We start from the raw sequence: 71,943 nt of genomic DNA on the forward strand, positions 1-71,943 counted from the left end.
TGAAATGATTTTTTGGTCTCGGAGAACCCATATGTACATCTCCATGGTACATTAGTGTGATGGTCAGTGGGAAGAATGCTCCTTACACTTGTAATAGTTGCTAAAAAAAGTCGGCTTTATACTCTAGTATATACGGTAATCCATTTTGGAATAAGGCTGTAACATAAAATGTGGAAAAAGTGAAGCGCTGTGAATACTCCCCGGATGCGCTGAAACTGCAGAGAACTTTATCAGACGGAAGGCAATCTAAACCAATAAACAACGGTCAGGGTTCTGCAGGAATAAGGAAATAAACTATTTGCAAACTGGCTTTATTGCCTGAATATATAAATGTAGCCAATATTTGTTGGAGATCTATCGTTGAGGTTTATTCCATAACTGTGTGTACGTTATTGGACTGTAAATAGGCTGAAATACAACCTTTACACCATTCAGCATGCTGCTGCTGCTAGATCTGAAAGTGTATTTATTTTCTATCCCATGAGAAAAATCCAACCGATTTATTTACCAAAGGAAAGTGATCTGAACCGCCCCAGATTCTTTATCCCCCATCTGTCCTATCTTCGGCAGGAACTGCAGCGCTTCCAAGAAGAGCTACGCCAGCTGTCTCAGGAGAAGCAGAGGGTGGAGGAAACTGTGCAAAAGCGGGACAGGGAGCTTTTTGCCCTGAAGGGGGCGCTGAAAGACGAGGTGTCCGAACACGACCACGAGATGGAGACACTGCGAGAGCAGCACAGCCGTGAGCTGCAGCAGACCAAGAAAAGCTATGAAGACAGGCTGAAGGTAAGGAGACCTTATACACTGAGATGTGCAGGATGGACTAAACTGCACCGGGGAGCTTACACTCTAATGTAATTTATATAGTTCTGACATATACCGTAGTGCTGTACAGGGATCACTGAGCCAGTCACATCAGTCTCTGTACCAGAGGAGCTTACACTCTAATGTCCCCTCCACCCACAGTCACATCAATCTCTGTACCAGAGGAGCTTACACTCTAATGTCCCCTCCCCCACAGTCACATCAGTCTCTGTACCAGAGGAGCTTACACTCTAATGCCCCCTCCCCCACAGTCACATCAGTCTCTGTATCAGAGGAGCTTACACTCTAATGTCCCCTCCCCCCAGCAGTCACACATTATTATTATACATTAATAATAGCTCTGACATATACCGCAGCGCAGTACAGAGATCACTGACAGTATGGTGGGAACTGAACCCAGGAACAACTGCTGCAAGGCCAGAATCCTGCCCTCTATTCATATACAGTGCCTTGAAAATGTATTCATACCCCTTGAAATTTCCCATATTTTGTCATGTTACAACCAAAGATGTATTCTATTGGGATTTTATGTGATAGACCGACAAAAAGTGGCCATAATTGTGAAGTAGAAGGAAAATGATAAATGATACAAATCTGTGAAAAGTGTGCGGGGGCATTTGTATTCACCCCCCCCCCCTTTACTCTGATACCCCTAACTAAAATCTAGTGGGACCAATTGCCTTCAGAAGTCACCCAATTAGTAAATAGAATCCACCTGTGTGTCATTTAATCTCAGTATAAATACAGCTGTTCTGTGAAGCCCTCAGAGGTTTGTTAGAGAACCTTAGTGAAGGCCAAGGAACACAGCAGACAGGTCAGGGATAAAGTTGTGGAGAAGTATAAAGCAGGGTTAGGTTATAAAAAGATCTCTCAAGCTTTGACCATCTCACAGAGCGCTGTTCAATCCATCATGGGAAAATGGAAAGAGTATGGCACAACTGCAACCCTACCAAGACATGGCCGTCCACCTAAACTGACCGGCCGGGCCCCTACCAAGACATGGCCGTCCACCTAAACTGACCAGCCGAGCCCCTACCAAGACATGGCCGTCCACCTAAACTGATCGGCCGGGCCCCTACCAAGACATGGCCGTCCACCTAAACTGACCAGCCGAGCCCCTACCAAGACATGGCCGTCCACCTAAACTGACCAGCCGAGCCCCTACCAAGACATGGCCGTCCACCTAAACTGATCGGCCAAGCAAGGAGAGCATTAATAAGAGAAGCAGCCAAGAGGCTCATGGGAACTCGGGAGGAGCTGCAGAGATCCACAGCTCAGGTGGGAGAATCTGTCCACAGGACAACTATTAGTCGTGTGCTCCACAAATCTGCCCTTTATGGAAGAGTGAGAAGAAGAAAGCCATTGGTGGAAGAAAGACATAAGAAGTCCTGTTTGCAGTTTGGGAGAAGCCATGTGGGGGACACAGCAAACATGTGGAAGAAAAAGCTCTGCTCAGAGGAGACCAAAATTCAAATTTTTGGCCTAAAAGCAAAACGCTATGTTTGGGGGGAAAACTAATGCCCCGTACACACGTGCAGATCGTCGGCCGAACGATGGCCGTCTTTTGTCCCCGGGCTGTCGGTGTCTGTTGAAAAGTGCAAAAGACTGCACAAGAATTTTGTCCGCCGACTGCAGAAGTGATGTCATGTGATTAACTTTCCCTGTGATTTTTCTTTTCTGAGCATGCCCAGTCTTGCAAATCTGTTGTCTGTCGGCCGAATTCTGTATTGACTGGCGAACAATCGGCCGCTCTGGTGTCGGCATACAAGAATTTTAATGCTTGCACAACAGATTCTGTTCGGCCGAAAGTGCGCTGTCAGAAGCATCATACTAACAAGCCTACAATCGGCCGTTCGGTCGTCGGCCGAAGCTTTTCGGCCGACAATCTGCACGTGTGTACGGGCCTTTACATTGCACACCATCCCCACCGTGAAACATGGTGGTGGCAGCATCATGTTGTGGGGCTTTTCATCAGCAGGGACAGGGAAGCTGGTCAGAGTTGATGGGAAGATGGATGGAGCCAAATACAGGGCAATCTTAGAAGAAAACCTGTTAGTCTGCAAAAGACTTGAGATTGGGGCGGAGGTTCACCTTCCAGCAGGACAACAACCCGAAACATTCAGCCAGAGCTACAATGGAATGGTTTACATCAAAGCATATTCATGTGTTAGAATGGCCCAGTCACAGTCCAGACCTAAATCACATTGAGAATCTGTGGCAAGACTAGAAAATTGCTGATCACAGACGCTCTCCATCCAATCTGACAGAGCTTGAGATATTCTGCAAAGAAGAATGGGCAGAAATGTCCTCTCTAGATGTGCAAAGCTGGTAGAGACATCCCCAAAAAGACTTGCAGCTGTAATTGCAGTGAAAAGGGGGTTCTATTCTAAGCATTGACTCCAGAGGGGGTTGAATGAATACAAATTCCCCCCCCCCCCCCACACACACACACCCCACACACCCCACACACCCCACACACCCCACACACCCCACACACCCCACACACACCACACACACCACACACCCCACACACACACACACACACACACACACACTTTTTACAGATTTATTTGTGTATAATTTATCATTTTCCTTCCATTTTACAATTATGTGGCACTTTGTGTCGGTCTATCACATAAAATCTCAATAAATTACATTCGTTTTTGGTTGTAACATGAGAAAATGTAGAAAATTTCAATTGAATACTTTACTTTTTCAAGGCACTGTATAACACTGAGGTATTTGGTGAAGAGCCAGCAATTTGTCCTCCCGCAAAAAGTCACTTTGATACATCGAGTGGAGTGTAAAGAGTGCAGTGCCTTGCGCATTTCGGCAATAAGCCATAATCATTGCCATAGCCATTGGCTATGATGAAGGTCTATTGACGAAACTCTTAAGCCGGTGTACTTTGTACACTCTACTCGATGGAATAAAGTGACTTTTCCGGAAGGGACGAGTTTCTGGCTCTTCACCTTCTATACCTTCAGGTTCCATTAGTGTTGGGAAGACACTCCTGAGCAGGAGCACTGTCAGTCCACCTCCTTTGGGAATCTGTCTAGGCGTTGCACTCTTCTTTTCATGACTTATAACGCTGTCTCACCTACAGGAGTCGCAGAGCTTCCAGGATCAGATACACCAGATGTCTCAGGAAATGCAGAGGTTGGAGGAGACTATGCACCAACGGGACAGGGAGCTCTCCGCCCTGAAGGGGGCGCTAAAAGACGAGGTGTCTGGACATGACCGCGAGACGGAAAAACTACGAGAGAAGTACAGCCGTGAGGTTCAGCAAACCAAGAGGGACTACGATGAGCTTCTAAAGGTAAGGCAGCTGTTGACCATGTTCTTCATAAAGTAGAATGAGATAAGAAAAGTGTTACTCATGGAATCTGATTCGGAGCTTGGGAAACAGACGGTCAACTGTTGGTACCGGTCACTTGCTGTGACCACAGTATATACACTGCAGCGTGAATGGGGGGCATTTATCACTAAACACATACTCAGAGGTGGAGTTTCTCCTTTGATTCCCCTAGATGAAGAAGAAGATGGAAGATGAGAAGGCGGAGTTTGAGCGCGCAAGACAGATTATTGAGAACAATCTGCAGGACGCGCGGGATGAAAATGACGACCTTAGGAGACAGATCCTGGGGCTGGAGGCTCAGGTGAAGGAGTTGAAGACATTCTGTGATGACCTGCAGAGGGCCGAGGGTCGTCTTAAGGAAAAAATCAGCAGAATGGAGGTGACTATGAATATATCTATAGATGTACATCTGATCCACCATCACCCTACAGAGCAATGTACTGTGCACTGGCTCTGAGGGCGATAATATAGTATCCATCATTGATGAGCACCGCTCTTGTTCTATACTTTCCCTAATGTCAAGACAGGTTTCTGGTGGCTAGACGCAATACACTATATGGCCAAATGTTTATCAACACGTGAACATCACAACTCTATGATCTTGTTGGACCTCCCATTCGAAAAACCATGGCCATTAACAACTTCCATTAACCACTTTTTTTTTTTTTTTTTTTACTCCTAGAAAATTATAAAAATAAGAGACCTGGCTCGCACATTGGGCACCAAAAAAGAGACCTGGCTCACACGTTGGGCACCAAAAAAGAGACCTGGCTCGCACGTTGGGCACCAAAAAAGAGACCTGGCTCGCACGTTGGGCACCAAAAAAGAGACCTGGCTCACATTTTGGGCCTCGCGTTGGGCACCAAAAAAAGAGACCTAGCTCACACACCGGGCCTCGCGTTGGGCATCAAAAAAAGACCTAGCTCACACACCGGGCCTCACGTTGGGCACCAAAAAAAAAAAAAAGACCCGACTCACAATTGGTGTTCTAGTTCATCCAGAAAAAGGTGTTCCGTAGGGTTGAGGTCAGAGCTCTGTGTAGGACACTCGAGTTCCTCCACAGCGAGCTTATCGCACCATGTCTTTCTGAAACTGGTTCTACTCTTCTGGGAATGTTTACCACAATTTTGTTCCCATTAGTAAGGGCAGGGCCCGATGTTGGGTGAGACCTGGCTTGTGTGCCACACATTGGGAACCTAAAAAGATCTGGCTCACCATCAGCCTTCCAAATCATCCCAAAGGTATTTAGTAGGGTTGAGGTCAGGGCTCTGTGCAGGATGCTGAAGTTCCTCCACACCACACTGGTTACACCATGTCTTTATGGAGTTGGCTTTGTATGGACTATGAACTTAGTGATTTGAGGGGATGGCCACCTCTTCTCAGACTTAGTGGCTAAACCTATTCTGCGTTCTTGCTCTTGGTCAATGACCAGTATTGCAGTCAGGATAAGACCACCACCCCTAGGCCCAGCCAGGAGTGGAAGCTTCCATATCTATCCTCAGAGTTATGTTTACAAAGAATAAGCAATCTGTAGTTAGACGACTTGTCAGGGAATGACCTATTTTTTGTCTTGATTCTCAGACCGAGAAGAAGAGAATGGAGGAATCTCTGGGGCAAGCCACAGACCAAGAACATGAATTTGCCATGACAAGACGGGAGTTGGAGAACCGGCTGGACGAGGCTCAGAGGAGCCTGAAAAGGCTGACGCTGGAGTACGACGAACTACAAGAGTGTTACCAGGAGGAGATGAGGCAGAAGGATCTTCTGAAGAAGACGAAGAATGAGCTGGAGGAGCAGAAGAGGCTGCTGGACAAATCCATGGATAAACTGACCCGAGAGGTAAGCGTGAAGGATTCTGGAGATGCCCGGTCAGTTGGTCCAACTGTATTCGGCGGCCTTTCAATACCCATGGCCTGACCACATTTCTACTTTAAGGTTAATGGTCTTTCTGTGTTTCTTATCCTGCAGCTGGACAGCATGTCGAATGAGTCCCGCGGTTCCCTGCAGATACTTCAGACACAGCTGGAGGAATACAAAGAGAAGTCCCGCAAGGAGGTCAACGAGTCTCAGAGAGAGGCCAAGGAGAGGGCAGCCGAGGCTGAGAGACTGCAACTCAATCTCAGCCGGATGCAAGAAGAGGTGGGGAGCTGGAATCAGAGGCACCTGTCCTAATTATCTTTTCAGAACCTCTACAATATGAGGTCAAAGGATCATTATGTAACAACTGTGGACCCCTCCCAGCAACAATAGACCCCCCCTTCCTTAACAATAGAACCCCCCCCCCCCCCCCCCGCCCCAGCAAAAGTAGGTTTTCCAGCAGCCAGCATTAATAGACCCTCCAACAATAGATACCCCCTCAACAGTAAACCGTGCCATATGCATCTTCAATCTGCAGAGCTGGTGCTGGGCTTTCTTATTGGACAATACAGCATGTGCCACACACAATGAAGCATGGCGCTCTTCACCATAATCTGATGTAAATCTGGATGTCTGTGGAAGGTGTCAAGCAATAAACTGGCTGTAGAGTTATTGGTAGCAGTTGGGAGAAGTTCACCTTCCGGTCACCAGGTGGCGCTGTGGTATCTGACACCGTGTCATTTTACATCCTCAGGTGCAGCGGCTGAAGCAAACTCTGCAGGACAGCCAGGCTGAGAAGGAGAACGCAGTGCTGGACAAGGAACTGGTCAGCCAACGGTTGCAGAATCTGGAGCAGGACCTGGAGACCAAGAGACGCTCCCAGGATGACCGTTCCCGCCAGGTGAAAGTGCTGGAGGTGAGTCCATGTTCTGTCCAATCAGTGCTTTTTTAACCCTTTTGTGTCCACGCATCATTGAAACCAAAATGCCTAGGCCAAATTTAGAAGCACAGCATGTGTCGGTTAACTTGACTATGACATATTTTTCCCATGTAAATACAGTATCTGACAAAAGTAAAGTAAATATTTTCAGGGGTTGGGCTTGTCCCCCCTTAGTTCCAGTGACGGGAACTCTTAAGGCGTCAGCATACCAAGACATTTTGGACGACGCCTTAAGAGTTCTCTTCACTGGAACTAAGGGGGCCAAGCCCAAACCCTAAAAATCCCCCCCTCCACCAAATGATTTGGACCAGTGCGCAAAGAAAGGTCCATAAAGACATGAATGAGCGAGTTTGGGGTGGAGGAACTTGACTGGCCTGCACAAAGTCCTAACCTCAATCTGATTTGAACCAGTGCAAAGGTGTTCTATGGGGTTGAGGTCAGGACTCTGTGCAGCCCAGTCAAGTTCCTCCACCCCAAACTCGCCCATCTTTTTTTCAGGGTTTGGGCTTGGCACCCCTTAGTATCAGTGAAGGGAACTCTTAAGGCGGCGTCCTAAATGTCTTGGTATGCTGACGCCTTTGTGCATTGGTCCAAATCATTTGGTGGAGGGGAGATTATGGTGTGGGATTGTTTTTCAGGGCTTGGGCTTGGCCCCTTAGTTCCAGTGAAGGGAACTCTTAAGGCATCAGCATACCAAGACATTTTGGACAATTTCATGCTCCCAACTTTGTGGGAGGAGTTTGGGGATGGCCCCTTCCTGTTCCAACATGACTGCACACCAGTGCACAAAGCAAGCTCCATAAAGACATGGATGAGCGAGTTTGGGGTGGAGGAACTTGACTGGCCTGCACAGGGTCCTGACCTCAACCCGATAGAACACCTTTGGGATGAATTAGAGCAGAGACTGTGAGCCAGGCCTTCTCCTTCATCAGTGCCTGACCTCACAAATGCGCTTCTGGAAAAATGATGAAACCTTCCCATAGACACTCCTAAACCTTGTGGACGGCCTTCCCAGAAGAGTTGAAGCTGTTATAGCTGCAAAGGGTGGGCCAACTCAATATTGAACCCTACGGACTAAGACTGGGATGCCATTAAAGCACCTTGCGGGCAGGAAGGGGTGAATAAAGCTTTGACCTCCCGACACCGGACAGTCATTTTTTATAGAAAACATTTTTTAGGAGTAAAATTCCAGGAATGTCCCGGAAGCTCCTTGTAGACCTTCTTACAACCGGGGAAGTTAATTGGATAATAATAAGGGGGTTCTATTTCTCCAGGACAAATTGAAGCGTCTGGAGGCGGAGCTGGATGAAGAGAAGAGTACTGTGGAGCTGATGACGGACCGGATGAATCGCAGCCGAGACCAGGTAACCCCAAATCTTAAGAGACCCCCCCCCCCCACAATGGGAATAAAGGCCCCCTTCTGTGTGAATTTCTGAAAATAGCCAATAAGAATAGAGCAGGGACATGTTTCTGTCTAGGGATAATTCTGTAAACAGCGTGTCCTCCAACCAATCATGGTTTGTTTAGCGTTCCCTTAGAGCAGCAGTCCCCAAACTGCAGCCCTTCGCTTGCCTTTATCAATGAGGATCTAATCCTCCACTGACACCAATGATGGGGCACTATTCCTCCCACTGACACCAATGATGGGGCACTATTCCTCCCACTGACACCAATGATGGGGCACCATTCCTCCCACTGACACCAATGATGGGGCACTATTCCTCCCACTGACACCAATGATGGGGCACTATTCCTCCCACTGACACCAATGATGGGGCACCATTCCTCCCACTGACACCAATGATGGGGCACCATTCTTCCCACTGACGCCAATGATGGGGCACCATTCTTCCCACTGACGCCAATGATGGGGCACCATTCTTCCCACTGACGCCAATGATGGGGCACCATTCTTCCCACTGACGCCAATGATGGGGCACCATTCTTCCCACTGACGCCAATGATGGGGCACCATTCTTCCCACTGACGCCAATGATGGGGCACCATTCTTCCCACTGACGCCAATGATGGGGCACCATTCTTCCCACTGACGCCAATGATGGGGCACCATTCTTCCCACTGACGCCAATGATGGGGCACCATTCTTCCCACTGACGCCAATGATGGGGCACCATTCCTCCCACTGACACCATTTTCTATTCCCACGTGCCACAGTCTGTCCCCCATAATTTCTAAGGGGAGTGAACTGGCAAAGTTTGGGGACCCCAGCTGTAGAGGAAAGCCATGTCGTAGTTTCCCTTACTTTAATTTTTCCTCCTTTCTACAGATGGATCAGCTAAGGGCGGAGCTGATGCAGGAGCGAACCAGTCGGCAGGACCTGGAGTGTGACAAAGTGTCTCTTGAAAGACAGGTGGGGGCCCCGCAGAGCGTTTTCTATGATGTCAGTAATATGAACGGAGAAAGTGTTAGCACCTATTTACACTGTTCGTTTTTATGCCTGAGGGCTAAAAATTGCACCCGGCTTGTTTCCTTCTAGCATGCTGTAAGTTGGTGCGTTGAGTGTTGGGTGCAAGAGTTTTGCATGCTCGTTGGGAGGCATTGCCGTTCTTTAATGGCACTCACCCCGAGGTCACATGGTCTGTGCTGGGGATCTTGGGAGACTGATGCGAATTGGCTGCTTCAGTACTGCCCCCGAGTTTCTCTATCAGAAGCAGTGTGGTCAGTGTCTTGGCAGAGATGCCATGCTGAGGATCTTGGGAGGCTGACCAATGGAGACTGATGCTAATCGGCTGCCTCAGAGTCAGTACCCCCCCCCCCCCCGTGTTCCTCTGGCAGAAGCAGTGTGGTCAGTGTCTTGACAGAGATACCATATTGAAGTAAGGCTCCATTCCCAACTAGGTGTCCCGGATCGCGGGCGGAATCCCAAATTTGGGATCACCCTGTGATATATAATTTTTGGTGTGTGTGTGTGTGTGTGTTTTCTAAATTTATTTTTATTTTTTATTTTTTTTTAGTCTATACTTTTTTTATACTTTCTTCTTTTTGTTAACTTATTTTTAATTTAACTACTTATTTTTCTAACATTTATAAGTGGATTTGTGTTTAAAATCAAAGAGCAGTTTCACTTGGGGGAGAAGGGCAGGAGAGGAGGATCTGGCAGGGGGAGAGGTCCCCGGGAGCAATGTGACTGGTGAAGACATGGCCGGGAGAGGTCCCCTGGAGCAATGTGACTGGTGGGGACATGGCTCTGGAGAGGAGCAGTCTGACAGGGAGAGGTCCCCGAGAACAATGTGACTAGTGAAGACATGGCCAGGAGAGGTCCCCTGGAGCAATGTGACTGTTGGGGATATGACTAGGAGAAGGCAGTAGAAAGGGGAGTGCAGGTGGTATAAACAAACCTGCAAACTGCTTGTTTGCAGGGTTTACTGAACTAACAAAAACATCCAGTCTTGAAGGACTTGACCCCAAATGTCAGGATCTCATTGGATCGGGACCATTTTTACGGTGTATGCAGCATGCCCACAGTCCAGGAGGAACACAGCATGCCTGGCACAGGAGATGAGCCAATGGTGGCCTACAGCTCTATAGGAGACCTAAAAATCTTTTGGATTACTTCTATGTATGGTTTAGTATGTCTCCCAGCATCCTTCTCTTCTCCAGTTCCTAGTCAAGTGTGTGAGCTTTACCATTCCTGGCTAATGTTGCCCCATCCATCAGTGCAAGTCCTGACCAGTCTGTGCTTTTCACCAATCAGCGTTGAGTCTACACATTCCTGCCAGGGCTTTACCGAGTGTTGCATTCATTTTCTTATCACCAGATATATTTCTTTAGTCTTCTGAGGAAAGTATTCTTTATTTCTAATTTATATGTATATTTATTTTTTTTCTGGAAGAACAAAGATTTGAAGAGCCGCCTGGCTAGCATGGAGGGGCAGCATAAGCCCAGCGCTAACTTGTCCCAGCTGGAGGCCAAATTGCAGGAGGTCCAGGAGAGACTGCAGTCCGAGGAGAGGTACGGGAGGCCGGAAATCATAGCTCCTAATCTGTAAATGCAAGGCCGGGGCACAGGTTCTCTTTCATGGTAGCCCCTTGAGCTTCTCATTCTATCCCTTCACCATTCCAATTGGCCATCAGGAATGAGGAAAGCCCTAGTCAAGCGTTGGAGCTTCCATAGGGCTGAGAGCTCTCTCCCCACTCTTTTGATGTATAAACACCCACTTGCCAAGCAGCATCCCCGTACCCAGCAGTACCAGGTATTGTTTACTTCTGGTGGCTGGATGAAGAAGTCAGAGTGAAGGGAAGTATAAGCTTCTGGTGGGACCACCATTACAGTGACCTTGTTGGTGGCAGAGACAAAGCACAGGTTCACTTTAACAAATGGCGGGTCACCCTTACACCAGTTGTGCTCTTAGGCTGGAGTTCATGTTTATTAAGTAGGCCACACCCAGAGGCTCCTGCCCATCCTCTAATGTCACCCAGGTGTTGTGAAACTCCATGATGAGATGAATCTATGGGATGAGAACAATGCTTGTTGTTGGTGGGGCGGTCAGGGTGGCTCCAGTGTAAACATGCTGTATTGCTATTTTTAACACACCCCAGAATATTGACGAATATAGGTCATCGGGGGCATGGGATGTTTGCTTTCCTGATGAGATTTTCATGCCCTGTCCTCCAGGGAGAAGAGCACCTTGCTGTCTTCCAACCGCAAACTGGAGAGAAAGCTGAAGGAATTGAACATCCAACTGGAAGACGAGAGACTCCAAGTGAATGACCAGAAGGATCAGGTGAGGGAAGGTTAATATTGTGGCTTTACAGTGCTGGGGTCCAAGGTGCAACAACCCCTCTAGGCTGTATGGGGTCAATCAGCTGGTGACTTGCAGACTGCATACTAATCCCACTGCATAGAGGCTGAAGTTGTTCTGCTTCACTATGAGACATGTCACTAGTCTTGTGCTTCACTATGAGACATGTCACTGCCACGGGTCTGGTGTGTAGACAAGGTGTTGGCTTCTGCCTGGTGCTTCTTGCGTAGGAATTTTGTTTGTGTTGGAATCTAAACTACAGTTTCAGTAATGTTTTTTTGTGCAGAAGATATACCATGAGCCCTTAGTTCATGATCCACTACATCAATGTTCTCCAAACTGGGGCCCGGTGGCCGGATGTGGCACTTGCTTGCTTTTATCCGGCCCTTGGGGCAATATTCCCCCTACTGTAAGCAGAAGTGGGGCACTATTCCTCCAACTGACACCGGCAATGGGGCACTATTCCTCCAAATTGCACCGACAATGGAGCACTAGTCCTCCCACTGACACCAATGATGGGGCACTGTTTACTCCCACTGACACCAGGACATTTTCTACTCCTGCTGGCCAAAGTCAGGCCCTCCTTAATTTTGAAGGACAGTAAACTGGTCCTTCTTTTAGAAAGTTTTGAGACCCCTGCACTATAGTGTCACCTTGTATTAATGCACCTCTTGTGTCCTGTCCTCCGTCATAGCTGAACTTGCGGGTGAAGGCTCTAAAGAGACAAGTGGATGAGGCGGAGGAGGAGATCGAGCGTCTGGAAGGGATGCGGAAGAAGGCCGTACGAGAATTGGAGGAACAACACGAGATGAATGAACAGCTACAGGCCCGACTCAAATCAATGGAGAAAGAGACGAGGTAAGAGCGAGTCACCAACCAACAAGCGGAGTTCTGATATCCCAATTATTGAGACACTGCACTGTAATTCTAACGTGGTTTTGTGCCACGAACGAGCGTCCTTCCCCGCAGCCTAGACCTCCCCCTCCTCTCCTACCATTTTATTTTGCCCCTCCCCCCTTCCTCTCCTATATTTATCTTTTTGTCCCCTGTCTTCTTCTATGTTAATCCCTATTCTCTTATCTCCTTTTATTCTTCTTTCTACATACAACCTCCACCTCTTCCACATTCTGTGTCCTCCTGCTTTCCTTCCATGTTACTCTGTATGCCCCCTCTCCTTTCATGCTCGTGTCTCTCCTCTGTTCCATGTTTCTCCCTGTCCCCCCCTCCTCTCCTTTCATGTTACTCTGTATGCTTGCCTCTCCTCTTCTGTTTCTCTCTGTTCCCCCTCCTCTCCTTTTAGATTACTCTGTATGCTCATCGCTCCTCTATTCCATGTTTCTCTTTATGTCCCTCCTACTCTCCTTCCATGTTACTCTCTTCCTCCTCTCCTCTCTCCTTCCATGTTACTCTCTTCCTCCTCTCCTCTCTCCTATGGTATTTTCTTCCTCCTCTCCTCTCTCCTTCCATGTTACTCTCTACATCCCCTTTCTCTGTTCTCTTTTTCCATGTTACTCTCTGTGCACCCCTCTGCTTTCTACATCCCCCCCCCCTTATTCTCCTTTCATTTTTACTTTTCATTCTCTCTCCTCTTGTTCTGTGTTTTTCTTTACATCCCCCTCTCTCTTTCTGCTGTTCTCTCTATTTCCCACCCCTCTCCTTTTATGCTTCTTTCCATGTCTCCTCTCCTTCCATGTTACTCTCTATGCCCTGTCTCTTCCCTCCTTCCATGTTACTCCTATTCCTCCTCTCCTCTCTCCTTCCATGTTACTCTATTCCTCCTCTCCTCTCTCCTTCCACATGTTACTCTCTTCTTCCTCTCCTCTCTCTCCTTCCATGTTACTCTCTACATCCCCTTTCTCTGTTTGTTCTTTTTTCCATGTTACTCTCTGTGCACCCCTCTGCTTTCTACACCCCCCCTTATTTTCCTTCCATTATTACTTTTTATTCTCTCTCCTCTTATTCAGTGTTTTTTTTTTTCTTTACACCCCCCCCCCCCTCTTTCTTTCTGCTGTTCTCTTTATGTCCCACCCCTCTCCTTTTTATGCTTCTTTCCATGTCACCTCTCCTTCCATGTTACTCTCCTTCCATGTTACTCTCTATGCCCCGTCTCTTCCCTCCTTCTATGTTACTCTCTACAGCCCTCCTCCTCTCCTTATGCATTTTTATCTATGTCCCTCTCCTCTCCTTCTATGTTAGTCTCTCTATACCCCTCTCTCTTTTCATTCCTAGTTTCTCTATATATATATATATATATCTATCCCTCCTCCTCGCCTTCCACATTTCTCTTTACATCCCCTTCATCTCCGTCCATATTTATCTATACAATTTCTCTTCACCTCCCATCCTCTTCCTTCACATTTCTCTCCCCACTGTCAGAATACAAAGCCACAGCGGGAGTGGTTCCCCCATCCACCTCCAAATGTGTGGATGGGGAAATCAGATCTTCAGGTGAGGATTACTTTGACCCACGAAATGTATTGTATGATATAATATTACTTCTGAAGTCCACATATCTCCTAATCTGCGGTCCGTTATCTTCACAGGCGAAAGCCAGTCCGTCCCACTGCTGATGATGACTTGAGCTCTGATGGTGAATTTGACGGCAAGTACGACCCAAGTTCTATCACCTCACTGCTGGCGGAGAGTAATCTGCAGACAAGCTCCTGCTGAACAACTGGCCACCAACACAACCCTAAGGCTTTATCATGTGACATGACTGTTATGAGCGCAGCGGGGCCCGGCTTACTGCTACACTTCGTCCGGATTAGACCCAATCAAACTGTGCATCCTTCATCGTCCCAGCTGTCCACCGAGGAGCTTCCATCCTGAATGTACATATTTTGCACTGTTCGGTATCAGCGACATAAAGACTACTGTATGGCTCTGCCTAGCACCTTCCTTCTGAGAATTCGTCATCCCTGGCATCCGCTGTACCAGTGAGAGCACAAGAGGTGAATGTAGCCCGCTGTGCCTTTCCCTGCGTTTTTCTCCCACTTGAAGGTCCGGCCTCCCTGCTGATGTAACCGCCCTCTGCCCGGCCCCTGCTGCGCCTCTGCTCTGTGTGGCCTTGTGATATAAAGACCGTACATGGTGCTAGACCCACCTCTCCAGCTAGACCCACCCAGTGCCTCAACGCTTGTATTACCTCCGCTTGCCAGTAGAGACCGCCGGAGCCTCAAACTTCATTGACTGCCTGCGTCCCTGTCATTGCAATCCCTCATCATCATGGGTGGAGATGCCCAGGGCCCGCAGCCTTTTCTATGTTGCATGTTTGTAGCTCTGTTTTATTACTGGGCTATACGGCTGTAAGCTCTGTTATCGGGGGGGGGGGGGGGGTTGGGCAGGGCAAACAGAAACCGCATGCAAAGAGGACTCGTATGTAAAAGTTGTATTAGGCTTTTTTTTTAAATCACGTTTGTAAGACCTTTTGCGCTAAAGCCATAACTAAGAACTGCCAGCAGATTTCTTCTTCTAATATGAATACAGCCCACAAATAAGGGTGGCAATGGAGGTAGGTTTGCACAAGGTATCGCTTCATCATCCATTAATGGACACCGGATATGTGCTACAGTTGGGTTACAGTGACACCTACAGGAGGGTCTAACACTGGCAAAAAGTCATAACCCTCCCTTACCCAGCATGCCTTAGTTTTTTTTCTTTTCCCTAGTGCCCTAGGAAGATGGATGCCTTCCCATCAGCTCTGCTGAGAAAAAGAAAAAATAGAAATACCCATAAGGCTTTTTCGATGCATTTCCTAAAACCACATACAAAAAATTCAAAACTTCTTTAGCACCCAGTGCTGATTTACATAGTAACCTTATCTTTAAATGGCTTGTTAATACATTTGTCGATCATAAAGTTTTGTATAGGACAGAGAAATACATTGCATCACATCGACGCGTTTCGTAAACCAACAATTCTCTTGTTCAGGAGTTGATGCAACTGACAGGGTGTCCATGAATTCAATATAACACAGAGAGTGTCCATGAATTCAATACAACACCGGCATACCAAATTTAAATAAACCTATATCTCACTGTGTTGTATTTAATGTATAGACGCCCTGTCAGTTGCATGGGCTCCTGAAGATATGAATTGTTGGTTTACGAAACGCATCGAGAATTTGTGATGCAATGTATTCCTCGATCCTATACGAGGTTTATGATTGACAAATATATGAATAAGCCATTTGAAGATATGGTTATTTGGTATTCATACATTGGTGAATCACAAAGCTCTTATATGACAGAGAAATACATTGCATCAAAACTCAATGCGTTTTCGTAAACCAACAATTCACTTCTTTAGGAGACGATGCATCTGAGGGGTTATTTTAAGAATTAAATACAGCACAGTGAGATGTACTAAAGCTAAAAAAGCGTATATATCTTACTGTGTTGTATGTAATTCAAAGACCCCCCTCTCAGTTGCATCAACTCCTGAAGAAGTGAATTGTTGGTTTACGAAACGCGTCGAGATTTGTGAGGAAATGTATTCCTCTGTCGTACACGAGTTTTATGATTGACAAATTCATGAACAAGCCATTTGAAGTTGTGTTTATTATGTAAATCGGCATTGGGTGCTAAATACGTTTTTTTTTTTTTTTTTTTTTTTCCTTTCATTTTTATATGTGTATAAATTGCTTAAAGTGTTATAGTACCTCCAATAAGTCCCACGAGTATTTTTCTTCTGAAGTTAGAAGGGATGGAGGTCCATGTGTTAATTCCAACCTATTTTTTTCTCTGCTGAGAAAAGTCTAACCAAACTTTTGTGCTTTCAAATACCTCTTCCACCCAGGAACCACACCATGTTGTTGGTCCCTTGTTGGAATTTTTTGGTGATTGCTGGTTGTCCAGCTCGGGTTCGGTGTTCCTTTTAATGTAGAGTCTCTTACTTTGGTGGTGAAACGTCATCCTGGTCTGGAGAATCCGGTTAATCCTATGTTGGCTCCTTTTGGTTGGGCTTCCCCTTTTCTAGTTAGAGGTTCAACTCATCCTTCAGTTTCAGGCGTTGGTCCTTCAAGTGTCTCGTGGGCTGCAGGCAGTCCTTGAGAGGCCTGTAGTGGTTTTTTTTGCTGTTCGGTCACCACACTGTGTTGTCGTTCCCATTTTCCTTGGAATTTTCTTCCTTCACTTGTGTTTTTGGTCATTGTTGGGTGTTCTTGCCATGTAGAGTCTCTCAATTTGGTCATCCTTTTCTGGAGCACCAGTTTGAATATCTGTTGGCTCTCCCTTTCTAGTTGGGGGGTTTACCTCCTTCCTTTTAGATTCAGGCGTTGGTCCTTCAAGTGTCTCGTGGGCTGCAGGCAGTCCTTGAGAGGCCTGTAGTGTTTTTTTTTGCTGTTCGGTCACCACACTGTGTTGTCGTTCCCATTTTCCTTGGAATTTTCTTCCTTCACTTGTGTTTTTGGTCATTGTTGGGTGTTCTTGCCATGTAGAGTCTCTCAATTTGGTCATCCTTTTCTGGAGCACCAGTTTGAATATCTGTTGGCTCTCCCTTTCTAGTTGGGGGGTTTACCTCCTTCCTTTTAGATTCAGACGTTGGTCCGTCAAGTGGCTTGTGGGCTGCAGGCAGTCCTCAGTCCTCCTTATGAGGCTTGTATTGGTTTTTTGCTGTTCAGTTACCACACCATGTTGTCAGTCCCATTTTCCTTATTAGCATTTTCTTGCTCCGCTTGTGTTTTTGGTCAATATTGCTGGTTGTTCTGCTCAGGTTTGGTGTTCCTTCCATGTACAGTCTCTCACTTCGGTGGTGACCCGTCATCCTGGTCTGGATAACAGGTTGATCCTATGTTGGGCTTTCATTTTTCTTGTTGGAGGGTTCACTTGATCCTTCAGGTTCAGGCTTTGGTTCGTGGCTCTTGGGCTGCAGGCAGTCCTCAGTCCTCCTTGAGAGGCCTGTAGTGTTTTTTTGCTGTTCGGTCACCACACCATGGTGTCAGTCCCTTTTTTTCCTTGTCGGAACTTTGTTGCTCCACCTGTGTTTTTGGTTGTTCAGCTCAGCTCAGGTCCGGTGCTCCTTCCATGTAGAGTGTCTCTTTTTGGTGGTGACCCGTCTTCCTGGTCTGGAGCATCAGGTTGATCCTATGTTGGCTCCTTTGGTTGGGTTTCCCTGTTGTAGTTTGAGTGTCCCCTCATCCTTCAAGTGGCTCTTGGGCTGCAGGCACTCCTCAGTCCTTCTTTTCAGGCCTGTAGTGTTTTATATTTTTTCCTCTTTGTTGCCCATCCCTTTAAAGGATGCTCAAAGGACCAGTCTTAAAAGAGGATTTTTGTTCGTACCTAGTTTGCTTGGAGTTCCTTGAGGGTCACAGGTCCCACCCATCTGTGTTTTTTGCTGGAAAACTGAGCCATGCTGGGTAAAGGAGGGTTTATGGCCAATCCTTCCTGTAGGCGGCAGTATAATCTGCATCAGAATTCCGGTGTCCCCCATGGATTGTGTGGCAAGTACAAAAAATCCAATTTTCATACAAAAAAAACTGATTCTGAGGGCAGGCCACACCTACATTCCATCCTTAAAGGGACGTTTGTTAAAACATGATAGCGCAAGAGTGCGTAGAACTGCAAAAATTGCACAATTTAAAGGGAACCTGTTAAAATGAACTTAATCCACTAGCACAACTCCAAAATAGAGATGAGTGGTACTTTTATTAGGTTATAAAGCTAAAGAGCCCCTAAGGGCAAATTGACACTGAATAAAGAGCCCCTAAGGGCAAATTCACACTGAATACGACGCATCTGAAAATGTACCCATGAGCCCTAAAACCCGCATATACTCTTCTGTGGTCATCAGCATTGGTCTGACTCGGAGCCCTGGCACCATATCCTCGTCCCCAGTGTCCCACAATGCACTACTAGATCATCAGCGCCCAATGCTGAGCCACCTGCGATGTTGGCGGACAGGAAGTGTGCGTCGGGAATCTTGGGCCCCTGAGGTGACCAGAAGAAAAGAACCTTTAAAGGTGTAATGTGCATGTTAATCATGTGACCGGTCCTCTTTAAGCCGCTTTCTCTCTACAACTTTTACAGAGCAACCTTCTTATGTATATATGATAAACTATATAAATCTATTGGGGGGGAGGGGGAAATATATACAGTATATGCCTATATGAAACCTATTCTATATAAATATATTCTATGAACTGACAGATGTTAGGACCTCAGTGACATCACACGGGGGTGGGAGGAGTCCTGCCGCCTCGCACCTCCCTCAGGAATTACGCTGAAGTCCCGATCGGAATTTGTACGCGGTTCTGCTCGCCAGTCGGGCGTTTGAAGAAGCTAATTTTTGTTTCATCTACAACATGAGAATTCTTTGTATATCGGGAGATGTGATTTTGTATCTGATCTGCGAGTGCTTTTCTTTGTGCGCTGCGTACAGACGCGTTAATAAAAAATCAACTTGAATTTGTACATCAATGGCTGGACTTCCTTTTATTCCGGCACCAAAATCTTCCCACCATACAGTCTCATTCTTGCTGTTAGTTTATTGTATATTATAGTCAATCTAAGACCCCGGAACTCAGCACAGGGATGGTTGGAACCTCTCATAATGGGTACAGTGGGTGTACAGACCCAGGAACTCAGCACAGGGATGGGGGAACACCTCATAATGGGCACAGCAGGTGTACAGACCCGGGAACTCAGCACAGGGATGGGGGAACCCCTCATAATGGGCACAGCAGGTGTACAGACCCAGGAACTCTGCACAGGGATGGGGGAACCCCTCATAATGGGCACAGCAGGTGTACAGACCCGGGAACTCAGCACAGGGATGGTGCGAACCCCTCATAATGGGCACAGCGGGGGTACAGACCCGGGAACTCAGCACAGGGATGGGGGGAACCCCTCATAATGGGCACAGCGGGTGTACAGACCCGGGAACTCGGCACAGGGATGGTGGGAACCCCTCATAATGGGCACAGCGGGTGTACAGATCCGGGAACTCAGCACAGGGATGGTTGGAACCCCTCATAATGGGCACAGCGGGAGTACAGACCCGAGAACTCAGCACATGGATGGTGAGAACCCCTCATAATGGGCACAGCGGGTGTACAGACCCAGGAACTCAGCACAGGGATGATGGGAACCCCTCGTAATGGGCACAGCGGGTGTACAGACCCGGGAACTCAGCACAGGGATGGTGGGAACCCCTTGTAATGGGCACAGCGGATGTACAGACCCGGGAACTCCGCACAGGGATGATGGGAACCCCTCATAATGGGCACAGCGGATGTACAGACCCAGGAACTCTGCACAGGGATGATGGGAATGTCTCTTAATGGGCACAGCTGGTGTACAGACCCAGGGAATCTAGCACAGGGATGGTGGAAACTCCTCATAATGGGAACAGCAGGTGTACAGACCTGGGAACTCAGCATAGGGATGGTAGGAACCCCTGATAATAAGCACAGAGTTCTCACCAATGGAGTTCCCCAAGATACAGGTTTTCACCAAGCACTGAAATGTGACTTTTGGGTGAAGAAGCTCCTTTAAACGACTGTGATTCTGTTCTGCTAATGATTTTGTCTTCAGGTTAAATATAGCCAGATCAACAACTATAAATCACCTGTGAGAAGAGACACTTTCGTCACTGGTGTCATGGCACCCTTCCTTGCAGTCACCCAGGCGTGAAGCTCACACCCTCCTCTCTCCGGAGTTCTGTAGAAGTTTCTTGAAGCTGCAGGCTGTTCCCTGGAACATTTCAAGACAAAGGGATGAAGACAGATTTACATTCTGCTTCTGGCACTTATCGCTAAAATTGCTGATTATTATCGATGTTCTCAGAACTACCCAGTTATGGTCGGTATGAGGGAGGACCTGTCTGAAATATCAGCTTTTACCAATCTACCGGAAGACTGGAATGGAACCTGTGGCTAATATGAATGCTAAAGGATGGGTATGGGACTAGGCTGGTCCTGAATCTTCTGTGAAATCTGATGGGAGAAAATCTGGAAAGGGTCCTGCTAATACTCCATCATACAAAGACATTGTAGATTTCGTTCCTCCAACCTTGTGGTAACCGTTTGGCGAAGATCCTTTTCTCTTCCAGCATGACTATGACCCCCCCCCCCCCCCCCCCCCCCATGTACAAAGCCAGCTTCATAAAGACATGGTGTGACCACAGTTTGGTGTGGAAGAGTTAAAGTATCCTGCATAGAGCCCTGACCTCAACCTACTGAACATCTTTGAGATGAATTGGAATGAGTCGGGTCCTGGTGGTGCCCAACGTGAGGCCCAATGCATGAATCTCATCCAACATCCATACCTGACCTCACAAATTCCCACAGACACCTTCTATAGAGTGGAGGATGTTCTAGTTGCAACGGGGCTACTTCACAATAATGTCTAAGACCATGCGGGTGGAACTCCAAATCAATGTCCATGGTTTTGGAATATGATGGCCAAAAAACTCATATAGGTGAGATGCTCATGCCAAAATCATGGCCATGAAGTGTAGGAATGCAGAGTACTATGAACATATCAACAAAGCTATGTGGTCACCGTGTTTATCAAATCCATTGACCTCTGTGTCAGGGCTAACGCGTCCTCCTGTGTGTACAAAGCTAGCTCCATTAAAGCCCCGTACACACGTACCGATTGTTGGCCGACCGATCGGCCGTCTTTTGTCCAGTGTTGTTGTGTTGGTTGGAATGTGCTCTAGACTGCACACACATTTTTTCGGCCAACAACAACCAACTTCAGAAGTCATGTCATGTGATGGTTGACTTTCCGTGTGTTTTTTCTTCTCTGAGCATGCCCAGTCTTGCTCATCTGATTTTTGTCTGCCGAAATCTGTACTGACTGACGAACAATCGGCCGTTCTGTTGACGGCCAACAAAAATTTTATAGCACGCACACCAGATTTTGTTTGGTCGAAAAGTCGCAGTCGGTTGTCGGAAGCATCATACTAACAAGCCGACAATCGGACGTTGGCCGAAAATTTACGGCCAACAATCGGTGCGTGTGTACGAGGCTTTAGACATGGTGTGATGGAACTAAAGTCTCCTGCACCTTTTGGGATGAATTTGAATGTCGACTGTAAAGTTTTTTTTTTTTTTTTTTTTTTTTTTTTTTTCTGGTGCCCAACGTGAGGCCCGGTGTATGAGCCAGGTTTTCTTCTCCAACATCAGTACCTGACATCACAAATGGGCTCAGTTCCCACAGACATTCTCCAAAAAAGAACGGTGGAGGTTGTTAAAGCCACAAAGGGGGTTTAATAATGGCCAAGACTAATTGGGGGGGAGTAAATAACTCCATATTCATGTCCTTGATTTTGGAATGTCCAACAAACTCATAGAGGTGTGATGGTCAGGAGTCCACAAATCTTGGTCATGAAGTGTAATATTAACCAGTACATATCAACAAAGCTATGTGGTCACTGTGGTTATCAAAGCCATTGGCCATTGATACCTGTGTACAACGCCAGCTCCATAAAGACATGGTTTGACCCATTTAGTGTAGAGGAACTTGAGCATCCTGCACAGAGCCCTGACTTCCATCCTAATAAATACTTTCAGGGTGAATTTGACTGTAGGCCAGGTTTTTTTTTTTTTTTTGGTGCCCAACATAAGCCAGGTCTTCTCATCCACCATCAGTAGCTGACCTCACAAATGGTCAAACAAAGTCATAGAATTGTGATGGTCAGGAGTCCACAAATCTTGGCCATGAAGTGTAGTAATGCACAGTACCATAAACATAATAACCAAGCTATGTGCTCACTGTGGTTATCAAAGCCATTGACCACTGCCGCAGGGCTCACACGTCCTCCTGTGTACACCTGTCCGGCCATGCTGGGAGTTGAACTACCCCCCAACAGCTTCTACAGAGCAAGTAAAAGTTGTTTAGGAGCATGAAGAATGTGATTACAAGTAGCACAGAGGTGATGAGGGCCGAAGGTCACTAACTGACACAACCGTCTCTCTGGTAACGGAGGTGTGCCGACTTATTACCAATCCAAAAATCCTGGATGGAATCTGTTCCACAGCACTGTGGTATGTCAGAGATATATAAATGTTTAATATTATTAGCTTGTGACTGTGGGAGAGGGAACATTAGAGTGTAAGCTCCTCTGGTAAAGAGACTGATGTGACTGTGGGGGAGGGGACATTAGAGTGTAAGCTCCTCTGGTACAGAGACGGATGTGACTGTGGGGGAGGGGACATTAGAGTGTAAGCTCCTCTGGTACAGAGACTGATGTGACTGTGGGGGAAGGGAGATTAGAGTGTAAGCTCCTCTGATACAGAGACTGATGTGACTGTGGGGGAGGGGACATTAGAGTGTAAGCTCCTCTGATACAGAGACTGATGTGACTGTAGGGGAGGGGACATTAGAGTGTAAGCTCCTCTGATACAGAGACTGATGTGACTGTGGGAGAGGGGCATTAGAGTGTAAGCTCCTCTGGTACAGAGACTGATATGACTGTGGGGGAGGAGACATTAGAGTGTAAGCTCCTCTGGTACAGAGACTGATATGACTGTGGGAGAGGGGCATTAGAGTGTAAGCTCCTCTGGTACAGAGACTGATGTGATTGGCTCAGTGAGCTCTGTACAAAACTGCGGTATATGTCAGAGCTATATAAATGAGTACAATACACTGCTCAAAAAAATTAAAGGAATTAATTTTTTAATCAGAGTAAAGCATCAGGTCAATTAAACTCCTGGGATATTGATCTGATCAGGTAAGTAGCTGAGGGGGTTGTTATTTTCAGCTGCTTTGGTGTTAATGAAATTTACAACAGATGCACTAGATGGGCAACAATGAGAGGACCTCCAAAACAGGAGGTGGAGGCCACTGACATGTATTTCCCTACTCCTCTTTTCTGACTGTTTTTCCCTAGTTTTGCATTTGGCTGGGGTCAGTGTCACTACTGGTAGTATGAGGTCATACCTGGACCCTATAGAGGGGGGTCAGTGTCACTACTGGTAGTATGAGGTCATACCTGGACCCTATAGAGGGGGGTCAGTGTCACTACTGGTAGTATGAGGTCATACCTGGACCCTATAGAGGGGGTCAGTGTCACTACTGGTAGTATGAGGTCATACCTGGACCCTATAGAGGGGGGTCAGTGTCACTACTGGTAGTATGAGGTCATACCTGGACCCTATAGAGGGGGGTCAGTGTCACTACTGGTAGCATGAGGTGATACCTGGACCCTATAGAGGGGGGTCAGTGTCACTACTGGTAGTATGAGGCCATACCTGGACCCATAGAGGGAGGTCAGTGTCCCTACTGGTAGCATGAGGCCATACCTGGACCCTATAGAGGTTGCACAGGCAGTCCAACTCCTCCGGGATGGCACATCAATACGTGTCATTGCCAGAAGGTTTGCTGTGTCTCCCAGCACAGTCTCAGGTGCATGGAGGAGATTCCAGGAGACCGGCAGTTACTCTAGGAGAGCTGGACAGGGTCGTAGAAGGTCCTTAACCCATCAGCAGGACCGGTATCTGCTCCTTTGTGCAAGGAGGAACAGGATGAGCACTGCCAGAGCCCTACAAAATGACCTCCAGCAGGACACTGGTGTGAATGTCTCTGACCAAACAATCAGAAGCAGACTTCATGAGGGTGGCCTGAGGGCCCGATGTCCTCTAGTGGGCCCTTTGCTCACTGCCCGGCACTGTGGAGCTCGATTGCCATTTGCCATTGAACACCAGAATTGTCAGCTCCACCACTGGCACCCTGTGCTTTTCACAGATGAGAGCAGGTTCACCCTGAGCACATGTGACAGACATGAAAGGGTCTGGAGAAGCCGTGGAGAACATTATGCTGCCTGTAACATCGTTCAGTATGACCGGTTTGGTGGTGGTCAGTGATGGTCTGGGGAGGCAAATCCATGGAGGGACGCACAGACCTCTACAGGCTAGACAATGGCACCCTGACCGCTTCTCGGCCTTTTGGCTAAGATCAAGTGTAGTATCTGTTCTTATCAGTTGGTATGGAACCTGATGGTTAGTATCGGTGGGGGCCGAAATGAACCAGGGCGCTCCGGAACTACCGGGGGACTGGGAAGTAAGCCACATCAGAGAAAGCCGGATGGGTCCATTGCCTTCTGATTTGAATGGGTCCGCCCCTACCAGTTTGAAGGGAGCAGGAAAACTGGTGTAGGCAGTCACGCCGGTTAGTACTGCTCCTGGATGTGATTGGTAAGGAACGGCGGATGGTGGTGGGAGAGCCTTTCCTCCTGGGTTGAATCTGGCCTTGCAAAAGGCTTGTCCCCAGTTGAAGGTAGGTTCACCCTAAGCTGTCTAAAGTTCTGATGCCTCCTGGTAGGATAGGGCTACACTCGGTCTGGCCTTTGGGCCGGGATAGAAAAAGCCCGTAGTGTATGTGCCCCTGGGGTGGCAGCCCAGGGGTGCCTTAATTCTCACTGGTGAGGGGCAGCTCGCCTTGAGTTTTTCGGCACCATGGTCACTGCACCTACACACTTTTTCAGCACCTGCCTCTTGGGCAAGGCCTTTTGGCTTCGACCAGAGGAATTTTTATTCCGGCCGGAAGGCCTGCCTTTGTATTTTCACTTAGGCACTAATTCACCTCTCCACTTCCCCTTCCCCACCTTTTTGTTTGTGTGTATTTTTCTTTGTGGTGTGTCACTTCACTTTCACTCTTCTCTTCCTGCACGATTAGTACGGTGTGGGTCTCTGGGACTACCTTGAAAGTCTTGGGAGGGGGTGGATATGGCCTTCTGGCTTAGTTCGCCCTCTCTCATGGGGTCTCCCTTCGGGGGAGCCCCACCCAGTACTTGGGGTGGGCTGTTTCGGCAGTCCCCCTGGAGAACGGGGTCTGCCAGGTCTCGGCCAGGCAAACCATAGGAAGTACCTCAGTCCCTGTCAGGAGTCTTGCGCCCCGGGGGATCGAGGTATAGGTCCAACCTCTTCGGAGGCCAGACCATTTTCGCACACCCTGTGCAGTTTTTGTGTGTTCACGTTTGCGTGTGTGCACTTTTTATGCACCGGGTGCTAAGTCTTTTTGAGTGTGATTCACACGCTTCGGGCTTTAAAAGAAAAAATGGCACCCTGACTGCCATTAGGAATCGGGATGAAATGCTTGGACCCATTGTCAGACCCTACGCTGGTGAAGTGACAATGCCCGGCCTTATGTAGTGAGAGTATGCAGCCAATTCCTGGAGGATGAAGGAATTGATACCATTGAATGGCCCCCACGCTCGCCTGACCTGAATCCAATAGAACACCTCTGGGACATTATGTTTCATCCACCTGACACCGCCAGGTTGCCCCTCAGTCTGTTCAGGAGCTCAGTGATGCCCTGGTCCAGATCTGGGAGGAAATACCCCAGGACACCATCCATCGTCTCATTAGGAGCATCCCCGACGTTGTCAGACATGCATACAAACACCTGGAGGCCACACACACTACTGAGGACCATTCTGAGGTCCTGCAATGACATTTCACCAAAATGCTACATCATTTTTTTCACTTTGATTTTCGGGGTGTCTTTGAATTCAGCCCTCTGTAGGGTGATAATTTTAATTTCCATCACATTACCCAGTCCATACCAGTATAGATCCTAACACATTACCCAGTCCATACCAGTATAGATCCTAATACATTACCCAGCCCATACCAATATAGATTCTAACACATTACCCAGTCCATACCAGTATAGATCCTAACACATTACCCAGTCCATACCAGTATAGATCCCAACACATTACCCAGTCCACACCAGTATAGATCCTAACACATTACCCAGTCCATACCAGTATAGATCCTAACACATTACCCAGTCCATACCAGTATAGATCCTAACACATTACCCGGTCCATACCAGTATAGATCCCAACACATTACCCAGTCCATACCAGTATAGATCCCAACACATTACCCAGTCCACACCAGTATAGATCCTAACACATTACCCAGTCCATACCAGTATAGATCCTAACACATTACCCAGTCCATACCAGTATAGATCCCAACACATTACTCAGTCCATACCAGTATAGATCCTAACACATTACCCAGTCCATACCAGTATAGATCCTAACACATTACCCAGTCCATACCAGTATAGATCCTAACACATTACCCAGTCCATACCAGTATAGATCCTAACACATTACCCAGTCCATACCAGTATAGATCCTAACACATTACCCAGTCCATACCAGTATAGATCCCAACACATTGCCCAGTCCATACCAGTATAGATCCCAACACATTGCCCAGTCCATACCAGTATAGATCCCAACTAGGGATTCACCGAAATGAAATTCTTGGCCGAAGCCAAATAATAATGAAATGCTTGGCCGAAGGCCGAATACCGAACGCGGTGTTTCGCATTTTTTCCATTTATTTTGCCGCGAACAGGGGGGCGGGGCGTGGACCTAGTGTGAAGGAGCCGCAGTCAGGAGCAGGGGGCGGGACGCGCGCGTGACGTCACACTGCCTACTCGCGGCCGGACAGGACACCGGCGGCGTGTGAGAAGGGAGCCGCGAGCCGCAATGAGGAAGGTGAGCGGTCAGGGCGGAAGCTACAGAGGATCATTACATACATTATAGCAGAGGGTTACTGCAGAGGACATTTACATAGATCATAATAGAGGACCACAGCAGATCACTACAGAGGATCACTACAGAGATAATAGCAGAGGATTATTACAGAGATCATAGCAGAAGGTCACTGCAGAGGATCATAGCAGAGGACAATTACATAGATCATAATAGAGGACCATAGCAGATCACTACAGAGGATCATTACAGAGATCATAGAAGAGGATCACTACATAGGATCATTTCAGAGATCATAGCAGAGGATCATTACAGAGATCATAGCAGAGGATCATTACAGAACAGGGGGGCGGGGCGTGGACCTAGTGTGAAGGAGCCGCAGTCAGTAGCAGGGGGCGGGGACGCGCGCGTGATGTCACACCCCCTACTCGCGGCCGGACAGGACACCGGCGGCGTGTGAGAAGGGAGCCGCGAGCCGCAATGAGGAAGGTGAGCGGTCAGGGCGGAAGCTGACATTGTTCGGCTCAAAATTATTCGGCCTTTTGACTTATTCGGCCGAACACCGAAAGTGCTATTTTCTCTATTTTCGGCCGAATAATGTTCGGCCGCCGAATATTTGGTGCATCCCTAATCCCAACACATTACCCAGTCCATACCATTATAGATCCCAACACATTACCCAGTCCATACCATTATAGATCCCAACACATTACCCAGTCTATACCAGTATAGATCCTAACACATTACCCAGTCCATACCAGTATAGATCCCAACACATTACCCAGTCTATACCAGTATAGATCCCAACACATTACCCAGTCCATACCAGTATAGATCCTAACACATTACCCAGTCCATACCAGTATAGATCATAACACATTACCCAGTCCATACCAGTATAGATCCCAACACATTACCCAGTCTATACCAGTATAGATCCCAACACATTACCCAGTCCATACCAGTATAGATCCTAACACATTACCCAGTCCATACCAGTATAGATCCCAACACATTACCCAGTCTATACCAGTATAGATCCCAACACATTACCCAGTCCATACCAGTATAGATCCTAACGCATTACCCAGTCCATACCAGTATAGATCCAAACGCATTACCCAGCCCATACCAGTATAGATCCTAACACGTTACCCAGTCCATACCAGTATAGATCCTAACACATTACCCAGTCCATACCAGTATAGATCCTAACACATTACCCAGTCCATACCAGTATAGATCCTAACACATTACCCAGTCCATACCAGTATAGATCCCAACACATTACTCAGTCCATACCAGTATAGATCCTAACACATTCCCTAGTCCATACCAGTATAGATCCTAACACATTACCCAGTCCATACCAGTATAGATCCAAACGCATTACCCAGTCCATACCAGTATAGATCCTAACACATTCCCTAGTCCATACCAGTATAGATCCTAACACATTCCCTAGTCCATACCAGTATAAATATCGAGCATGATAGTTTTGCCCAATGAGATCTGTTGTGTTTTCAGTGCTCCTTTCATTTTTTTGAGCAGTGGGATGTGGTTAGGAAGAGGTCCTTGTCATATATTCCTCCAGAGGGGGGCGCAGTGCTAGGTATGGGGGGGGGGGGGGGGCAGGGAGCAGGCACAATGAGGGGACTTTCTTCAAGGTCTGATATTGATGTTTGTGAAGCTCCTGCCACATTCCTGGGGTGTGAGATCACCGGAGAGCCGGGCTGTGCCAGGATTCAGGACAAATAACTGATTGATGCCGGCCTGCGGGGCAGATTCGGGGAAATTGGAAAGTCGTAAAAGTTTTATGCTTCAAGAACTTTATTGGGACTTTCCCAGAATCCCCCTCATCCCGGAGAGATGGCCAGGGCCGGGGAGAGAGGGGGGTTTCCATCTCTGAGCTCCTCTTCCAGACAGGGTCAGGTACTTGCACTGGCTGAACTCCGGGATAATAAATCCATTGGTCATGTGTATTCTTCTGGAATCTTGGAATAAAGACCTGCAGGGTGACTAGTCTTGTCTCCTCCCCCTCTTCTAGTGGGTGGGGCTGCGCAGCCACTCCCACTGCTCTGCTCTCTCTTCTTGTGCAGCGTGACTGGTCTTGTCTCCGCCCCCTCATATAGTGTTCTGTAGTGGGTGGGAGTGGGTTGCGGGCCCCTCCCACAGCTCTGCATTCTCTCCTTGTGTGGGGTGACTAATCTTGTCTCCTCCCCCTCCTTTCTATAGTGGGTGGAGTCTTCTGGGCCCCTCCCAAAGCTCTGTACTCTCTCTCCTTGTGCAGGATGGTTGGTCTTGTCTCCGCCCCTCCTGTACTTTTCTGCAGTGGGTGGAGTCTTTTGGGTCCCTCCCACAGCTTTGCTCTCCCTCCTTGTGCAGACTGATTGGTCTTGTCTCCAGACCTCCTGTAATGGGTGGAGTCTTTTGGGTCCCTCCCACAGCTCTGCTATCTCCTTGTGCAGGATGGTTGGTCTTGTCTCTGCCCCTCCTGTAATTTTATTCTAGTGGGTGGAGTCCTCTGGGCCCCTCCCACAGCTCTGCTCTCTCTCTTTGTGCAGGCTGATTGGTTTTGTCTCTGCCCCCTCCTGTACTTTTCTGTAGTGGGTGGAGTCTTCTGGGCCCCTCCCAAAGCTTTGCTCTCTCTTTGTGCAGGCTGATTGGTCTTGTCTCCGCCCCTCCTGTTGTTTTCTGTAATGGGTGGAGTCTTCTGGGTCCCTCCCACAGCTCTGCTCTCTCCTTGTGCAGGATGGTTGGTCTTTTCTCCGCCCCTCCTTTAATTTTATTTTATTGGGTGGAGTCTTCTGGGCCCCCTCCCACAGCTTTGCTCTCTCTCCTTGTGCAGGCTGATCGGTTTTGTCTCCACCCCCTCGTGTTCTTTTCTGTAGTGGGTGGAGTCTTCTGAGTCCCTCCCACAGCTCTGCTCTCTCCTTGTGCAGGATGGTTGGTCTTGTCTCTGCCCCTCCTGTAATTTTATTCTAGTGGGTGGAGTCTTCTGGACCCCTCCCACAGCTCTGCTCTCTCTTCTTGTGCAGGCTGATTGAAATTGTCTACACCCCTACTTTGATGTAGTGGGTGGAGCTCTCTGGGTCCCTCCCACACAGTGATGATGTCACTGCTACTTTTAGAAAAGTAATATCTGGGTTTGTAAAAGCATTTTGTGCCCACAAAGTGAATTTATATCCTTTGCAGCTATTGATGGTTATGATTAAAAAAAAGATTTTGTGTCCGGAGTTCACCTTTAACATCTGTTCTATTCTCAGTGGTCTGCGTTGCTGTGATGCCCCCCCCTGCCCCCCCCCCCCTCCCTTCCCGCTCATCTCGCTGCGAAGTCGCCGGCGACAGCTGTGAATTCTAAAACTGTTGTCGGCTCCGGGAGAATTTGTGAGAGAATTCCGCAAGACCATTAGGAGGCCGATAATTCCAGAGACACTGCGAGTCCCCCGAACTCCGGGACATACCAGCAATGTGACCGCCAGTGACAGCGCCTCCCGGAGACAGAGCATGACGTCACACCCAATGGAGGATTATCACTGACATCAGATACCGAGAATTACACCCAGCATACAGGACAGGAGAAGTAGTACTGTGCAGAGTCCATACATACAGAATAAGAACAGATACCGAGAATTACACCCAGCATACAGGACAAGAGAAGTAGTACTGTGCAGAGTCCATACATACAGAATAAGAACAGATACCGAGAATTACACCCGGCATACAGGACAGGAGAAGTAGTACTGTGCAGAGTCCATACATACAGAATAAGAACAGATACCGAGAATTACACCCAGCATACAGGACAGGAGAAGTAGTACTGTGCAGAGTCCATACATACAGAATAAGAACAGATACTGAGAATTACACCCGGCATACAGGACAGGAGAAGTGGTACTGTGCAGAGTCCATACATACAGAATAAGAACAGATACTGAGAATTACACCCGGCATACAGGACAGGAGAAGTAGTACTGTGCAGAGTCCATACATACAGAATAAGAACAGATACTGAGAATTACACCCGGCATACAGGACAGGAGAAGTAGTACTGTGCAGAGTCCATACATACAGAATAAGAACAGATACTGAGAATTACACCCGGCATACAGGACAGGAGAAGTAGTACTGTGCAGAGTCCTTACATACAGAATAAGAACAGATACTGAGAATTACACCCGGCATACAGGACAGGAGAAGTGGTACTGTGCAGAGTCCATACATACAGAATAAGAACAGATACTGAGAATTACACCCGGCATACAGGACAGGAGAAGTAGTACTGTGCAGAGTCAGAGGTGTGGAATGTAGAGTGGCAGAGATCACCTCTCTCATGACGCACTCCATATTAGGACAGGCTGAGCTCTCTCACACAGGTATGGCGTCACCTGGTAGGTGAGTCATGTGATCCCAGCATGCATTGCACAGCTCAGACATCGGTGTGCACAGTGAGGGCGCTCAGGCGGCTCATTGATCTCCAGGTGAAGGATGATGTCAGCTCTAGCAGCCCTCCCTGGGAAGAAGCTCCATCCACCACCATGACTCCATCCCTAAAGGTGTCACACCGGGCCGCTCATTGGACGACAGTGCTGTATTCTGCATTGTATTATTCTATCTTCAGGTGACGAGCTCCAGGCCCCCGATCGCTCCAGGAACCCCATCACTCCAGGCACCCGATCGCTCCAGGCCCCCGATCGCTCAGATGTGGACAAGATCAATAGAAAAAAAACGCATATTGGTTGTTGAGCATTTTTGAACTTTAACCGCATGCCGAGCAGCCGCTGTAGTTTTACGGCAGCAGGTCGGCTCGGTACCGGGAAACTACGTACATGTACGTCGCTTCATGGGACCGCTAACGGGGGCGTGCAGACACGCACGCCCATTGGTCACAGGGGGAGTCAATTAGAAGATCTGGGTACAGCGTAGCATGACCACGCAATTGTCAGTTAAAGTAACGCAGTGCCAAGTCGCAAAAAATGGCCTGGTCATTAGGGGGGAAAACCTTCCGGTCCAGAAGTGGTTAAATAGGAGCTAAACTGTATCTGAGCACTGAAAACGCATTTTAATTAATTTTATTACTCAACGCAAACTCCCCCATCCGTCCATCCATGTCTCCATCCATCTACTCCCCCATTTTTGTCTCCGTGCCCCCCCCCCCCCGCCATCTTAAGTAAGGGCAGATGATTCATGTAGCATTTCCTCCCTGGGATCCATCTGCCCTTAGCTCAGGCATGCAAGAGGCTGTACCTAGCTAAGAGAGCCCCTCCTCTCATGAAAGCTCCTGGGATGTATGACATCAATTTAGCCTAGGCCAGAAACCAGGAAATGACTAAAAAATGTAGGATGGAGAGTTGGGGTATAATAGGGGGACAGAGGGAGGGTTGGGGTATAAAAGGGGGGCGGAGGGAGGATTGGGGTATAATAGAGGGACAGAGGGGGGATTGGGGTATAATAGAGAAACAGAGGGAGGATTGGGGTATAATAGAGGGACAGAGGGGGGATTGGGGTATAATAGAGGGACAGAGGGGGGATTGGGGTATAATAGAGGGACAGAGGGAGGATTGGGGTATAATAGAGGGACAGAGGGAGGATTGGGGTATAATAGAGGGACAGAGGGAGGATTGGGGTATAATAGAAGGACAGAGGGAGGATTGGGGTATAATAGAGGGACAGAGGGAGGATTGGGGTATAATAGAGGGACAGAGGGGGGATTGGGGTATAATAGAAGGACAGAGGGAGGATTGGGGTATAATAGAAGGACAGAGGGGGGATTGGGGTATAATAGAAGGACAGAGGGGGGATTGGGGTATAATAGAAGGACAGAGGGAGGATTGGGGTATAATAGAGGGACAGAGGGGGGATTGGGGTACAATAGAAGGACAGAGGGAGGATTGGGGTATAATAGAAGGACAGAGGGAGGATTGGGGTATAATAGAGGGACAGAGGGGGGATTGGGGTATAATAGAAGGACAGAGGGAGGATTGGGGTATAATAGAGGGACAGAGGGAGGATTGGGGTATAATAGAGGGACAGAGGGAGGATTGGGGTATAATAGAAGGACAGAGGGAGGATTGGGGTATAATAGGACAGAGGGGGGATTGGGGTATAATAGAGGGACAGAGGGAGGATTGGGGTATAATAGAGGGACAGAGGGGGGATTGGGGTATAATAGAGGGACAGAGGGGGGATTGGGGTATAATAGAAGGACAGAGGGGGGATTGGGGTATAATAGAAGGACAGAGAGAGGATTGGGGTATAATAGAAGGACAGAGGGGGGATTGGGGTATAATAGAGGGACAGAGGGAGGATTGGGGTATAATAGAGGGACAGAGGGGGGATTGGGGTATAATAGAGGGACAGAGGGGGGATTGGGGTATAATAGAAGGACAGAGGGGGGATTGGGGTATAATAGAAGGACAGAGAGAGGATTGGGGTATAATAGAAGGACAGAGGGGGGATTGGGGTATAATAGAAGGACGGAGGGAGGATTGGGGTATAATAGAAGGACAGAGGGAGGATTGGGGTATAATAGAGGGACAGAGGGAGGATTGGGGTATAATAGAGAGACAGAGGGGGGATTGGGGTATAATAGAAGGACAGAGGGAGGATTGGGGTATAATAGAGGGACAGAGGGGGGATTGGGGTATAATAGAGGGACAGAGGGGGGATTGGGGTATAATAGAAGGACAGAGGGAGGATTGGGGTATAATAGAGGGACAGAGGGGGGATTGGGGTATAATAGAAGGACAGAGGGGGGATTGGGGTATAATAGAGGGACAGAGGGAGGATTGGGGTATAATAGAGGGACAGAGGGGGGATTGGGGTATAATAGAAGGACAGAGGGAGGATTGGGGTATAATAGAAGGACAGAGGGAGGATTGGGGTATAATAGAGGGACAGAGGGGGGATTGGGGTATAATAGAAGGACAGAGGGGGGATTGGGGTATAATAGAGGGACAGAGGGAGGATTGGGGTATAATAGAGGGACAGAGGGGGGATTGGGGTATAATAGAAGGACAGAGGGAGGATTGGGGTATAATAGAAGGACAGAGGGGGGATTGGGGTATAATAGAGGGACAGAGGGGGGATTGGGGTAAGAGAAGAATGAAGTAGAAGGTTCCTCAGTCTGTTTGTTGGTATGTTGAGCAGTGCAGACAGTTTATTGCCTTTTACCTGTATAGAATGGAGATATCAGACACAAATAATTGCACATTGTTGAAACTCTTTGTGAGAACAATAATAACCGCAGGATTGTGTCACTGGAAAGCAGCCTCCCTGATCCCAGGAGCTGACAGTCTAGAGAAGTACATGATGTTCTCTGACCTCTGTTGCCCTACAGGGGGACTGAGCACAGAACTTGCATTATATATGATTTGGTTGCAGGCAGAGATTTGGAGATGACCCCTCCCAGCTGGGGGTGTGTGCTGGGAGTGGCTGCTGCTGTGATGTCACCTGACACTTATAAGCTGAGGTCTCCGCCCCCTGGCTCAGTGGTGTCAGTGAGCAGTGACAATGAACAGTCTGTGTACTCTGCAGCAGCTCCAGCCGGAGACCGAGCCGGTGAGAACTTCATTATTATTCTTTTATTTATATCACAGTCCTCATCATAGAGGCTGTAATAATCAGGACTATTATTATTATTATACATTTATATAGCTCTGACATATACAGCAGCGCTGTACAGGGATCACTGAGCCAATCACATCAGTCTCTGTACCAGAGGAGCTTACACTCTAATGTCCCCTCCCCCACAGTCACATCAGTCTCTGTACCAGAGGAGCTTACGCTCTGATGTCCCCCCCCCCCCACAATCACATCAGTCTCTGTACCAGAGGAGCTTACACTCCAATGTCCCCTCCTCCACAGTCACATCAGTCTCTGTACCAGAGGAGCTTACACTCCAATGTCCCCCCATTGTCACACACTATTATTATTATTATACATTTATATATCTCTGACATATACCGCAGCGCTGTACAGGGATCACTGAGCCATCAGTCTCTGTAGCAGAGGAGCTTACACTCTAGTGGTGATGTGTAGGTGTGTGTGGTTGGGTCAGGGCTCGGAGTGTATAGGAAGGCGGGTTGGTCTATCATTGTGTTTATAGGTCAGTATTGGAGGTTGTATTGGTCAGTTGGCTGTATATAGAGTTAGGTGTACATATAATATACAGAGACCGGGGGCAGTGATGAGGGAAGCCCCCCCACAATATAACATGATAGTTGTCAGATGATGAGTCTCGGTCTATATAGAGAGCGCTGATGTGCCGCCATCACACCGATACTTAGAGGGATCTTCCAATGAGTAATCCACCAACTCTTCCTTGCTGGGGAAAATTTCACCGTGGCGCACAGAGCCCCGCAACACCGAGGACACAGATCTGTGCGGACAGTTTACAAGACATTAATGGGGGGGGGACACTTTACAAGACATGAATGGGGGGGGGGGCAGTTTACAAGACATAAATGGGGGGGGGCAGTTTACAAGACATAAATGGGGGGGGGGCACTTTACAAGACATAAATGGGGGGGGGCACTTTACAAGACATAAATGGGGGGGGGCACTTTACAAGACATAAATGGGGGGGGGCACTTTACAAGACATAAATGGGGGGGGCACTTTACAAAACATAAATGGGGGGGAGGGCACTTTAAAAGACATGAAGGGGGGGCGGACACTTTACAAGACATGAATGGGGGAGACAGTTTACTAAACATGAATGGGGGGGACAGTTTACAAGACATGAATGGGGGAGACAGTTTACAAGACATGAATGGGGGGGGGGACAGTTTACAAGACATGAATGGGGGGGGGGGGGTTGTATTTCAGCATAACAGTTTTTTCTACAAGTTTGAAAATATTGTCAAATTGGAGACTTAAATGTTACTTTTTGGAGAATTACATCCTTTGTGTATCTCTGGAGAACTGGGGGGGGGGGTGAATAATTCTGCAGAATTGTGTATCGGGGGGGGGGGGGGGACTGGAGTTGAATGATTTTTATGATTTTTGTGTATTTGTGTAAATTCGGTTTCCAGACCGGTGACACCTAATGGAAGAATTTGTTTCATTGATGTATTTTGAGGTGGTTAAATATTGATATTTCCTGCGTGTCAATATTGTCACATGCTAGGAAACCCGGGGAGGGGGCGGTGAGCCAGGAAGAAAATAGGTTTGCAAATATATATATCTATATACAGTATATATATATAAAAACTATGGCAATTTTATTTTTTTAGATGTTTTTTTGGGATGTTTGTCTGTTGCATTAAATTTAAATACAAACAAAAATCCCAATTGATTTTTATCATTTTCTTTATGGCAGTCTGAGTTTCTTTAATACTTGTGACACTGAACGGAAGAATTTGTTTCATCGATGGTTAAATATTGATTTTTCTGGCATGTCAATATTGTCACATGCGAGGAAATCCGGGGAGGGAGTTGGGCCAGTAAGAAAATATATGTATATCTCAACCTGGGAAGGGGGGGGGGATCAGGAAGAAAATATGTTTGCAAAAAAAGAAATATATATATATATATATATATAGTATGGGGACTATTGTTACAATTCAGTATAGGGCATAAAAATACAGTCCAGTATAGAGAATAATAATATAATCCAGTAATATATATCTAGTATTGGGAATATTGTTACAATTCAGTATAGAGAATAATAATAAAACCCAGTATAAGGAATAATAATACAATCCGGTATAGAGAATAATAATACAATCCAGTATAGGGAATAATAATACAATCCAGTATAGAGAATAATAATACAATCCGGTATAGAGAATAATAATACAATCCGGTATAGAGAATAATAATACAATCCGGTATAGAGAATAATAATACAATCCGGTATAGAGAATAATAATACAATCCGGTATAGAGAATAATAATACAATCCGGTATAGAGAATAATAATACAATCCGGTATAGAGAATAATAATACAATCCGGTATAGAGAATAATAATACAATCCGGTATAGAGAATAATAATACAATCCAGTATAGGGATAATAATACAATCCAGTATAGAGAATAATAATACAATCCAGTATAGGAATAATAATACAATCCAGTATAGGAATAATAATACAATCCGGTATAGAGAATAATAATACAATCCGGTATAGAGAATAATAATACAATCCGGTATAGAGAATAATAATACAATCCAGTATAGAGAATAATACAATCCAGTATAGGGAATAATAATACAATCCGGTATAGAGAATAATAATACAATCCGGTATAGAGATAATAATACAATCCGGTATAGAGAATAATAATACAATCCGGTATAGAGAATAATAATACAATCCAGTATAGAGAATAATAATACAATCCAGTATAGAGAATAATAATACAATCCGGTATAGAGAATAATACAATCCAGTATAGGGAATAATAATACAATCCGGTATAGAGAATAATAATACAATCCAGTATAGAGAATAATAATACAATCCGGTATAGGGAATAATAATACAATCCGGTATAGAGAATAATAATACAATCCAGTATAGGGATAATAATACAATTAAGTATAGAGAATAATAATACAATCCAGTATAGAGAATAATAATACAATCCAGTATAGAGAATAATAATACAATCCGGTATAGAGAATAATAATACAATCCAGTATAGAGAATAATAATACAATCCAGTATAGAGAATAATAATACAATCCAGTATAGAGAATATTGATACAAATGAGTACAGGGGATAGTGATAGAATGGGATACTGTATAGGGAATAGTGATATAAATGAGTAGAGGGGATAGTGATAGAATGGGATACTGCATAGGACTACTGATATAAATGAGTACAGGGGATAGTGATAGAATGGGATACTGTATAGGGAATAGTGATATAAATGAGTAGAGGGGATAGTGATAGAATGGGATACTGTATAGGACTATTGATATAAATGAGTAGAGGGGATAGTGATAGAATGGGATACTGTATAGGACTATTGATATAAATGAGTAGAGGGGATAGTGATAGAATGGGATACTGTATAGGACTATTGATATAAACGAGTAGAGGGGATAGTGATAGAATGGGATACTGTATAGGGAATAGAGTCAGAAAGATGGATCATGTTCCTGGCTGAGGTTTTATCTGAGGTTGCTGACACATCCCATGTCACCTGTCATGTCAGTATTGTCCTGTGTTATGGTGACACCTCGCACCGTCTTATTCCTTCTACTGTCTGCTGATGAGGTGTAGCACTGGAGTCACATGTTAGATACAAATAGGTCAATAGCCTTTGATCTTTCTATTAATGATTTCATTTTTATTGATACTTCGCATTTTATTTCTGACTTTTATATTTGCATTTATAGGCCTGATGAAAGGGGGAGGGGGTGTTTGGCCCCTGAAACGCATTGGCTGTTGTGTTTGGTAGTTTTAGGAACAATGAAATCACTTTGAACTCTTTGATGATCGGTATGGGGTGTATGTACGAGGCTGAAGTGACTTTCCATGGTGTCTTCGTCCCATCACAGCATTCCTCACCCAACGTTTCTGGGTGTTTTGGTGTGGTGACGGCCCAGCTCCTCTCTACTCTGAGCTTTGTGTACATAGCCTGAGGGGCTTTTCATGGTGTCCTTAGAAGGGGAGCCTCGTCCCATCACAGCGCTCATCTCACCCAACGTTTCTGGGTGTTTTGGTGTGGTGACGGCCCAGCTCCTCTCTGCTCTGAGTTCTGAGTACAAGTTCTGAGGGGCTTTTCATGGTGTCCTCGTAAGGGGAGCCTCGTCCCATCACAGCACTCCTCTCACCCAACGTTTCTGGGTGTTTTGGTGCGGTGACGGCCCAGCTCCTCTCTGCTTTAGGTGTGGCAGCTCTCATTCCTCTCTCCTCTATAATTACAATAATCTTTGTCTTTCTGCAGAACAGGCGATTCTCAGAGCCAGCCTGCCCAAACAAAAGCCTGGGATCACATTTCACCCAGGAATGTCTGGATTCCTGTGGGAATGGGTTAACCCCTGACCTGCCGTGGTCTTGTCCTCCAGCACTGGCCAGATTGCAGGTCTTCTCCCAGGATCAGTTTTCGTTTACTGAGCATTCTCCTTCCTGGATGGGGGGGGGGGGGGGGGAGGATCCTTTTCAATAAATGATGAGGGGGTGCTGTCACAGCAAAGTCCCAAGGTCAGGGAGACATTGCACATCACCTAGGAATGCTAGATGTATATAAGACATGCGTTAGCCACTTACAGTATTTTATCAGCCACCACGCCATGTTGGGAAAGAATTACTAGAGCTGAAGTTTAATCTTCTTCCTGCTACAGAGTCAGGAGTTCTGCTTTTCCACTGCAGGCTACTCAGCAATGATGATATGAACAGAAAAACAAGCGGTTTCCACTTTGCTTCGCTCTGCGCTGTATTCCGGCCTCACCGCTTTCATCATCAGGCAGCTGTCACTTCTCCTGTTGTACTGTCCATCTCATAAAATGTGTGTCATCTTCAGCTAGGAGTTTTTATTTACAGCAATAAACTGACTCAAAGTAACACCGAATCCCTTTAAAGTAGTGGATGCGTCATTGCGTAATCCACAACGGCCCATAAAGTGACTAGCGATTGGCCCAAAGTCCATGGACTTCGGACTATCACAGCTATATGAAGTTGCTGGACACCCCATTCCAGAACCATGGCCATTATTGTGGAGTTCACCCCCACCCTCACCCCCATGGCCATTAATATGGCGTTGACTCCCCATGGCCATTGATATGGCGTTGACTCCCCATGGCCATTGATATGGCGTTGACTCCCCCATGGCCATTGATATGGCGTTGACTCCCCCATGGCCATTGATATGGAGTTGACTCCCCGCGGCCATTGATATGGAGTTGACTCCCCATGGCCATTGATATGGAGTTGACTCCCCATGGCCATTGATATGGCGTTGACTTCCCCATGGCCATTGATATGGCGTTGACTTCCCCATGGCCATTGATATGGAGTTGACTCCCCGCGGCCATTGATATGGCGTTGACTCCCCGCGGCCATTGATATGGCGTTGACACCCCGCGGCCATTGATATGGCGTTGACTCCCCGCGGCCATTGATATGGCGTTGACTCCCCGTGGCCATTGATCTGGCGTTGACTCCCCGTGGCCATTGATCTGGCGTTGACTCCCCGTGGCCATTGATCTGGCGTTGACTCCCCGTGGCCATTGATCTGGCGTTGACTCCCCGTGGCCATTGATCTGGCGTTGACTCCCCGTGGCCATTGATCTGGCGTTGACTCCCCGTGGCCATTGATCTGGCGTTGACTCCCCGTGGCCATTGATCTGGCGTTGACTCCCCGTGGCCATTGATCTGGCGTTGACTCCCCGTGGCCATTGATCTGGCGTTGACTCCCCGTGGCCATTGATCTGGCGTTGACTCCCCGTGGCCATTGATCTGGCGTTGACTCCCCGTGGCCATTGATCTGGCGTTGACTCCCCGTGGCCATTGATCTGGCGTTGACTCCCCGTGGCCATTGATCTGGCGTTGACTCCCCGTGGCCATTGATCTGACGTTGACTCCCCGTGGCCATTGATCTGACGTTGACCCCCCGTGGCCATTGATATGGTGTTGACCCCCACGTTCATTCCCATGCCTGTTAATCTTGTGTTTCCCCCTCTAGAACATCCTTCACTCTTCTGGGAAGGCTTTCCACAAGATTTTGTAGGGTGTCTGTGGGAATGAATGCCCCATTTGTGAGGTCAGATAGTGATGTTCAATGAGAAGACCTGGCTTACTATGGGCATTGCTTTTCATCCCAAAGGTGTTCAGTATGGTTGAGGTCAGGGCTCTGTACAGGGCACTCGAGTTCCTCAACACCAAATTGGTCACACCATGTCTTTATGGAGCTGGCTTTGTACACAGGTAGTACCAGTCCTGGGCTCCATCGGGTCAGGAGGGGGGCCCAGAACCGGACCGACCCATTAACTACTATGTAGTTAGCTTGGCCTATTCAAAGCAGACAGCTATGCCTGCTAGTATTACACCCCCATCAGCTGCTGCTCTGAGATGTTCCCCAACCAATAGGGGGAAGGAACTTGCACAAGAGCATGCTGCCCTCAATAGAAAAATGGCTACCTCCAAGTGCAACCGCCTGAGTGGAGACCTCTCCCAAAGCTCCTGGGCATCAGTGAACACCAAGCTCTTCAACTGTGACAAATCCCTGGCCTTGGTGAGCATGGTGCTCCTCAACTGTGACAAATCCCTAGCCTTGGTGAGCACGGTGCTCTTCAAATGTGATAACTCCCTGGCCTGGGTGAGCACACAGCTCTTCAAATGTGATGACTCCCTGGCCTGGGTGAGCACGGTGCTCTTCAAATGTGACGAATCCCTGGTCTTGGTGAGCACGGTGCTCTTCAACTGTGACAAATCCCTGGTCTTGGTGATCACGGTGCTCTTCAACTGTGACAAATCCCTGGCCTTGGTGATCACGGTGCTCTTCAAATGTGATGAATCCCTTGCCTTGGTGAGCATGATGCTCTTCAAATGTGATGAATCCCTTGCCTTGGTGAGCATGATGCTCTTTAACTGTGACGAATCCCTGGCCTTGATGAGCACAGTGCCCTTCAACGGTGACAAATCCCTGACCTTGGTGGGCATGGTGCTCTTCAAATGTGACAAATCGCTGACCTTGGTGAGCATGGTACTCTTCAACTGTGATGATTCCCTGGCCTTGTTGAGCACAGTGTTCTTCAACTGGCAGCGTGCTTGTGGGGGGAAGACTAGGCGGTCCCAGGTGCAAACCATGTACACCAGCAGGCTTGCCCACTTGGACTTCTTTGGTGAGCCCAAGGAGTCGTTCAGTATTGTTCTGGGGGGGGGGGGGTGAGGTGTTAGGTAGCCTGAGGGAGGCCCCCATGATTAAATGACAAATGAACAAGAGACCTTCTAGTTGCAGTGATTTTGTTTATGCCTGTTCTTCTCTATGCTGACTATTCTATTTCTATTTTCAGGATAGCATCAAAACCTTACGACTGACTCTACGGGAGGAGCACTCCCCGGAGAGGACGGAGACCATCAAAGTGAAGGTGAGGACCCAGAGACTGGTGGGGGGCGGGGGGGGGGGATAGTAGGGGGAGGAGGTCTCTTTCTAAAAATATTGACGGTATGACGCATTCTGTGTCCTCTGCTGATGCCTGACTGATGACATCGTAGCCGTCTGTTGACATTTTTGTACAGTTTGTCACTGTCATCCAATCGGCCTATGGAGAGGCATCCAAATATATCTCCTGGTTTAAGTTACACGGGGACCCCCAGTGTAAACAGCTGTCACTAATTTTTGTTTATTTGGTATGTCTGCAGCCGGTGGGACGTGCCTTCGCTCTCATATCATCCCGACCAACCCGGAGCTCTCGGCCTCTGAACTCTGAACTAGTCAAGTCCAGTGATGGAGATGAAGAGATCATTAAGGTAATAATGACCCCCTTACACCTCCATACTAACCGGAAATCTCAGCACAAGGATGGTGGGAACCCTTTATAATGGTCACAGCAGGTGTGCAGACCCAGGAACTCAGCACAGGCATGGTGGGAATCCCTCATAATGGGCACAGCGGGTGTATAGACCTGGGATCTCAGCACAGGGATGGTGGGAACCCCCTCATAATGGGCACAGCAGGGGTGCAGACCCAGGAGCTCAGCACAGGGATGGTGGAAACCCATCATAATGTGCACAGCGGGTGTACAGACCCAGGAACTCAGCACAGGGATGGTGGGAACCCCTCGTAATGGGCACAGCAAGTGTACAGACCCGGGAACTCAGCACTGGGATGGTGGGAACCCCCCATAATGGGCAAAGCAGGTGTACAGACTCAGGAACTCAGCACAGGGATGATGGGAGCCCCTCATAATGGGCACAGCAGGTGTACAGACCCAGGAACTAAGCACAGGGATGGTGGGGACCCCTCATAATGGGCACAGCAGGTGTACAGACCCAGGAACTAAGCACAGGGATGGTGGGAACCACTCATAATGGGCACAGGAGGTGTACAGACCCGGGAACTGAGCACAGGGATGGTGGGGACCTCTCCTTTATAATTTTTTTAAGCTGTTCCCATCCTTGATGAGAGTTGAATTCCTCCTGCCCATCTCAATCAGACATGATAAATAGATTCTTGAAAGATCAGCGTGTCCCCTTCCTCTGTGTCATCTTCCCGGAATGTGGACCTGGGTGGAGGCCGCCTCCCCAGCCTCTAAATATGATCTGTGCGGATTACACTCTGCCTTGTACACAACAGGATATTTATAGTTCATGAGAGATTGATAACCAGGATAAAATATCACAGCTAATTTGCATCCCCTCCCCTGGCATTATTCTGCGTCTCTGGAACGCGGTTTGGTGTGGCGTGTTTACGCAGAAGCCTGCAACGTACGGGAAGGTGTCTTTGTTTACACGAGCCTTAAGGCTCTCCCTGTGCCTTCAAATGGGCTTATTTACAGAGTCACTGCCAGGAAAACCTTTTCCATTCTTCTGACCCCTCACCTGTGTGCTTGGTATTTGCAGACTGGGTGTGAATTTAATGATAATGTTTTATTAGCTTATATTTTGCCTTCCCTGGTCCCCCCCCCCCACGAAATTAACATTCTAATGAAGATTTTAAAACAAACGTTTTCATTCCATATCTTATTTTAGTCCTGGTGATGTCATCACTTGGTCGCCGTGCTTCTCTATGCAATGCAGACAGATCATGGCTGGTGAGAGGGGTCTGTTCCTGAAGACATCCCAGCACCTCACCTTAGTACTCCTCTCAAGAGCCCTCAGCCCTGAAGCATTGGGAGGAGTTATGCAAGTCTCAAAATGTCTTGATGGGTAGATGTCAGTCTGGAGGAGTGGGCGTTCCTAGGCAGGCTATATTTTAGTTGGTAACACCCACATGTGATGCTGAGCCTCCATGATTTAAAGAAACTGAAATCCAATGAATGAAAGGAGCTGGGCCAGGTCATTCAATTGGCACTTTTCCACTGCAAGTACCGGCTCGGCTCCACTTGGCCCTGCTTGGCTCTGTTTGGTTTTCCACTGCATGGTACGGTGTTGGAACGGTTTGGTACGGTTTGCTTTTCCACTAAAGTAAAGTGGGTGGGATAACAACGATTCTCTGACCAATCAGTGGCTAGTAGTGACAAACAGTCAAGGCTGCATGCAAAGGATTGTGGGATATGGTACCGGTACGGTCCTCTTGGAACCACAACTGAGGTGGTAAGCGAGCCGTACCGTTCGGTTCCATGCAGTGGAAAAGCGCCGTACCGTATCGATCCGCTCCAACACCGTACCATGCAGTGGAAAAGCGCAAAAGCGAGCCGACTCGTTGGGTTCCATGCAGTGGAAAAGCGCCGCCGTACCATACCGAACCGTTCCAACACTGTACCATGCAGTGGAAAAGCGCAAAAGCGAGCCGAACCATTCAGTTCCATGCAGTGGAAAAGCGCCAATTTTTGGTTGGGGTGGTGGGATGGGTGGTCTCACCAAGCCCTGTTCTTGCGGTTTGTCAAGGGTGCTAATTACGTATGGATAAAAACAAACTTAGAAGCTTTGACTAAAGTTGGATAAGTGTAGGCCATTTACACACAATTTTCCCAGGTTCACCATTTTTCTCAATTCAAATCTATTGATCGGGATCCTTAAAACCTAAAAATTGCATCCAATGACAACCTAGCATTGATACCAGATCTAACGAAGCTGTAATTCATCTCTTATGTCTTCACAGGTCTACCTCAAGGCCAAAGCGGAGAGCAAAGCCAACCACGAGTGGAACGTCAGCCAACTGAAGAACGAGGTCCGCCATATTCAGGAGGTGATGAAGCCATAAAAAGTCACCAACCGGCTGCTGGGGAAACTAAAGCCCCGTACACACGCATCGATTATTGGCCGGGAATTTTCGGCCAACGTCCAATCGGCCGATTTTCGGCTTGTTAGTATGATGCTTCCGACAACCGACTCCGACTTTTCGGCCGAAAAAAATCTGGTATGCAGGCTATAAAATTTTTGTTGGCCGTCAACACAATGGCCGATTTTCCTTCAGTTAGTACAGATTTCGGCAGACAAAAATCTGATGAGCAAGACTGGGCATGTTCAGAGAAGAAAAAACACACGGAAAGTAAACCAGCACATGAGATCACTTCTGAAGTAGATTTTTGTTGGCTGAGAAAATTTGTGTGCAGTCTAGGCGCATTCCAACCAACAAAACACCACTCTGGACAAAAGTCGGACGATCGGTCGGCCGATAAGCGTTGCGTGTGTACGAGGCATTAGAAGGACTAGGGGGCAGATAGAGGTTTATTTTGAGTTGAGAACGTAAGACATAATAGAGTAAACGGCTCAGTGGAAGCAGCTTTTACAAACGTAGATAATGGCTTTCAGGGCAATGCTATGTCTTTGGGAAGACAGAGGCAGTCTGTACTGGTCAGGATGGGTTTAATCACTTCCATTTCTACAAAAGTGACCGAATATTTCTGTCATGAAATGTTTTTTACCATAAACAAAACCCTCACCGATTCCCTTGTCACCAGAAGCTTTCCAATGCTTTCTATCCTGAGTGGAAGCAATCCTCTAACAGCTCGTTAATAATTCATCGTAACATTTTATAAATATATGATGCACTTAGTTCCTGCGTTTAAACCTTGTTAGTCATCCGGAGATTGGCGACTAATCTAATGGCTTGGGGGGGGTGTGGTGCATTGTGGGTAGTCATGCGCTCTTCAAACATTTAACAGCTTGTCTCGGCTTCTTTTAGGCGAGGACGTCTCTGAAGAATCTCAGAAAAGACATTGATAGCTCAAAACACAGGGAGGAGAAAAACCAGGTAAAACCTGTGAAGGCAAAGTTGGGTCAAGAGTAGAGTGAATCTGATTTGAAAAAGTTGGTGTCCAACGCATTGGGTGATCCAAATCCCGTCTTCTTTGGGGCTTCAGATAATAACGAAGGTGCTGTAGAGATAAACCTTGTTCTTGAGACACCCTGCAGAGGTAGTTTAGAGACATAGCATTGTCAGGGAAATCCTGTTAGCCGGCTGGCTTGGAAACATGTGCATGTTTCTGGACATAGGATCATGGCTAGGTGCACGTAGAACAGCGTGTGTCCATACGTGCAGACGCGGATGGAAGTCCACAGCCAGTATTGGCGCTAGACAGCCTACTTAAGGGAGGCTTTAGCTCAGTGTCAGTGCTGACTGGTTCTCAGCTTATGCCCATTGTTCTGACCTGTGTCCTGCATCAGATTCTTGTTCCTGACCCGGCTCTCCACTGACCTAATCTGACTTGATCTTGGATCTGTACCGCTGCTTACCAATTTCTGACGACTCTGATTTGGCTTCTAATTTTGTACTTCACTGCTGACCACAGCTACCTCTGTGATTCCGCTACTGTAAGTGATATGGCTCCAAACTTTCACTGACTGCCAGCTCTGGACACATCTAGAATCGGCTCCAGTCACCTATGTGTATGCCTGTTTTCTGCTCACCAGGGTCATTTGTGGACTTTGCCCTCGTGAATTTGCAGCTCAACCAAAGTTCCCCTTTAGCCTCTTTTGGTTCCCCTCATGGTGCTGCCATTCCCTGGCTGATGTTCTGCTGGGTCTTCCAAATCTGCATTTCCAGTCTGAGGTCCTGCCTTCAACCGCTACTGGCACTTGTGTTCCTCCTGATCTGGATCTTCCAAGTCTGCATCTCCAATCTGAAGTCCTACCATCATCATCTACCGGTACTCGTGTTCCTCCTGATCTGGATCTTCTAAGTTTGCATCTTCAGGTCAAGTTCCTGCCATCAACATCTACTGGCACTTGTTTTCCTCCTGATCTAGATCTTCCAAGTCTGCGTCTCCAGTCTAGGTCCTGCCATCAACATCTACTGGCACTTGTGTTCCTTCTGATCTGGGTCTTCCAAGACTGCGTCTCCAGTCCAGGTCCTGCCATTCATCAACTGGCACCCGCATTCCTCCTGATCTAGATCTTCCAAGTCTGCGTCTCCAGTCCAGGTCCTGCCATCAACATCTACTGGCACTTGTGTTCCTTCTAATCTGGGTCTTCCAAGTCTGCATCTCCAGTTCAGGCCCTGCAATCTGCATCTCCAGTCCAGGTCCTGCCATCAACATCAACTGGCACTCGTGTTCTTCCTGTCCCTCAACACTATTTGTTCTACTTCCAAGGGTGCTTAGGCCAAAGATACAAGACAGTCCACCCTCATCATTTCAGTCTCTTATCAGGTACAAGACAAGCAGTTTGGTGTAAGGCTTATATTCGCTTTCTCTAGGCAGTAAATTATTTTCTAAAGCCCTGAAGATGAGGAAGTTGGATTTCCTTCTGAAAAATGTTAGACACCAACCTTTTTTCTAAAATCAGATTGTCCCTCACAAGAAGTTAAATCATTTTTTGGGGCTAATTCATTTGTCTCATAATCTGCTCTCTTTGTGAAGGTCTTGCTGTCGGAACATCAAAATGGTGTTAGGCACTATGAGGAACCATGGTCAATGTCAAGAGACAGTGATGAGGTGAGAATTTAAAGCCATTTGCCACTTCAGTTCATGAGGATCCCAAACATTCTCATGCTTCTTTACACAGAACTCTGATCTGTGTTCCCTCAGGAATTTCCCTTGGATAATGGGAAGAACTTACGGGAGACTGCACAGAAGCTGTACGCCAAGCTCCAGGAGACTGAGAAGCAGCACAAGGCTGACCGCAGGTTGTTTGAGGTTAGTTCTCCTATGTTTTCAGTGTGACCCAATGCCAGCGCAATACCAGCTTGTTGGGCAAGTTTTGTGACTCTTTCTCTTGTGAACAGGAAAGGCTCAACCAGTGTCAGCAGGAGGCGGAGCAGAACAACCGAGCACGCAAGCAAGCGGAGGAAACGGCAGTTGAGCGTCAGCGAGAGGTGGAGGAGCTGAGGAGGCTGATGACCAATATGGAGATGGTAAGAGGGAAATATACAGGACGTTACAAACAGGAAATCAATATAGATAAGTTGCCTAAATTATGATGTTAAAAGGCAAACTGAATCACAATTGAGCTCCTGTAAGGATGTGAAAACAATAGAGCCAAGCAGACGTATACAGGATCGGTAAAGTGAATTGATTGTGGAGTTCAGCTCCTATAGTGCAATAGAACTGTTCTTACTTTACGCACTGTCCATCTTCTAAGGGTTGTTAGAGCCCCTGCTGAAGGTTAGTTCACTGACTGCTTGGTCTGTCTGTAGGAACACCAGGATTTGCTGAGCAAGATGCAAGAAAATGAGAAAGAGTTGGACGATCTAAGAGGACAGAAACAAGAAAATGGACCTCTACAAAACAAGTGAGTACTTTGCCTGTCATTAGAAGCTGGCGCTGTGGGCAGGCCAGAATCTGATTCTTATTTTGGAAGTAGTTAGGAAGGGTTAGAGCCCCTGTGGGGTGAATGACACCCAAGGTAGTAAAGCCTGGATGATAACGATGACCACCTAAGATCTGAAAACAGAGCTCCAGAATTTCCTGCCTCACAGGCTCTCCCTAATTATTCCGTTCTTGAATTTCAGGTGTCAGGAGCTGGAGAAGACCGTGGCCAACATGAAAGAGAAGATCCACCATCTGGATGATATGTTAAAGAGCCAACAGCGCAAAGTACGACAGATGATTGAGCAGGTACGTGCAAAGGATTCTGGCATATTCTGACCACAGTAATGTAGAATTGAACAGACATACAGTATATATTATATGGCCAATGTAAAAAACTATCAACCACACAAGTATACAGCCAGAAGTACTGGAGCCTTCTTCAAATAATTAAGCTCAGGGGTTTCCACTGATTGATCCCGTTAATACTCCATCATACAAATACATTTTAGACAGTTGTGTTCTTCCAACAGTTTGGGGAAGAACAGCTTGACTGTGCCCCTGTGTACAAATTCTGCTCCATAAAGACCTGGTTTGACCAGTTTCGTTTGGAGGAATTCAAGTGTCCTGCACAGAGCCCTGACCTCAACACCTTTGGATGAATTGGAACGTTTGCGAGCCAGGCCTTTTTTTAGCACCCAATGTGAGGCCCAACATGTGTGCCAGGACTTTTTTTTTTTTGTTCCCCAAGTGAGGCATAACATGTGAGCCAGGTGTTTTTTTTCTTGAGGCCCAACATGTAAGCCAGGTCCTTTTTTTTTTTTGGTGCCCAACGTGAGGCCCAACATGTAAGCCAGGTCCTTTTTTTTTTTTGGTGCCCAACGTGAGGCCCAACATGTAAGCCAGGTCCTTTTTTTTTGGTGCCCAACGTGAGGCCCAACATGTAAGCCAGGTCCTTTTTTTTTTTGGTGCCCAACGTGAGGCCCAACATGTAAGCCAGGTCCTTTTTTTTTGGTGCCCAACGTGAGGCCCAACATGTAAGCCAGGTCCTTTTTTTTTTGGTGCCCAACGTGAGGCCCCACATGTAAGCCAGGTCCTTTTTTTTTTTTTTGGTGCCCAACGTGAGGCCCAACATGTAAGCCAGGTCCTTTTATTTGGTGCCCAACGTGAGGCCCAACATGTAAGCCAGGTGTTTTTTTTTCTTGGTGCCCAACGTGAGGCCCAACATGTAAGCCAGGTCCTTTTTTTTTTTTTTTTTTTGGTGCCCAACGTGAGGCCCAACATGTAAGCCATATCTTCTCATCCAACATCACAAATCGGACAAATTTCCAGACACCCTCCACAATCTTGCGTAAAGCCTTCCCAGAGGGGTTGGAGGATGTTATTGTCACAAAGGAGGGCAACTACATTATAATGGCCATGGGTAAGGGGGTACAGCTTCCAATTTATGTCCCATCAATTTTGACTGAAATGTCCCAATAAGCTCATATAGACGTAATGGCCAGGTGTCCACAACCATTTTGCCACAAAGTGTATTCCAACAAAAGTTGCATGAGTATTTTTTTTTGTAAATGTAATGTGTAAATTGTACGTGTAACGTGTACACGTTGACGTGTAAATGTCTGAAATTGGACTTTGCACTGAGTTTCTGCACACCAGCTCAAAGGGGAATTCTGTCTCACAGTGGAAATGGCTGTTTTGTAAGCTGATGGACCGAAGGGAAAGATACTTAGGCACTAAGGGGGCTCAGGAAGGGTGTAACGAGTGTGGTTTTGATCCATAGTAAGGATGAGGCAGAGTAGTGACATGGAGTCTTAGGCTCCATGTACACGGGACGCTGGAAATGGCCGTTTAGGAGCAGTTGGGCGTTTTTTTTTAGAAGCCCCTGAACTCATCTACATTTTATCTTATCTGTCCATGTACACCAGGTCGTTTGCGGGCAGTTGCGTTCAGGGACTGTTTTTAGAACGCAATTACTTGCGTTCGAACGTGTGTTTCCCGGCGTTTCAAACGCAAAAACGCGTCCGAACGCGACCGAACGCGATGACCCGCGTTTGGCGTTCGCGTTTTTCCATTTTAAAGGGGAATAATTTTTTTGACCTCTAGGAACGGTTCTAAACGCAAACGCCCACTAAACGCGGGTACAAACGCGACCGAACGGACGTTTCAAACGTCCTAAAAATTCCAGCATTCAAAGGGACTTTTAACAACGTCCCGTGTACATGGATCCTAAGTGTGGACCAAAAAAAAAAATGTTGTCACTCCTCTATGCTGGAGATTGCTTTCGTGAGTGGTGCACAAGTTTCATTTCAGATATTAATCTAAAGGTCTTCTGTTGTGTCCACAGCTGCAGAACTCCCGGACTGCCGCACAGGAGAAGGACTCTCTCATCCAGGATCTAAGGGAGAAAGTCTCCTGGCTTCAGGCTGAGGTAAGAGACGGGCATGTAATGATCCCTCCATCGGATTTCTGTTAAGTCTTCTTCTCCAGAAAGTCTAATCCCATTATTTGTGACTCATAAGCCACGGTTCCTCCTTTGTCTGTTATGACAGCCCTGCCCAAATATCTCCTTTTTTTAATATGCTGTAGAATGACCTAATTCTTGTTTTGTTTTCTAGAACCTGGAACTACAAGACAAACTGGAACACTTTCTATCCACCCAACCGGGACACTCAACCCAGCTGCCAAGGGCCTACGCCAGACCCAACGTACACAATTTGTACGTAATATGAAAAACGATTCTTCTGTCTTTTGGTCTGCCAATCAGTTGCTTCTTCTTATTCCAGGCAGTAGTGGATGTGGTGATGGCAAAAAGAGACTTGCACTTGTGTCTGTTTTAAAGACCTTCTCGGTATCCACTTCTGTGAAATGTTGTACCAATCATTTAAATAAAAACAACGCTCACTAGAAATAAGCTAAATATGCTCTTAAAGTCAGAGTACAAAAAGTGTCCTTTCCAAAGTATTGAATGACTTTCCCAAGTCCAAAATAAGTCAGGCAACTCCAGTAATGTCCCCTCTGATGCTTCTTTGTGATGTTCCCCTTACGTCAGTGAGAAATCGCGAAAGAGAAAAATGTTATATATGGTGTAGTAAACTGTATTGTCAAAAGTATTGGGGCGCCTGCCGTTACATGCACATGAACTTTAATGGCATCCCAGTCTTGGTCTGTAGGGTTCAATATTGAGTTGCCCCCCCCCCCCCCCAGCAGCTATAACAGCTTCAACTCTTCTGGGAAGGCTGTCCATAAGGTTTAGGAGTGTCTATGGGAATGTTTGACCATTCTTCCAGAAGGACATTTGTGAGGTCAGGCACTGTTGTTGGATGAGAAGGCCCGGCTCACAGTCTCTGCTCTAATTGATCCCAAAGGTGTTCTATCGGGTTGAGGTCAGGACTCTGTGCAGGCCAGTCAAGTTCCTCCACCCCAAACTCGCTCATCCATGTTTTTACAGACCTTGCTTTGTGCACTGGTGCACAGTCATGTTGGAACAGGAAGGGGCCATCCCCAAACAGTTCCCACAAAGTTGCTACCATGAAATTGTCCAAAATGTCTTGGTATGCTGACGCCCTAAGAGTTCCCTTCATTGGAACTAAGGGGCCAAGCCCAACCCCTGAAAAACAACCCCCCCACCATAATCCCCCCTCCACCAAATGATTTGGACCAGTGCACAAAGCAAGGTCCATAAAGACATGGATGAGCGACTTTGGGGTGGAGGAACTTAACTGGCCTGCGCAGAGTCCTGACCTCAACCCGATAAAACACCTTTGGGATGAATTAGAGCAGAAAACATCAGTGCCTGACCTCACAAATGTGCTTCTGGAAAAATGGTCAAAAATTCCCATAGACACACTCCTAAACTTTGTGGACAGCCTTCCCAGAAGAGTTGAAGCTGTTAAGCTGCAAAGGGTGGGCCAACTCAATAGTAAACCCTACAGACTAGAATTGGGATGCCATTAGAGTTCATGTGCGTGTAAAGGCAGGTGTCCCAATACTTTTGACAATATAGTGTACTACACCATATATAGCATTTTTCTCTTTCGAGATTTCTCACTGACGTGATGGGAACATCACAAAGAAGCTTCCTCAGAGGGGACATTACTGGAGTTGCCTGACCTATTTTGGACTTGGGAAAGTCATTCAACCCTTTGGAAAGGACACTTTTTGTACTGGGACTTTAAGAGTATATTTAGCTTATTTCTAGTGAGCGCTGTTTTTATTTATATGTAATTTCCTCACTAGGATTGTGTGGTTCTTTCAGCTGCTGCTTTAGTCTTGAGGTAGATATTAATATAACCCCTGGTGTGCTGGTTTTTGTCTTAATAATGTAACAATCATTGTCCATCTTTTGTCACGTGTTAGACTTGTCCTGTAAAAATGTTGGAGTTGGAATCAACGGGGTGGCATTAGATCTGCAACTGAAATAATCAATTCCATTGGCCGCCTGAGTTGCAACCTCTTCCAGAAGCTTCCTTTTCTTAAAAACAGTTGTTGGGCTAGCCCAATGGTTCTCAAAGTTGGAAGTGCCATGGCATATTGAGGTGGGGGGGGGGGGGTGCGGGACTTGTCCAGCAGCACCACTATGTCAAGCTGCACTCACACACTCCACCACCAGAGGCGCTTAACCACATGGCACAACCCATCTCTTCATAAACACTAAGCCACTCTAACTTTGATTAGTGTTGGGGTGCATGGGAGAGAACTCGTTAGTGACCCAGGGAAGAGTAGCCAGTTCTCTCACCTCGAGACTGAGTAGTGCAATTTATGCAAAATAAGGCACTCCCTGTGTGGCTTGTATTTATCTCAACAGCTGTTAAGCAGGGAGGTGAAGTAAATGTGTGTGTGGGGGGGGGGGGGGGGGGGGGAGTTGTTTCTGAAGATAGCCTGCTCCCTTTAATGCAACAAAAAATGTGAGAGAAAAAAATGTGAAAGTCACATTCAAAACATTCAGGAACCTGTGCCCAACAAAGGCAAGCAAACGAAAAAAGACTAGTCACCAGTAAAGCCTGTGGCCTACCTGCAGCTAATCTTTTCCTCATTACTGAGTTACCATGTCTTGTTTCACAATGCGTTTCTGTGTGAAGGTTGGGTAGCAGGGTTATCCTTGCACTACAGGTCCTCATTGACAACTTCCTCTCCAGCAAGGAGAACAGTGACCAGCACGTAGCAACATCACCAAATCTCCAGAGACTATCAGACTTATTAGTAGGAAGATCCTTGCACTGCAGGTCCTCGGGTACAGCTTCTTCTCCAGCTAGGAGAAAATTGAGAAGTACAGGAGTGACATCACCAAATCTCACTCCAAATTTCCTGAGACTATGATGCTTAGAGGCAGGGAGAGCTTTGCATCACAGGTCCTCAGATGCAGCTTCTTCTCCAGCTAGGAGAACATTGAGAAGCACATTAGTGACATCACCAAATCTCATTCCAAATCTCCTGAGACTACGAGGCTGAAAGGCAGGGAAATCTCTGCACGACAGGTCCTCGGATACAGTTTCTTCTCCAGCTAAGAGAACATCGAGAAGCACATAAATGACATCCCCAAATCTCATTCCAAATCTCCTGAGACTACAAGGCTGAAAGGCAGGAAAATCTCTGCACGACAGGTCCTCGGATACAGTTTCTTCTCCAGCTAGGAGAACATTGAGAAGAGCAGTAGTGACATCACCAAATCTTACCCCAAATCTCCTGAGACTACGAGGCTTAGAAGCAGGGAGATGCTTGCACTACAGGTCCTCAAGTACAGTTTCCTCTCCAGCAAGGGGAACAGTGGGAGCAGTGACATCACCAAAATTCCTGAGACTACGAGGCTTAGAAGCAGGGAGATCCATGTAATATAGGTCCTCATGAACAGTTTCCTCTCCAGCAAGGAGAACAGTGACAGCAGTGACATCACCAAATCTCACTCCAAATTTCCTGAGACTATGATGCTTAGAGGCAGGGAGAGCTTTGCATCACAGGTCCTCAGATGCAGCTTCTCCAGCTAGGAGAACATTGAGAAGCACATTAGTGACATCCCCAAATCTCATTCCAAATCTCCTGAGACTACGAGGCTGAAAGGCAGGGAAATCTCTGCATGACAGGTCCTCGGATACAGTTTCTTCTCCAGCTAGGAGAACATTGAGAAGAACAGTAGTGACGTCACCAAATCTTACCCCAAATCTCCTGAGACTACGAGGCTTAGAAGCAGGGAGATCCTTGCACTACAGGTCCTTAAGTACAGTTTCCTCTCCAGCAAGGGGAACAGTGGGAGCAGTGACCTCACCAAATCTCACTCCAAAATTCCTGAGACTACGAGGCTTAGAAGCAGGGAGATCGGTGTAATATAGGTCCTCATGAACAGTTTCCTCTCCAGCAAGGAGAACAGTGACAGCAGTGACATCACCAAATCTCACTTCATAGCTCCTGAGACTACGAGGCTTAGAAGCAGGGAGATCCTTGCACTACAGGTCCTCAAGTACAGTTTCCTCTCCAGCAAGGGGAACAGTGGGAGCAGTGACATCACCAAAATTCCTGAGACTAGGAGGCTTAGAAGCAGGGAGATCCATGTAATATAGGTCCTCATGAACAGTTTCTTCTCCAGTAAGGAGAACAGTGACAGCAGGGACATCACCAAATCTCACTCCATAGCTCCTGAGACTATGAGGCTTAGAAGCAGGGAGATCCATGTAATATAGGTCCCTATGAACAGTTTCCTCTCCAGCAAGGAGAACAGTGACAGCAGTGACCTCACCAAATCTCACTCCAAATCTCCTGAGATTACGAGGCTTAGAAGCAGGGAGATCCTTGCACTACAGGTCCTCAAGTACAGTTTCCTCCCCAGCAAGGAGAAAAGTGGCAGCAGTGACATCACCAGATCTTACTCCAAATTTTTATAGGAGGCATTCAAGACAAAGAGGGAGCTTTTTCTTGGTAATGCATAAGCACAGTTACCATTTCTAGATGTTCTCTATAACATTCACTTTTTATGCATTAATATCTCAATAAATGTGTTTCTTTGAAGACCACATCTAATACTCGTTCTTTTTCTATAGCAAGCGAGTGTACCTTCCGGCTGGAGCAGGCAGGCCTCAGCCACTCATCAAGCTGGTAGAGACATGAGCTGAAAGTAGCGTGTGATGATGCCGGCATCTGTCGTGTTCCACGTGAGCAGCTGGTGGCCTGACGGAAAGGACTGTATGGATTGCTGTTAACCTTTGGAAGACTATCGCCTGGTAGAGCCTCTACTCTGTGGCTGTGCCCTTGAGTACGAGAAGAATTTACTCAACACTTGTAACCATCCTATAGACGATATTTTATATCTCAGTTGGTTTTAGGACTCCTCTAGTAAACGCATTCTTGTTAACGACCTTTCCTCTTCAGATACCTCCTACCTTGGGGGTAAGACTGAGCACCGTGGATGGACCTTCCGTGTTTGAATGCTGCATTCTGGGCGTTATGCAGCGGCAGGAAAACTTTGCCTTAAACTTATCAGCGAAACCAAAGATCCTTGAAAAAACACAATAAGCTGGAAGTCACCCAACACTGGGCAGCACCACATGGTCTTAAGTCTCTCTCCCTTAACAGATGATATTCATCTACACCTCAAGAGCTGAAATGCAAAGTCCTGACGTCATATAGAGCTGGGATTTTAACTACGTCTGTACTAGAGATGATTATCAGGAGTGATGGGGGAAGCCCCAGGGGAGCGTATGGAATGTCTTGTCCCTGTTTTGAGCCGCTAGATGTCTCGTTTTTGGGTGTTTCATAAAAGCACACGCCTCTGTCTGGCTTCGGCTCTGTACCCTGAAATACAGGTTATATCATTTGGTAAGGTTCCAGCATCTCCATTTGACTAAGCTCCCAGAGGCTCGGTACAAATGCCACATTTAAGCTCCATCTAGAATGTCACAGGTGCTTTTTTTTTTTTTTTTTTTTTTTTTTTTTTTTGGATACTAACTGAAGGAAAGGTAACACCCAAAACTGGGAGAGCCTCTAATGTTCCAGCACTTTGACTGTTAGCTATTACATTGTCTGCTGTGCCTTACCTAAGGGCGATTGTTCAGATCTCACTTCATAGGGCTCTTGTTGGTAGGAATTGGTGAGGGTCAGGCCAACAGTATGGCAATCTGGGGAACATATTTTAGCCTTGGCATCCTGTGGCTTTCCAGCTCTTGTGGAACTTCATGTCCCAACCTGCTTTCCTCTGCTTAGAATAGCATGATGGGAAATAAAACTTCCACCTCGGATGGGGATCCAAAGGCTGCTAGTTGTTGCTCATTCAGGAAAACCAAATACTTAGAGGGGGCCACTGAACATAAAACAAATAGGCCCTAATTTATGAAGCTCTGAAGTTACCTAGAACAGCCAATATCAACCAGGGTCCCGTGGAGCCCTAGGGTTTCTCAAGTGGTGGCTAGGGGTTCCCTGAGCTGTGGCTAGCTGACCTCCCACATAATGTGCCTGCATAGTTCAAGGTGCAACACCACTTGGCAGAGCCAGTGGCATGACTCCAAGTGTGGCATTCTGACCACCACTGTAAAGAGGGCATTCCTCCCACTGACCACCACCACGGGAAGGGACATTTTCCCAATGACCACCAATAGACTAATCTTAGTAGGGGGTTCCCTGAAAAATGAAAATTATTGCAAAAAGGCTGAGAAGGGCCAACTTATAGTGTGGTCACCACACTGTCTATTACATGGTGGCTCTCGGGGCTTTGCGTGTGCACATTGGTGTGCAGTGATGTGGCCAGCTCATGTCAACCGAGCAAGGTGAAGTCCTGATGCCACGTCCTCATTGAAGAGTGGCTGGCAAATGTGTCAATCAAGCTGAACATGCTGGTACTGCAGGTTCTAGGGCAGCCATTCTTAGCCAGGGTTCCGTAGAACCATAGGGACTCGCCAGACATTGATAGGGGTTCCTTAAACTGTGGCTGATTAGCCTCCCAAGTGATGGTGCCTCCGTAGTTTTGGGTCCACTCCAATGCCAATTGGCAGAACCTGCAACATGACACCAATGACCTTTTTTAGCATTCTGGCCACCAATGTAAGTGGGGCCTTCTTCCCACTGACCATTACTGTAAGGGGCACATTCTTCCCACTGACCACCAATGTAAGGTGGGAATTCTTCTCACTGACCATCAATGAAAGGTTGGCATTCCTCCCAATGACCACCAATGGAAGATGGGCATTCTTCCCACTGACGAGAACTGTAAGGGGCAAATTCTTCCCATTGACCACTAATGTAAGGTCGGCATTCTTCTCACTTTCTACCACTGAAAGGCTGGCATTGCTGCCTGTGACCACCAATGTATAAAGGGTATTCTTCCTACTGACCATTACTGTAAGGGGCACATTCTTCCCATTGACCACTAATGTAGATGGGCATTCTTCTCACTGTCTACTACTGAAAGGCTGGCATTACTACCTGTGACCACCAATGTATAATGGGTATTCTTCCTACTGACCATTACTGTAAGGGGCACATTCTTCCCATTGATTGACCACTAATGTAGATGGGCATTCATCCCACTGACCACCGTTGCAAAGTGGGCATTCCTCCCACTGACCCCCAAACCTTCGATGAATGAATTTTAACAGGCGTTCCCTCCAACCTAAAAACCTTTTTTAAGGATTCTTTTGGGGTAAGAACGTTGAGAAAGCGGTCCTAGGAGGACAACCCTAAGCCTACACCCATGCTAAAGCAGCGCTGCAACCTAAGCGCAACAGTGCCCAAGACAGAGGATACTGGCAGGATCAAGAGGTCAGAACATAAGAACCCTGCAATGAAAAGGATGAGACCCAGAATAGGTTACCATTTGCTACTTTTTTATTTTAGGGTTCTACCTGCCAATATGGCATGCAAACAAATAAGATTGGCTGAGAGGCCACTTTGGCATGCCTTTAGGCACTATTTAGCACTTTTTAGGGGATATTGAAGTTTGACGTATCGGAGCCTTTATGGCCTGGTTTATGAAAAAGAAGCCGTAGACCCATCTTTCGAGGAGAAGGTCATCCACATGGCTTGTTGGGTGAAGGAGGATGGGAAGGACGTAAATAGGCCAATATTTCAGGGCACTCAAAGGCCCAACAGAAATTGTTCATCGTAATGATCTAAGCCCTGAATCTCCATACTTTCTAAACAAAGGGCCAGTTTACTGCCCTTCAGACTTTTGGGGAGCCGCACTGTGACCATTGGGAGTAGAAGATGTGCTGGCATCAGTGGGATTAAAAAATGCCCCATCTTTGGTTTCAGTGCGAAAACGTTTCTCCCGTCACTGGGAGTAATTGTTTCCGATCATTGGTGTCATTGTTCCCAATGTTGGTCTCATTGGGAGGAATTATTCATCATTGTTGATGTCATTGGGCCCTACTGTTAGTGTCATTGGGAGGAATTGTCCCCATCGTTGGGGTTATTGGATCCCATTGTTGGTGTTATTGCGAGGAATTGTGCCCCATTGTTGGAGTCATTGGGAGTAACTGTACCCCATCATTGGGGTCATTGGCCCCATTGTTGGTTGCATTGGAAGGAATTTTGCCCTATCGTTGGTGTCACAGGGCCCCAATGTTGGGGTCATTGTGCCCCATTGTTTGTGTCAGTAGGAGGAATTGTGCCTCATTATTGGGGTCAATGAGCCCCATTGTTGGTGTCATTGGGAGGAATTGTGGCCCATCATTGATGTCATTGGCCTCAGTGTTGTTGTCATTGTGAGAAATTGTGCCCCATTTTTGGGGTCATTGGGAGGAACTGTGCCCCATCATTGGGCCCAATTGTTGGTGTCACTGGGAGGAATTTTGCCCCATTATTGGTGTCATTGGCCCCATTGTTTGTGTCATTAGGAGGAATTGTGCCCCATTGTTGGGGTCAATGAGCCCCATTGTTGGTGTCATTGGCCTCATTGTTGGTGTCAGTGAGAGGAATTGTGCCCAATTGTTGGGGTCTTTGGGCCCCATTGTTGGTGTAATTTGGAGGAATTGTTCCCCATTGTTGGTCTCATTGGGAGTATTTATCACCCATCGTTGGTGTCACTGGGCCCTATTGTTGGTGTCATTGGGAGGAATTGTCCCCATCGTTGGGGTCATTGGGCCCCATTGGTAATTGGGAGAAATTGTGCCCCATTGTCGGTGTCATTGGGAGGAATTGTTCCCCATTGTTGGTCTCATTGGGAGTAATTATCACCCATCGTTGGTGTCATTGGGAGGAATTGTCCCCATCATCGGGGTCATTGGGCCCCGTTGTTGGTGTCATTGGGAGGAATTGTGCCCCATCATTGTTATCATTGGGACCAATTGCTGGTGTCACTGGGAGGAATTGTGCCCCATCATTGGTGTCATTGGCCCCATTGTTGGTTGAATTTGAAGGAATTGTGCTCCATTGTTTGTCATTAGGAGGAATTGTGCCCCATTCACGTCAGTTAATGTAGTAGTGCCCCAAGGACTGGATAGAAGCAAGCAGAGGGCCACATCCGGCCTCGGGCTGCGATTTGGGGACCAATGATCTAAGTGAACTGGGAGAAGATCCTTTAGCACCCAAAGTGAGAAGTTCAAAGCTTCCACCAACCCCACCCCCTTCACATGAGTTGTGAACGGGCATAGGTGTCAGGTCTGGCCCATTTTTTGCAACGCCCCCCCCCCCCCCCCCCTACTGCAGAAGTGCCCAAGGCAACCACCTCTTCTACCTATGCCTTGGGCCTGCCAGAGCCAAAGCCACTCACTTGTTGTTTTAGGTTTAGTGGTCCCCGAGAGAAAAAGGGCTTTACGAATCATAGAGGACCTGAATCCTGCCATTTATACAATGCTGCTTTCCCAATCTTCTGCTATCTTTATACTGCTATGTAGGGTACTTGAAAAGCACTGCCCCCTGTATATACCCCCCTCCCCCCAATGGCTATGTATGTATTTATTGTGGGTCCTCCTGCTGTAATATAGATAGGAGTGTAGATAGTGTGAAATAAATTAATGATATTTAAAGAACTTTGTGGTGCTGCCTCCTGATTGGTGGAGAGTGATGGGAGAAATGGCGGAATGTCAGATTTGATGTGTTATAAATAGAGCCGTCTGTGTTGTGTGTGTGTGTGTGTGAACACGTGTTGTGTAATGTGCCGGGTGTATAAACGCCGGGGAACAAGTATGTGCATGACCGCAATGTGTGGGAAGCCAGGCTGAGCCGAGAGAGTTTCGTCTGTCACACACCCTGCATAATGAGGATGACGCACAGCACAACGATCCACCGGGGTCGGCTTATCGCACATCGGCCCCACAAAGCTTCTACCCCATAATGGAGACACATGGAGGGATTTCCCTGCAGTAGTTTGTGTCTCTGCCCCTCCCACAATGGTGAGATTTCCTCCAGTAGTTTGTGTCTCTGCCCCTCCCACAATGGTAAGATTTCCTCCAGTAGTTTGTGTCTCCCCCCACAATGGTGAGATTTCCCTACAGTAGTTTGTGTCTCTGCCCCTCCCACAATGGTGAGATTTCCCCACAGTAGTTTGTGTCTCTGCCCCTCCCACAATGGTGAGATTTCCCCACAGTAGTTTGTGTCTCTGCCCCTCCCACAATGGGGAGATTTCCAGCAGTAGTTTGTGTCTCTGCCCCTCCCACAATGGTGAGATTTCCTGCAGTAGTTTGTGTCTCTGCCCCTCCCACAATGGTGAGATTTCATCCAGTAGTTTGTGTCTCTGCCCCTCCCACAATGGGGAGATTTCCAGCAGTAGTTTGTGTCTCTGCCCCTCCCACAATGGTGAGATTTCCCTATAGTAGTTTGTGTCTCTGCCCCTCCCACAATGGGGAGATTTCCAGCAGTAGTTTGTGTCTCTGCCCCTCCCACAATGGTGAGATTTCCCTGCAGTAGTTTGTGTCTCTGCCCCTCCCACAATGGTGAGATTTCCCTGCAGTAGTTTGTGTCTCTGCCCCTCCCACAATGGTGAGATTTCCCTGCAGTAGTTTGTGTCTCTGCCCCTCCCACAATGGTGAGATTTCCCTGCAGTAGTTTGTGTCTCTGCCCCTCCCACAATGGTGAGATTTCCTTTAAAGCGGAGTTCCGGGCACAAAATCAGTATTTTTTTTTTGTGCCCGGAACTCCGCTAGCTACACATAACCTGAAAAGGAATTGGATAGTTATTTTTTTTTTTTTTTTGTACACTCACCTTGTAATCGAAGATCGTAAATACTCACCTCAGGGTACTTCCTCCTCCAGCGCCGCGGCTCACCCCGTCACTTCCTGCCTCGCGATGATTCCTGGGAGCTGAACGTCATCGCTCCCAGGAATCAATGCGACGGCACCGGCCCTGCACGTCACTTCCGGGTGACGCCGCATTCCCCTGCTAAACAGCTTCTGGGCATGCCCAGAAGCTGTTTAGGAATGCGGCGCCGCACCGGAAGTGACGAGAGGGGCCGGTGCGGCGCATTCTGGGAGAAGAAGATGCGGAAGAAGACACCGAAGAGGACCGCGCCGGCTTCAGCTGCCCACAAGAGAGATGGAAACGCTGTGGAAGAAATTTTCAAAGTAAGTATTTCTTCTTGCAGGTAAGTGCGAACCGGGACAGATCAGAGGCTAGCCATTGTGGAATGTGCTAGCCCTGACTGTCCCGGGGGTATGTTCATCAAAAAATGAGATCTGTGCCCGGAACTCCGCTTTAAGTAGACTTAACACACCAGGGACTTCTGTAGGCAATCACTTTTCCCCGATGGCAGCTTGTGATCTGATTGGCCAGAAATCAGGCAGAACTGAATTGTCAGTTTTAGGTGGATTTGGCTTTATAATGATCGGTATGATGGAGAGGTCACATGATCACCCCCCTAGTACTGCTGCCTGCAGCTAAATGGCTGACAACATTGAAACAATGTTCCAAGCCAGTCTGAACTGAAAAGCTTGCACTCAAATCCTGTTTATTCCTTCTGTGGATGGATTTGAGAAGCATACAGGGTACTGTAATCACCCCGGGGGCAGGGAGTGCGCAGATCAAAGAACTGTGCTGGGTGTACCCATAGGAGAGACCTAATTAAATACAGCTCCCCCACTTGTCTGATGTATACCATATTACAGTACTCGGAATGCTCCCCCTGCTGGTTGTCTGAGGTATATCACCTTACAGTACTCAGAATAGTCCCCCTGTTGTCTGAGGTATAGCACCTTACAATACTCAGAATGGCCCCCTGCTGGTTGTCTAAGGTGTGGCACCTTACAGTACTCAGAATGCTCCCCCTGCTGGCTGCACCTTACAGAACTCAGACTAGTCCCCTGCTGGTTGTCTGAGGTATAGCACCTTACAATACTCAGAATTGCCCCCTGCTGGTTGTCTGAGGGATAGCACCTTACAATACTCAGAACAGCCCCCTGCTGGTTGTCTGAGGTATACCACCTTAAAGTACTCAGAATGGCCCCCTGCTGTTTGTCTGAGGTATAGCACCTTACTTTACTCAGAATGTTCCCCCTGCTGTTTGTCTGAGGTATAGCACCTTACAGTACTCAGAATGCTCCCCCTGCTTGTTGTCGGAGGTATAGCACCTTGCAGTACTCAGAATGGTCCCCTGCTGTTTGTCTGAGGTATAGCACCTTACAATACTCAGATTAGCCCCCTGCTTGTTGTCTGAGGTATACCACCTTACAGTACTCAGAATGGTCCCCCTGCTGGTTGTCTGAGGTATACCACCTTACAGTACTCAGAATGTTCCCCCCTGCTGGTTGTCTGAGGTATATCACCTTACAGTACTCAGGATCGCCCCCTTGCTTGTTGTCGGAGGTATAGCACCTTACAGTACTCAGGATCGTCCCCTTGCTTGTTGTCTGAGGTATAGCACCTTACAATACTCAGATTAGCCCCCTGCTGGTTGTCTGAGGTATAGCACCTTACAGTACTCAGAATGGTCCCCCTGCTGGTTGTCTGAGGTATAGCACCTTACAGTACTCAGAATGGTCCCCCTGCTGGTTGTCTGAGGTATACCACCTTACAGTACTCAGAATGGTCCCCTGCTGGTTGTCTAAGGTATAGCGCCTTACAGTACTCAGAATGTTCCCCCCTGCTGGTTGTCTGAGGTATATCACCTTACAGTACTCAGGATCGTCCCCTTGCTTGTTGTCGGAGGTATAGCACCTTACAGTACTCAGGATCGTCCCCTTGCTTGTTGTCGGAGGTATAGCACCATACAGTACTCAGGATCGCCCCCTTGCTTGTTGTTGGAGGTATAGCACCTTACAGTACTCAGAATGTTCTCCCTGCTTGTTGTCTAAGGTATAGCACCTTACAATACTCAGAATGGCCCCCCTGCTTGATGTCTAAGGTTTGGAACCTTACAATACTCAGAATGGCCCCCTGCTTGTTGTCTGAGGTATAGCACCTTACAATACTCAGAATGGTCCCCTGCTGGTTGTCTAAGGTTTGGCACCTTACAGTACTCAGAATGTTCCCCCTGCTTGTTGTCTAAGGTTTGGCACCTTACAATACTCAAATTAGCCCCCTGCTGGTTGTCTGAGGTATACCACCTTACAGTACTCAGAATGGTCCCCTGCTGGTTGTCTAAGGTATAGCGCCTTACAGTACTCAGAATAGTTCCCTGCTGGTTGTCAGAGCTATACCACCTTAAGGTACTCAATGGTCCTCTTGTTAGTTGTCTGAGGTATAGCGCCTTACTTTACTCAGAATGCTCCCCCTGCTGTTTGTCTGAAATATAGCACCTTACAGTACTCAGAATGCTCCCCCTGCTGGTTGTCTGAGGTATAGCACCTTACAGTAATCAGAATGCTCCCCCTGCTGGCTGTCTGAGGTATAGTATCCCAGGTTTAAGCATGGCTCCTTTATTTCCCAGCATCCTATGCAGCCACGTTTTCATACAGGGATGCTGTATCTCCCTACACTGTATGCATCAATAGAAACACACAGCCCCATAGCATAGGAAGGCAAGGCATTCCCTCCCATTCCTCCATCTCTTCTCCAGACTGCACTGTCCACTGTAAAATCCTCCCTCTGAAGACTGGAAGTTCAGGGAAGCAGCACTAAGAGACCAGGGGCCAGCAGCAGTGAAAGATGTGAACTGCAGGTGCTGGGGGAAGAATTTTAGCATTTTACTGGAGATTGTTTATTTTATTATGCTCAGTGAGCGGAGGGCTGAATACAACTTTTTGCATAAAAGAGCTACAAATGTATGCGTCTGGCAGTTAGCTGCACGGGGCCCGTAAATGGGCATTTCTGATATATTTTTGTGGTTCTCTGAGATGGAAATAGTTTGGTGGAGCTCCGGCCACACCACCCAATGTATATAAGCTATATGTACAACACCCTGAAAAACAACGCACTGCTCCCCGCCCTGCCCAGGAATGCTTCATATCGGACTCTGCACACACCTCCTATTCAGGAATAGGTTCATAATGGAGGTCACAGGGTTGGTGCACATTGGACCCGCTATCAGGAAGATAATAAAGGGGTTATCTATATGAGGGAAGGGATTGGGGCCTTCCAGTATACAGTATGGGAGGAATGCCTGACACTTTCAAGGGCACAATAGCGCCGCAAGAAAACCTACCGGCCAATAAAAAGAAGACAGGTTAGAACCGCTGTCCGTTTTACTTCTCATTTTCTGTTCTGGGGATGCAACAGGAATTTAGAGGTTCATTTCCTGCCCTGGAGACCCAAAAGGAAGTTAGGGGGTAATTTCCTGTCCTGGGGATACAACAGGAAGTTAGAGGCTTATTTCTTGACCTTCAAATCCAACAGGAAGTTAGAAGTTCCTTTCCTGCCTTGGAGACACAACAGGAAATAGGTCATTTCCTGTCCTAGGGATGCAACAGTAAGTTAGGGGTTAATTTACTGTCCTGGGGATGCAACAGGAAGTTAGAGGGTCATTTCCTTCCCTGCAGACTCAACAGGAAGTTGGAGATTAATTTCCTGCCCTGGAGACCCAATGGGAAGTTAGGGGTTCATTTCCTGTCCTGGGGGATGCAGCAGTAAGTTAGAGGTTCATTTCCTGTCTGCCCTAGAGACACACCAGTAAGTTAGAGGTTCAATTTCTGCCCTAGAGACACAAAAGGAAGTTAGGGGTTCCTTGGCAGCCCTGGAGACCCAACAGGAAGTTAGGGGTTCCTTTCCTGCCTATGAGACACAATAGGAAGTTAGGGATTCCTTTCCTTCCCCGGGGACACAACAAGAAAGGTTTCCTGCCCCAAGGAAACAACAGGAAGTTAGAGGTTAATTTCCTACCCTGGAGACACCAGGAAGTTAAGGGTTCCTTTCCTGCCCTGGAGACACAACAGGAAGTTAGAGGTTTATTTCCTGCTCTAGAAACCAAAGCGGAATAGGGATGCAACAGGAAGTTAGAGGTTAACTTCCTACCCTTGAGACACTCCTGGAAGTTAGGGGTTCCTTTCCTGCCTGGAGACACAACAAGAGGTTAAAGGTTCCTTTCCTGCCCCGAGGAAACAGGAAGTTAGAGGTTAATTTCCTACCCTGAAGACACCAGGAAGTTAAGGGTTCCTTTCCTGCCCCGGAGACACAACAGGAAGTTAGAGGTTCATTTCCTACCCTAGAAACCAAACAGGAATGGGGATGCAACAGGAAGTTAGAGGGTAATTTCCTACCCTGGAGACTTAATAAGAAGTTAAGGGGTTCCTTTCCTATCACGGAGACACAACAGGAGGTTAGGGGTTCCTTTCCTATCACGGAGACACAACAGGAGGTTAGGGGTTCCTTTCCTGTCACGGAGACACAACAGGAGGTTAGAGACAACTGTACATTTTTGGATTGTCCGTCCATCGCTTTCCCTTCCGATGACAATGGTCAGAGGGGATGACTCTTACAGATACAGACAGTAATACAAAACTGAATCAGAGATTGAAGATTAATTGTCCGGATACAAATTTATTCTGATGTAAAATCAGTTGAAAGATTGTACAAGAAACCAACGCGTTTCAGTGCCCGACACTCACCCTCTTCCTCAGGTCTAAGAAAGCACATCAAAATAATACTAGGCCTGGATCCCCGCTCTTCTGCTGTAGGCTCACTGGAATGTTCCTCCTCAGCAGAAAAGTCTATTAAATCCCCAGCCTCTGGAATTGCTGAATGTCCAGGGCACAGGCTGGTGGCACTCGGGCCCAGTGCCAAGACTTTGGCGGTTGATTTATCATCCATATCATCCTATGATGGAAAGTCAATTAAATCTGTGATCCGTGGATGGGGAATGAAGATGGCTTCCCCTTCTCCTATACCTTTATCCAGTGGCTGGATTCCTCCATCCAATCTCGTCCTGTGCAGAAACAGGTTCATCAAGGTGAGTCAGCACTTGCTGCATCCACCATAAGACCTCCGCATCCAAGACCGTGGGTGCAGGTGAGCAAAGCACACTATTACTGTGTCACATTGTCCATTCTTCAGTCAGGATTTCTGGACTGTCCGCCAGTGCTGTATTTTGGCCTAGGCCAACAAGGCCCAGGCCTAGGGCAGCACTTTGCAGGGGGCAGCAAAAAAGCCACCCCCACCACCTGAGACTCTATTGGCCACTGGTTGCTAGAACCACCTCTCTCACCCCGCTCTCTCTCTTACTCACCCCCCCTTCTCACTCTATAACCCCTCCTCTCTCTCTCCCTCCCTCTCTCTTTCTCACCCCCTCTCTCTCTATCATCCCCCTCTCTCTCTCTCGCTCTCATCCCCCTCTCTCTCCCCCCTCTTACTCTCTCTCTCATCCCCACTCTGGCTCTCTTTCATCCCCCTCTCTCTTGCTTGCTCATCCCCCCTGTCTCTCTCTTCGATTCCCCCCCTCTCTCTCTCTCTCTCACCCCCCACTCTCTCTCTCATCCCCCCTCTCTTTCCCTCCCTAACCCAATCCCTCTCTCTCTCTTTCATCCCCCCCTCTCTCCCTCCCTCACCCACCCACCCCCCCTCTCTCTCTCCCTCACCCACACTCTCTCTCCCACCCCCTCACCCCCCCTCTTATGAGATTTCAGGGGTTCATGCTGGGACTTGTAGTCCTTCAATTTTGGAGGAAGACACATCCGTTAAAAAAAGGAGCGGGGAAAATGTACATGGGGAGGGCGGACAGCCTCTCTAATAACAGCCCCGGGCCGCCATAGCAAAAGCCTTCCGTTGTGCTGTTGTCCGCTGTCCATGGGCACACTTGGGTTACATACCAGCGGAGGGCTCTGTAGCTCTCGCCCAATCGTATCTCCTCCTGGACCAGCCTGCTTAACTCAGCTTTCCATTACTTTTGTCCCCAAAAACACCATTCAATTTTCGTACAGAGACCAGTACCTTTCCTGGAAGGAGGGGAGGATTTTTCCCTGGTGTCGCTGCTCATAGGCTAGTGCTTCCTTCCAGAGTTCCCAGCGAATTACATCGTACCATCCTAGCAGGACCTTCTCTGACACTGGTCCCCTGTGCTGTATCCGCATCTCTCGTAAACCTCCTTCCGAATTCCTCTTCCATGGCAGCTGATATCTGTACCTCTCCTCTTCTGCTATCCGGACCTTGGATCCCGGTGGAGGTTTGGATGCCCCAGACTGCAGGAAGCATCCCGCCGCTTGCCACCAATGTAACGGAACCGCAACCCACACTGTACTTGTGGACTTCCGTCAGTATACGGCTTCCTCACAGTCGTGAACATAGATATCAGATTTTCCCAGCCTCCCCCCATACAAAGCTAGCCGACAACTTAGCTTGTGCTAGAATCTTCTCCTTTTATTGAACAGTTTCACTCTCAATTTATACACACATGAGCACATCCCCCTTCCTGATCAGATTATCACACACAGGTCAGGGGTTGCCTGATTACATTATCATATGCAGATGAAATTGTATACAGAAATAGAATTAACCTGAACTAATTATCTAGCCATCTGGACAGAACAAATATGTGAGTTCATTAAAATGTAACAATGGAACAGACAGGCAGACTTAACATAATACACATCTCACCTCAATACAACAATAGGGAGACCCTGTCTCTGACATTGAAGTTCAATACACATTATCATAAGTGTAAACACAGACCCCCATTTGAAGCAATCCAAACCATTAAGTATTTGTCTTTCACTCCCAGTGACGGTGAGTACCGTCACACTTGGTAACACAACTTGCTAATCGGCCAATCACATGGCAGCAACTCAATGCATTTAGGCATCTAGATGTGGTGAAGACGACTTGCTGAGGTTCAAACGGAGCATCAGAATGGGGAAGAAAGGGGATTGAAGTGACTTTGAACGTGGCATGGCTGTTGGTGGCAGAGCGGCTGGTCTGAGTATTTCTGTGATTTTCACACACAACCATCTCTCGGGATTACAGAGAATGGTGGGAAAAAGAGAAAATATCCAGTGAGCGGCAGTTGTGTGGAGGAAAATGCCTTGTTGAGGTCACAGGTCAGAGGACAATGGGCAGACTGGTTCCAGATAATAGAAAGGCAACAGTAACTCAAATAACCACTCGTTACTCGTAACGGTTGGGGCTGGTGGTGGTGGTGTAATGGTGTGGGGGAGGAGGGGGGGTAACAGTTGGGGCTGGTGGTGGTGGTTTAATGGTGTGGGGGAGGAGGGGGGTAACGGTGTGGAGGTCTTGGCACACTTTGGACCCCTTAGTACCAATTGAGCATGGTTTACACACCACGGCCTACCTGAGTATTGTTGCTGACCATGTCCATCCCTTTATGACTACAGTGTCCCCATCTTCTGATGGCTCCTCCCAGCAGGATAATGCACCATGTCACAAAGCTCCAATCATCTCACCACTGGTTTCTTCACCATGACAATGAGGTCACTGTCCTCCAATGGTCTCCACACTCCCCACATCTCATCCGATAGAGCACCTTTGGGATGTGGTGGAACAGGAGATTGGCATCATGGATGTGCAGCCGACAAATCGGCAGCAACTGCGTGATGCTGTCATGTCACTATGGAGCAAAATCTCTGAGGAAAGTTTCCCGCACCTTGTTGTATCTATGCCACCAAGAATGAAGGCAAAAGGGGGTCCAACCCGCTACTAGCAAGGTGTAGTAAAGTGGCCGGTGAATGTATATACATTGCAGGGACTGTAACAAACTTTGGGGTCAATTCACTAAGAGTTAAATATCAGCAAATAAAATGCGGTAAAATAACGCAAGCGATAAGAATTTAGCGTTAAATACAGTGGCGGCTGGTGCATATGGGTCGCAGGGGCGCCGCGCCCCCTATCCATGCGTTCGCTACCCCTAATCTACATGCAGGGCGCCGGACGCATGGACTTCAATGAGCCTTTTTCTTTGTTTTTTAGCCATGTAATTACAGCCAGAGGCTCTAATAGGCTGAAAGAAAAGGGTGGGCTCGGGGCGCAGAGCACTGCGCCCCGAGCCCACCCAGTTGTGTGACACAAGCGAATGATAATTTGTTATTGTCAGACGGATCCTCCTCCTGGCCAATCAGGAAGCAGGTTCTGAGACCCGTTTACCGATTGGCTGAAAGGAGAAGCCATGCCATTGGACATGGAGGAGGAGGAGACGCAGAAGACGGGGAATAAGCCGCCACCGCCGCTCGCCTGCTGCAGATGGGTGACTGAACCGGGGGGGGTCCTGTACTGTAATGCTGTGTGTACTGTGTGCAGCCTGGTGTGGTATGGGGTGGGGAGGGGGTGTATGGTGCAGTCCGTCTGCTGCCCCCCCCGGCCCATGGAGCGCCAGCCGCCACTGGTTAAATAACAAATACGCTATTTTTTTTGATTGTTCGGTAACTACCGCTTTTTCTAATGTGGTAATTTATTACATGTGTCGGTGGTTAACCGGTTCCGGACAGGCAGCCCCTCCTTCATTAAAGGGGAAAACCTTCCGGTCCAGAAGTGGTTAATAACATTCCGTTACAGTATGACGTCTGTTGCAGTTGTATATGCTGGAGTATTATTTATTTATTTTTTTCCCCATGAAAGCGGGAGTTGCCCTTTAAGAGTTTTTGCAGCTTAATTAATTATGCAGAAATGACACCACTAAAAGACTTACAGAAGACTGCAAAAAATCACAATAGTAGTGGATGAAGAGGTCAATTCAGCAGCTGATTGGCTAAAAACAAATGAGACCAATTGCTTCTCCACCTCTGATGGGACAGCGCCATCTGCTGGCAGCTCAATGTACTGACACAGGACTGGCAGGTTATATAAAGAATTGCTTGTCAAGGAGTGACTTACCTCATGGGATCCAACCGTCAGCTTCCAGGAGCAGAACCTGCACAGAGGAGTTCATGGGAGGTTAGGAGGTCTTTTTGGATTCTGAACTCAATGTAAACCTCTCACCACCCCTCCCTGGTAAAAATAACCCTTTGAAGCAAACTTTGGCAAAACAGTAGCGTCATTCCTTGCTCCAAGCATGTCCCACAAACCCCCCCCCCCCCCCCGATAAGCTACTACCAACCTTTACAAGTGTCAGTGGTGGCCGGTGCTCCATGGGCCAGGGGGGGGCGGCAGATGGACTGCACCATACACCCCCACCAGGCCACACACTAGGACCACGGACCCCCCCCCCAGGACCCCGGACCCCCCCCCCACGGCTCACTCACCCTCAGCGGCTGCGGCAGCAGCTTCAGCGTTGGCTTCTTCCCCCTCAGTAGAAGCGTCTCCTCCCCCCATGCCCAATGGCATGGCTTCTACTTTTGGCCAATCAGGAAACAAGTCTCAGGACCCGCTTACTGATTGGCCAGGAGGAGGATCCGTGTGACAATAGCGAATATTCATTCGCTATTGTCACACAAGTGGTTGGGCTCGGGGCGCACTGCTCTGCGCCCTGAGCCCACCTTTTTTTTTTTTTTTTAGCCTGTGAGAGCCTCTGGCTCTAGTCACATGGCTAACAAAAAAAAAAAAAAAGCCCTATTGAAGTCAACGCGTCTGGCGCCCCGAGCCCACCCTTTTTTAGCCTATTAGAGCCTCTGGCTCTAGTCACATGGCTAAAAAAAAAGCAAAAAAAAAACCCCCATTGAACTCCATGCGTCTGGCGCCCTGAGCCCACCCTTTTTTTAGCCTATTAGAGCCTCTGGCTCTAGTCACATGGCTAAAAAGAAAAAAAAAAGCCCCATTGATCTCCATGCGTCCGGCGCCCCTAATGTAGATTAGGGGGCCGGACGCATGGATGGGGGGGCGGCGCCCATGCGCCCCCAATACACCAGCCACCACTGGTCAGTGCTGACATAAGTCCCCATCACACAACCCAACTATTTGAGGTGGGAATGCCTTGCAATAGTTTGCTAGTGAGGGGGGTATTTTTCCTTAGGCTGCTTAAAAAATAATAGGTAAGTAGGTGTTGCCTCCGTCCCTGTATGTGCTATTAGGGGTTTTTTTGGTGCCTCAGGCCAAGAGGGGCCAACGCTTTGAGAAAGGCTCCAAGTGAGCCGAAACGCGTCAGCAATAGGATTCTCCTAAGGGACCAATGTCCCACTCAATATCTGTGGAAATCCTATCCAAAAAGTCACTTTTTTCACTACTGTCACTGATTCATCTCTGAATCAACTTCTTTATTTCTTCCTT

The 71,943-nt window shown here is 47.5% G+C and overlaps 2 protein-coding genes across 3 annotated transcripts in view; both read left to right on the top strand.

Annotated features, from left to right (window-relative positions):
- The window catches only part of CGN (cingulin), a 72,904-nt gene extending 57,925 nt beyond the window's left edge, over nt 1–14,979 (top strand). The window contains exons 11-22 of the mRNA XM_082275723.1: nt 571–783; nt 3,929–4,141; nt 4,353–4,559; nt 5,762–6,019; nt 6,149–6,319; nt 6,792–6,953; nt 8,252–8,341; nt 9,265–9,348; nt 10,831–10,949; nt 11,613–11,721; nt 12,434–12,597; nt 14,283–14,979. Of these exons, the coding sequence (XP_082131849.1) occupies nt 571–783; nt 3,929–4,141; nt 4,353–4,559; nt 5,762–6,019; nt 6,149–6,319; nt 6,792–6,953; nt 8,252–8,341; nt 9,265–9,348; nt 10,831–10,949; nt 11,613–11,721; nt 12,434–12,597; nt 14,283–14,409 (1,917 nt within the window). The 3' untranslated portion in view covers nt 14,410–14,979. The remainder of the gene's footprint in view (nt 1–570; nt 784–3,928; nt 4,142–4,352; nt 4,560–5,761; nt 6,020–6,148; nt 6,320–6,791; nt 6,954–8,251; nt 8,342–9,264; nt 9,349–10,830; nt 10,950–11,612; nt 11,722–12,433; nt 12,598–14,282) is intronic.
- A 19,704-nt stretch (nt 14,980–34,683) lies between these two features.
- On the top strand, nt 34,684–57,444 carry TUFT1 (tuftelin 1). 2 transcript variants are annotated; one of them, XM_082242907.1, is made up of 13 exons: nt 34,684–34,761; nt 42,174–42,248; nt 42,523–42,630; nt 44,924–45,010; nt 45,950–46,018; nt 47,625–47,699; nt 47,793–47,900; nt 47,990–48,118; nt 48,401–48,495; nt 48,716–48,821; nt 50,860–50,943; nt 51,131–51,231; nt 55,544–57,444. In XM_082242907.1, the coding sequence occupies exons 1-13, from the start codon at nt 34,714–34,716 to the stop codon at nt 55,608–55,610; spliced, it is 1,152 nt and encodes a 383-aa protein (XP_082099033.1). In that variant the 5' UTR covers nt 34,684–34,713; the 3' UTR covers nt 55,611–57,444. The 2 variants fall into 2 exon arrangements, with proteins under 2 accessions (XP_082099033.1, XP_082099034.1); XM_082242908.1 differs by having other exon boundaries at nt 44,924–44,992.
- Nucleotides 57,445–71,943: the final 14,499 nt, after the last annotated feature.

The sequence above is a fragment of the Pelophylax lessonae genome (genome assembly GCF_965119305.1).
Source record: "Pelophylax lessonae genome assembly, chromosome: 13".
Taxonomy (NCBI): Eukaryota; Metazoa; Chordata; class Amphibia; order Anura; family Ranidae; genus Pelophylax; species Pelophylax lessonae.

Bases quoted from the DNA above. Each gene is read 5' to 3' on its own strand.
- TUFT1 (XM_082242907.1), top strand. From the start codon at position 34,714: ATGAACAGTCTGTGTACTCTGCAGCAGCTCCAGCCGGAGACCGAGCCG. The intron at 47,700-47,792 runs GTGAGAATTTAA...GTGTTCCCTCAG, and splicing joins TGTCAAGAGACAGTGATGAG to GAATTTCCCTTGGATAATGG. The intron at 50,944-51,130 runs GTAAGAGACGGG...TTTGTTTTCTAG, and splicing joins TCTCCTGGCTTCAGGCTGAG to AACCTGGAACTACAAGACAA.